Source organism: Arachis hypogaea, chromosome 16 (assembly GCF_003086295.3).
Source record: "Arachis hypogaea cultivar Tifrunner chromosome 16, arahy.Tifrunner.gnm2.J5K5, whole genome shotgun sequence".
NCBI classification, from domain to species: Eukaryota; Viridiplantae; Streptophyta; class Magnoliopsida; order Fabales; family Fabaceae; genus Arachis; species Arachis hypogaea.
In genome coordinates, this window is record NC_092051.1 from 80,528,874 (window position 1) to 80,600,962 (window position 72,089).

General features: G+C 38.7%; 3 non-coding genes across 3 annotated transcripts; 1 reads left to right on the forward strand and 2 right to left on the reverse strand.

The window, feature by feature from the left end:
• Window positions 1-1,509: 1,509 nt before the first annotated feature.
• On the reverse strand, window positions 1,510-1,617 carry LOC112760963 (small nucleolar RNA R71). Its single transcript, XR_003181375.1, has one exon. It is a non-coding gene; the product is annotated as a small nucleolar RNA R71 (small nucleolar RNA).
• Window positions 1,618-17,831: 16,214 nt separating this feature from the next.
• Window positions 17,832-17,939, forward strand: LOC112760298 (small nucleolar RNA R71). The gene has a single exon (XR_003180746.1). It is a non-coding gene; the product is annotated as a small nucleolar RNA R71 (small nucleolar RNA).
• Window positions 17,940-60,695: 42,756 nt separating this feature from the next.
• LOC112760761 (small nucleolar RNA R71) lies at window positions 60,696-60,803 on the reverse strand. The gene has a single exon (XR_003181185.1). It is a non-coding gene; the product is annotated as a small nucleolar RNA R71 (small nucleolar RNA).
• Window positions 60,804-72,089: the final 11,286 nt, after the last annotated feature.

Here is a 72,089-nt window from a genome sequence, read left to right on the forward strand (position 1 = left end):
TTTAGTGTTTTCCTCTTGCATCATAAAAATTCAAAAATCAAAAAAATATCTTTCCCTTTTTCTCTCATCAAATTCGAAAATTTGAGTTGACTTTTTCAAAAATTTTTAAAATCAAGTTGTTTCTTATGAGTCAAATCAAATTTTCAATTTGAAAATCTTATCTTTTTCAAAATCTTTTTCAAAAATAAAATCTTTTTTCAAAAATTCTTAGTTATTTTCGAAAATTCCAAAAATATTTTTCAAAAAATCTTTTTCTTATTTTTATACCAAATTTTCAAAAATAACATAATCAATTAATGTTTTGATTCAAAAATTTGAAGTTTGTTACTTGCTTGTTAAGAAAGATTCAAACTTTAAGTTCTAGAATCATATCTTGTGATTTCTTATGAATCAAGTCATTAATTGTGATTTTAAAAATAAAATCTTTTTCAAAACTAATTTCAATCATATCTTTTCAAAAATATCTTCTTATCTTATCTTTTTCAAAAATATCTTTTCAAAATATCTTTTCTAACTTCCTAACTTCTTATCTTTTCAAAAATTGTTTCAACTAACTAACTAACTTTTTGTTTGTTTCTTAACTTTTTCAAAACCACCTAACTAACTCTCTCTCTCTAATTTTCGAAAATATCTTCCCTCTTTTTCAAAAATTTCTTTTTAATTAACTAATTATTTTTTTTTAATTTCAAAAATTTTCGAAAATTACTAACATTTTTCAAAAACCATTTTTCAAAAATCACTAACTCTTTTTCAAAATAATTTTCGAAAATTATCCCTCCCCCATCCTATTCTATTTATTCATTCATATCCTAACATCTCATCTCACATCTCTTCCATCCGTACAGTTGTGTTTCTTCCTTTACATCACATTCTTTGACTCCCCCTCTTTTCTTCCACTCACAAAGGGATCCCTATACTGTGGTATAAAGGATCTCTATTATTATTATTATTTTTCTGTGCCTTCTTCTTTGTCATATGAGCAGGAGCAAGGATAAGAACATTCTTGTGGAAGCAGATCCAGAACCTGAAAGGACTCTGAAGAGAAAATTAAGAGAAGCTAAAATACAACAATCCAGAGATAACCTTTCAGAAATTTTCGAACAGGAAGAGGAGATGGCAGCCGAAAATAATAATAATGTAAGGAAGATGCTTGGTGACTTTACTGCACCTAATTCCAAACTACATGGAAGAAGCATCTCCATTCCTGCCATTGGAGCAAACAACTTTGAGCTGAAACCTCAATTAGTTTCTCTGATGCAGCAGAACTGCAAGTTTCATGGACTTCCATCTGAAGATCCTTTTCAGTTCTTAACTGAATTCTTGCAGATATGTGATACTGTTAAGACTAATGGAGTAGATCCTGAAGTCTACAGGCTAATGCTTTTCCCTTTTGCTGTAAGAGACAGAGCTAGATTATGGTTGGATTCTCAACCCAAAGACAGCCTGAACTCTTGGGATAAGCTGGTCACGGCTTTCTTAGCCAAGTACTTTCCTCCTCAAAAGCTAAGCAAGCTTAGAGCTGATGTTCAAACCTTCAGACAGAAAGAAGGTGAATCCCTCTATGAAGCTTGGGAAAGATACAAACAGTTGACCAAAAAGTGTCCTTCTGACATGCTTTCAGAATGGACCATCCTGGATATATTCTATGATGGTTTATCTGAGCTATCGAAGATGTCACTGGACACTTCTGCAGGTGGATCCATTCACCTAAAGAAAACGCCTGCAGAAGCTCAAGAACTCATTGACATGGTTGCTAATAACCAGTTCATGTACACTTCTGAAAGGAATCCTGTGAGCAATGGGACGCCTATGAAGAAGGGAGTTCTTGAGGTTGATACTCTGAATGCCATATTGGCTCAGAATAAAATATTGACTCAGCAAGTCAATATGATTTCTCAGAGTCTGCATGGAATGCAAGCTGCATCCAACAGTACTCAAGAGGCATCTTCTGAAGAAGAAGCTTATGATCCCGAGAACCCTGCAATAGCAGAGGTAAATTACTTAGGTGAACCTTATGGAAACACCTATAACTCAACATGGAGAAATCATCCAAATTTCTCATGGAAGGATCAAAAGCCCCAACAAGGCTTTAATAATGGTGGAAGAAACAGGTTTAGCAATAGCAAGCCTTTTCCATCATCAACTCAGCAACAGACAGAGAACTCTGAACAAAATGCCTCTAATTTAGCAAATTTAGTCTCTGATCTATCTATGGCCACTGTAAGTTTCATGAATGAAACAAGGTCTTCCATTAGAAATCTGGAAGCACAAGTGGGCCAGCTGAGTAAAAGGATCAATGAAATCCCTCCTAGTACTCTCCCAAGCAATACAGAAGAGAACCCAAAAGGAGAGTGCAAGGCCATTGACATAAGCGCCATGGCCGAACCTGTGAGGAGAGGAGAGGACGTGAATCCCAAGGAGGAAGACCTCCTGGGACGTCCAGTGATCAATAAGGAGCTTCCCTCTGAGGAACCAAAGGACTCTGAGGCTCATCTAGAGACCATAGAGATTCCATTGAACCTCCTTATGCCCTTCATGAGCTCTGATGAGTATTCCTCTTCTGAAGAGAATGAGGATGTTACTGAAGAGCAAACTGCCAAGTTTCTTGGTGCAATCATGAAGCTGAATGCCAAATTATTTGGCATTGATACTTGGGAAGTTGAACCTCCCTTGTTCATCAATGAACTAAGTGATCTGGATCAACTGACATTGCCTCAGAAGAAACAGGATCCTGGAAAGTTCATAATACCCTGCACCATAGGCACCATGATCTTTAAGGCTCTGTGTGACCTTGGTTCAGGAATAAACCTCATGCCCCTCTCTGTAATAGAGAAACTGGGAATCTATGGGGTGCAAGCTGCTAAAATCTCACTAGAGATGGCAGACAGCTCAAGAAAACAGGCTTATGGACAAGTAGAAGATGTATTAGTAAAGGTTGAGGGCCTTTACATACCTACTGATTTCATAGTCCTGGATACTGGAAAGGAAGAGGATGAACCCATCATCCTGGGAAGACCTTTCCTGGCCACAGCTAGAGCTGTGATTGATGTTGACAGAGGTGAATTATTCCTTCAATGGAATGAGAACTCCCTTGTGTTTAAAACTCAAGGATCTCCCTCTGCAACCATGGATAGGAAGCATAAAAAGCTTCTCTCCAAGCAGAGTCAACCAGAGCCCCCACAGTCAAACTCTAAGTTTGGTGTTGAACTCCCATATCCAAACTCTAAGTTTGGTGTTGGAGAGTTTCAACAAAGCTCTGCACATCTGTGAGGCTCCATGAGAGCCCACTGTCAAGCTATTGACATTAAAGAAGCGCTTGTTGGGAGGCAACCCAATGTTTATCTAATTCTTATTTTTATTGTTTTTCATGTTTTCTTAGGTTCATAATCATGTGGAGTCACAAAATAAATAGAAAAATTGAAAACGGAATCAAAAACAGCAGAAGAAAAATCACACCCTGGAGGAGCATCTGTCTGGCGTTCAGCGCCAGAACAGAGCATGGTTCTGGCGCTGAACGCCCAAAATGGGCAGCTTCTGGGCGCTGAACGCCAGAACAGGCATGGTTCTGGCGTTCAACGCCAGAAATGGCACACAAATGGGCGTTGAACGCCCAAAATGGCCACCAACCTGGCGCTGAACGCCCAGAGTTGGGTACAAAGGCATTTTTATATGCCTAATGGGTGCAGGAATGTAATTCCTTGAACACCTTAGGATCTGTGGACCCCACAGGATCCACTCAGGATCTGTGGACCCCATAGGATCCCCACCTACCTCCACTCACTTCTTCTCACCACTCTCTTTCACACAACCCCATAAACACTCTTCCCTAAAAACCCCTCACCAATCACCTCAATCTCTCTTCCCCACTAAACCTTCACCACTCATATCCACCCACTCTTCCCAATAAACCTACCTCATAAACTCCACCTACCTTCAAAATTCAAAACCAATTTCCCACCCAAACCCACCCATATGGCCGAACCTTAACCCCCCCTCCATTCCCTATATAAAGACCTCCATTCTTCACCAAATTCACACAACACAACCCCCCTATACCCTTCTTGGCCGAACCACATCACCCTCTCCCTCTCCTCCATTTCTTCTTCTTCTTCATCTATTCTTTTGTTTATTGCTCGAGGGCGAGCAATATTCTAAGTTTGGTGTGGTAAAAGCATAGCTTTTTTTATTTTTCCATTACCATTGATGGCACCCAAGACCGGAGAATCCTCTAGAAGAGGGAAAGGGAAGACAAAGGCTTCCACATCCGAGTCATGGGAGATGGAAAGGTTCATCTCCAAAGCCCATCAAGACCACTTCTATGATGTTGTGGCCAAGAAGAAGGTGATCCCTGAGGTCCCTTTTAAACTCAAAAGAAATGAGTATCCGGAGATCCGACATGAAATTCAAAGAAGAGGTTGGGAAGTTCTAACAAATCCCATCCAACAAGTCGGCATCCTAATGGTTCAAGAGTTCTATGCCAATGCATGGATCACCAAGAACCATGATCAAAGTAAGAACCCGGATCCAAAGAACTATGTTACAATGGTTTGGGGGAAATACTTAGATTTTAGTCCGGAGAATGTGAGGTTGGCGTTCAACTTGCCATACATGGAAGAGAACGCACGCCCCTACACAAGGAGAGTCAACTTTGATCAAAGGTTGGACCAAGTCCTTATGGACATATGTGTAGAAGGAGCTCAATGGAAGATTGACTCCAAAGGCAAGCCGGTTCAACTAAGAAGATTGGACCTCAAGCCTATAGCTAGAGGATGGTTGGAGTTTATTCAATGCTCAATCATTCCCACTAGCAACCGGTCTGAAGTCACTATAGACCGGGCCATCATGATCCATAGCATCATGATTGGAGAAGAGGTGGAAGTTCATGAGATTATACCTCAAGAACTCTACAAGGTGGCTGACAAGTCCTCCACCATGGCAAGGTTAGCCTTTCCTCACCTCATTTGCCACCTATGCAATTCAGCTGGAATTGACATAGAGGGAGATATCCTCATTAAAGAGGACAAGCCCATCACTAAGAAAAAGATGGAGCAAGCAAGAGAGCCCAATCATGGAGCTCAAGAGGCACAAGAAGCTCATTTCCATGAGATCCCGGAGATGCCTCAAATGCACTTTCGTCCACAAAATTATTTGGAGCAAATCAACACCTCCCTAGGAGAATTGAGTTCCAATATGGGACAACTAAGGGTGGAACATCAAGAGCACTCCATCATGCTTCATGAAATAAGATAAGATCAAAAAGCAATGAGGGAGGAGCAACAAAGACAAGGAAGAGACATAGAAGAGCTCAAGGACATCATTGGTTCCTCAAGAAGGAAACGCCACCATCACTAAGGTGGATTCATTCCTTGTTCTTGCTTTCTCTGTTTTTCATTTTCTGTATTATGTGCTTATCTATGTTTGTGCCTTCATTACATGATCATTAGTAGTTAGTAACTTTGTCTTAAAGATATGAATGTCCTATGAATCCATCACCTCTCTTAAATGAAAAATGTTTTAATTCAAAAGAACAAGAAGTACATGAGTTTCGAATTTATCCTTGAACTTAGTTTAATTATATTGATGTGGTGACAATGCTTCTTGTTTTCTGAATGTATGCTTGAACAGTGCATATGTCTTTTGAAGTTGTTGTTTAAGAATGTTAAATATGTTGGCTCTTGAAAGAATGATGACTAGGAGACATGTTATTTGATAATCTGAAAAATCATAAAAATGATTCTTGAAGCAAGAAAAAGCAGCAAAGAACAAAGCTTGCAGAAAAAAAAAGAAGAAAAAAGAAAAAAATAGGCGAAAAAAAAAAAAAAAAGAAAAAGCAAGCAGAAAAAGCCAATAACCCTTAAAACCAAAAGGCAAGGGCAAATAAAAAGGATCCCAAGGCTTTGAGCATCAGTGGATAGGAGGGGCCTAAAGGAATAAAATCCTGGTCTAAGCGGCTAAACCAAGCTGTCCCTAACCATGTGCTTGTGGCGTGTAAGTATCAAGTGAAAACTTGAGACTGAGCGGTTAAAGTCAAGGTCCAAAGCAAAAATAAAGAGTGTGCTTAAGAACCCTGGACACCTCTAATTGGGGACTTTAGCAAAGCTGAGTCACAATCTGAAAAGGTTCACCCAATTATGTGTCTGTGGCATTTATGTATCCGGTGGTAATACTGGAAAACAAAGTGCTTAGGGCCACGGCCAAGACTCATAAAGAAGCTGTGTTCAAGAATCATCATACTGAACTAGGAGAGTCAATAACACTATTCAAAATCTGAAGTTCCTATAGATGCCAATCATTCTGAACCTCAATGGATAAAGTGAGATGCCAAAACTATTCAAGAGGCAAAAAGCTATAAGTCCCGCTCATATGATTGAAGCTCTGTTTCATCGATAGTTTGGAATTTATAGTATATTCTCTTCTTTTTATCCTATTTGATTTTCAGTTGCTTGGGGACAAGCAACAATTTAAGTTTGGTGTTGTGATGAGCGGATAATTTATACGCTTTTTGGCATTATTTTTAGCATGTTTTTAGTAGGATCTAGTTACTTTTAGGGATATTTTCATTAGTTTTTATGTTAAATTCACATTTCTGGACTTTACTATGAGTTTGTGTGTTTTTCTGTGATTTCAGGCATTTTCTGGCTGAAATTGAGGGACTTGAGCAGAAATCAGATTCAGAGGTTGAAAAAGGACTGCTGATGCTGTTGGATTCTGACCTCCCTGAACTCAAAGTGGATTTTCTGGAGCTACAGAACTCGAAATCGCGCGCTTCCAATTGCGTTGGAAAGTAGACATCCAGGGCTTTCCAGCAATATATAATAGTCCATACTTTGGGCAAGAATTGATGACGTAAATTGGCGTTCAACGCCAGCCTTCTGCCCAAATCTGGCGTCCAGCGCCAAAAAAGGATCCAAAACCAGAGTTGAACGCCCAAACTGGCACAGAAACTAGCGTTAAATTCCACAAATGGCCTCTACACGTGCAACACTCAGGCTCAGCCCAAACACACACCAAGTGGGCCCCGGATGTGGATTTATGCATCAATTACTTACTCATGTAAACCCTAGTAGCTAGTTTATTATAAATAGGACCTCTTACTATTGTATTAGGCGTCTTTTAGACCATCTTTGGATTACCTTATGATCTATTGATCTCGTTTAGGGGGCTGGCCATCTCGGCCATGCCTGGACCTTTCACTTATGTATTTTCAACGGTAGAGTTTCTACACTCCATAGATTAAGGTGTGGAGCTCTGCTGTTCCTCAAAGATTAATGCAAAGTACTACTGTTTTCTATTCAATTCTTCTTATTTCGCTTCTAAGATATCCATTCGCACCCAAGAAAGTGATGAAGGTGATGATTATGTGTGACGCTCATCATCCTTCTCCCTTATGAACGCGTGCCTGACAAACACTTCTGTTCTACATGAAATAAGCTAGAATGAGTATCTTTTAGATCTCCTAACCAGAATCTTCGTGGCGTAAGCTAGAATGATGGCGGCATTCAAGAGAATCCGGAAAGTCTAAACCTTGTCTGCGGTATTCCGAGTAGGATTCAATGATTGAATGACTGTGACGAGCTTCAAACTCGCGAGTGCTGGGCATTAGTGACAGACGCAAAAGGAGGGTGAATCCTATTCCAGCATGATCGAGAACCGACAGATGAATAGCCGTGCCGTGACAGGGTGCGTGAGCATATTATTCACTGAGAGGAGGGGATGTAGCCACTGACAACGGTGATGCCCTTGCATACAGCCAGCCATGGAAAGGAGTAAGACTGATTGGATGAAGATAGCAGGAAAGCAGAGGTTCAGAGGAACGAAAAGCATCTCCATTCGCTTATCTGAAATTCCTACCAATGATTTACATAAGTATCTCTATCCCTATTTTATTATATAATATTCGAAAATACCATTATCACTTTATATCTGCCTGACTGAGATCTACAAGGTGACCATAGCTTGCTTCATACCAACAATCTCCGTGGGATTCGACCCTTTAAGGTATTACTTGGACGACCCAGTGCACTTGCTGGTTAGTTGTATCGAAGTTGTGACAATTATGTATTGAGATCAGCGCACCAAGTTGCTCACGTTGCTAGGGATTGTTTGAGCCTGGATATCACAATTTCGTGCACCAGAAGGAAACAAGGGTGGCGCATGCATTGAGTGGGAGTGTCTTGGGTTCGAAACTTGGGGGATGCCTTTGGCCAATTTTTGGCTTATTTCCTTTGTGAGTAGCGCTCCCCCAATCCCCCTTGCTCATGAGTTCGAACCTTGTAGCCTTTACTAGCAAACTTCTTCCTTGAATTTATTTTTGAGTGAAGCCCGATAATGCTCTTGACAAGAGCGGAGCATCATTCTTCTCCCCTTTCTTTCTTGGTTCAAAAGTGTGCTCCGCTCTCAAGGAGAGCGTAGCATCCAAGCCTTTCTTCCTTAGCTCATTGTTGTGCTCCCAGTAGAGTATTGTGGCTTTCCTCCTTCATTGTGCCACGCCTCTTTGTTTCTTTTTGATGCACGGAAACTTGTCTCTCAATAGATTTCCCTTGGCAAGTATACTGAATTGTCGTCAAGTAAAAACTCACAATAGAGTGAGGTCGAATCCCACAGGGATTGATTGGTCAAGCAAATTTAATTGGAGGAATATTCTAGTTGAGCTAAGCAGAATTTGATTTGAGAATTGCAGGAAATTAAATGGCGAGAAAGTAAATGGCAGAAAATATAAATGCTGGAAATAAAGAACTGATTGTAAATGATAGAAAGTAAATTGCAGAATCTTAAATGAGGAATGGGGAAGATGAGCATAAAAGTAAATGGCAGAAAGTAAAGAGAATGGGTAAGATCAGAAATGGGGAGTTCATTGGGCTCAGGAGATGTTGTATTCTCCGGATCTAGTTCATTTTCATCTCTTCCTCAATCAATGCATTCATTGATCTCCTTGGCAATCTTAAGTGATTGAATTCCAATTCCTTGGTAATTCAATCTCTCAAATCTTGATCAATAGCCAATTCCTTGGTCTAATTGCTCATGAGAAGAGATGAAGTATGGTCACTGATTATACCACATGTATTTCCAAATCAAAGTATTGGGGGAATTATATGTCACTATATCCATCCAAACCCCAATTTGGTCCAACATGAGAAAGCATTTCTAGCATGATCTCTTCATTCCTCTTCCAAGGTTCCGAAGAGATCCAAGTATGAATAGCTTCTTTTCCAAGACAACTACCCAATTGGATGAAGATTGAAAGCTTTCTAGTAAAATCAAGAGAAAAGAAAGAAGAAGAATAATGAAAACTATTATTGATCCATCAAATTACAACAGAGCTCCCTAACCCAATGAAAGGGGTTTAGTTGTTCATAGCTCTGGGAATGGAAAGCAAAGATGGAAAATACATTCTGAAAGTAAAACTAGAAATTGCAGAGAAAGTAAAATTATACAGAGAGTAGTTCTCCCAATGCCCAAAAGCTCCATTTCTAGTTCAAAACTACTCCTATATATACTACTCTTCTGATCTTCTAGTTGGCTCTTCAAGTCTTGGATATGGGCCTTTGGATCTTTGAGTTGAAGCAGTTATCATCTTCAGTGGGCTTAGCTTTGTTTGCAGAAAAAGCGTGAGTTAGGCATGGACGTTAGTTAGGACGTTAGTGGTGTTAACGTTAAGTGAAAATATGGGTTCGAGAACGTTAGTGATGATCACCTTTTTCACTAACGTTCCTAACCCAAAATGGTTCACGTTAACTTCAACGTTAGTGGCACTAACGTTGCCTCTTGGTCCTTCGCAAACATTATTGGCATTCACCTTTTCCAATAACGTTTGCTTGTTGCCCTTCCTCCCTATATTAGAGTCCACGTTAGTGTAGCTAACGTGACCCTTAACGTGGTCATGCCTCAGCTTCGAGAGCGTTAGTGACACTTACCTTTGTCACTAACGCTCCAAACGCCCCTTCCCACGTTAGTGCCTAACGTTAATTGTATTAACGTGACCACTAACATGGTGGTGATTTCCATCTCCAATGTTAGTGACAAAGGTGAGTGTCACTAACGTTGGCTCATCATTTCTTTCCTCCACGTTAGCTTCTACATTAATGTAATTAACGTGGCAACTAACGTGGCTCATAGTGGCTTGGTCCAACGTTAGTGACAAAGGTGAGTGTCACTAATGTTGGCTCTTCCTTTCTCCTCCCATGTTAGAGTTCACGTTAATGTAGTTAACGTGACTCTTAACATGGTCAATTGTACCTTTTGGAACGTTAGTGGTATCCACTTTTACCACTAACGTTGGGGCTTTCTTTTTCCTCCACGTTAGCTTCCACGTTAATGTAGTTAACGTGGACACTAACGTGGGCTATGATGGCTCACGAAGGCATTATTGATGTTCACTTTTCTTATTAACGTTGCAAGCTAGCCTCCATTCCACGTTAATGGTCACGTTAGTTAGACTAACGTGGCATCTTCCTTGCTTCCTTTGTCCTGAAATCAAGCAAGTAAAGTGCATCAAAGCTAGGTTCTAACTTATGAGATCATGCATCATCCATTTTATCATTCAATTCATGCATAATTTTCATAAAATCTTGTAAAATTTACAATGTTTTCTTGAATCAAGATGTAAGTGATTATCCACCCAAAACTTGCTTATTAACTAAGAAAATGCATGAAACTACCCTAAAACAGTAAGGAAAAGATCAGTGAAACTGGCCAAAATGCCCTGGCATCACAACACCAAACTTAAAGCTTGCTTGTCCCTAAGAAAATACTGAAACATGAGAATGATGAATGAAATGACAAGAGAAATGAGTCATTATTGTGGAAGTCATATTCTTGGTTTTATGGGGTTTCATGCATAGCAACTTAGGTTCATTCCTTCACTGGCTTTCAGACCTTTATCATGCCCTGGAATATTCACTTGATTGCACCCTTCGAGACTTTTATTCATTGATCCCTTTGTCTTTTCAAGGTTTAATTGTGTTCTTAGACTAGGTGCTTTGTGAGGGGGCGACTCTTTAAGATAAGCTTTCAGCCAGCCCTCCCGAACCAGTAAGTCCAAGGTGCTGGGTGTTAAGACACCCCTAAGGACTTACTCCCTCAAGTCTCTTTCCCCCATACATACACACCACAGGCACATGGTTTGTTATTTTCTTACTTGAGACCTTGGTGTCTGGTGCACGAAATTGTGATCTCAGGCAACGGTGCCAAAAACTCTATACGCACGTCTTAATAAATCGTTTTTCATTCACAACTTCGATACAACCAGCAAGTGCACTGGGTCGTCCAAGTAATAAACGTAACGTGAGTAAGGGTCAATCCCATGGAGGTTGTTGGTATGAAGCAAGCTATGGTCACCTTGTAAATCTCAGTCAGGCGGATATAAAATAGTTATGGAGTTTTCGAACATAAATAATAAATAGATAGAAAATAAGGATAGAAACACTTATGTATATCATTGGTGAGAGTTTCAGATAAGCGTATAGAGATGCTTTCGTTCCTCTGAACCTCTGCTTTCCTGCTGTCTTCATCCAATCAGTCTTACTCCTTTCCATGGCTGGCTTTATGTAAGGACATCACCGTTGTCAATGGCTACTTTTTATCCTCTCTGGAAAATGGTCCGATGCGCTGTCACTGCATGGCTAATCGTCTGGAGGCATCACCCCTGTCAATGGCGGCATCCTATCCTCTTGTGAAAATGGTCCAAATGCTCTGTCACAGCACGGATAATCATCTGAGGTTCTCGATCATACTGGAATAGGATTCACCCTCCTTTTGCGTCTGTCACTACGCCCAGCACTCGCGAGTTTGAAGTTCGTCACAGTCATTCAATCCCAGAGTCCTACTCGGAATACCACAGACAAGGTTTAGACTTTCCGGACTCTCATGAATTCCGCCATCAATCTAGCTTATACCACGAAGATTCTGATTAAGAGATCCAAGATATACTCATTCAATCTAAGGTGGAACGGAAGTGGTTGTCAGGCACGCGTTCGTGGGGGAATGATGATGATTGTCACGTTCATCACATTTAGGTTGAAGTGCGAATGAATATCTTAGAAGCGGAATAAGTTGAATTGAATAGAAAAACAGTAGTACTTTGCATTAATCTTTGAGGAACAGCAGAGCTCCACACCTTAATGTATGGAGTGCAGAAACTCTACCGTATGAAAATACATAAGTGATAATGGTTCAGGCATGGCCGAATGGCCAGCCCCCATGAAAGTCTAAGATAGCATAAAACTGATCAAAGATGATCTAATACAATAGTAAAAAGTCCTATTTATACTAAACTAGTTACTAGGGTTTACAGAAGTAAGTAATTGATGCATAAATCCACTTCCGAGACCCACTTGGTGTGTGCTTGGGCTGAGCTTGAATGTTACACGTGTAGAGGTCAATCTTGGAGTTGAACGCCAGTTTGTAACGTATTTCTGGCGTTCAACTCTGGCTTGTGACGTGTTTCTGGCGTTTAACTCCAGATAGCAGCGTAGAACTGGCGTTCAACGCCCTTTTATGTCTTCTAAACTCGGCCAAAGTATAAATTATTATATATTGCTGGAAAGCCCTGGATGTCTACTTTCCAACGCAATTGGAAGCGCGCCATTGTGAGTTCTGTAGCTCCAGAAAATCCACTTTGAGTGCAGGGAGGTCAGAATCCAACAGCATCAGCAGTCCTTCTTCAACCTCTAAATCTGATTTTTGCTCAAGTCCCTCAATTTCAGCCAGAAAATACCTGAAATCACAGAAAAACACATAAACTCATAGTAAAGTCCAGAAATGTGAATTTAACATAAAAACTAATGAAAACATCCCTAAAAGTAACTAGATTCTACTAAAAACATACTAAAAACAATGCCAAAAAGCGTATAAATTATCCGCTCATCACAACACCAAACTTAAATTGTTGCTTGTCCCCAAGCAACCGAAAATCAAATAGGGTAAAAAGAAGAGAATATACTATAAATTCCAAACTATCAATGAAACATAGCTCCAATCAGATGAGCGGGACTTGTAGCTTTTTGCCTCTTGAATAGTTTTGGCATCTCACTTTATCCATTGAGGTTCAGAATGATTGGCATCTATAGGAACTCAGAGTTTAGATAGTGTTATTGATTCTCCTAGTTCAGTATGATGATTCTTGAACACAGCTATTTTATGAGTCTTGGCCGTGGCCCTAAGCACTTTGTTTTCCAGTATTACCACCGGATACATAAATGCCACAGACGCATAATTGGGTGAACCTTTTCAGATTGTGACTCAGCTTTGCTGAAGTCCCCAATTAGAGGTGTCCAGGGTTCTTAAGCACACTCTTCTTTTGCTTTGGACCTTGACTTTAACCGCTCAGTCTCAAGTTTTCACTTGACACCTTCATGCCACAAGCACATGGTTAGGGACAGCTTGGTTTAGCCGCTTAGGCCAGGATTTTATTCCTTTAGGCCCTCCTATCCACTGATGCTCAAAGCCTTGGGATCCTTTTTATTTGCCCTTGCCTTTTGGTTTTAAGGGTTACTGGCTTTTTGCTCTTGCCTCTTGGTTTTAAGAGCTTTTGGCTTTTTCTGCTTGCTTTTTCTTTTTCTTTCTATTTTTTTTCGCTAATTTTTTCCTTTTTTTTTCTGCAAGCTTTGTTCTTTGCTGCTTTTTCTTGCTTCAGGAATCATTTTTATGATTTTTCAGATTATCAAATAACATGTCTCCTTATCATCATTCTTTCAAGAGCCAACATATTTAACATTCTTAAACAACAACTTCAAAAGACATATGCACTGTTCAAGCATTCATTCAAAAAACAAGAAGCATTGTCACCACATCAATATAATTAAACTAAGTTCAAGGATAAATTCGAAACTCATGTACTTCTTATTCTTTTGAATTAAAACAGTTTTCATTTAAGAGAGGTGATGGGTTCATAGGACATTCATAACTTTAAGACATAGTTACTAACTACTAATGATCATGTAATGAAGACACAAACATAGATAAGCACTTAACATAGAAAACGAAAAATAGAGAATGTAAGAACAAGGAATGAGTCCACCTTAGTGATGGTGGCGTTTCCTTCTTGAGGAGCCAATGATGTCCTTGAGCTCTTCTATGTCTCTTCCTTGTCTTTGTTGCTCCTCCCTCATTGCTTTTTGATATTCTCTTATTTCATGAAGGATGATGGAGTGCTCTTGATGTTCCACCCTTAATTGTCCCATGTTGGAACTTAATTCTCCTAGGGAGGTGTTGATTTGCTCCCAATATTTTTGTGGAGGAAAATGCATTTGAGGCATCTCCGGGATCTCATGGTGATGAGCTTCATGCGTCTCTTGAGATCCATGAATGGGCTCTCTTGCTTGCTCCATCCTTTTCTTAGTGATGGGTTTCTCTTCCTCAATGGGAATGTCTCCTTCTATGAAAGCTCCAGCTGAGTAACATAGATGGCAAATAAGATGAGGAAAAGCTAGCCTTGCCCCAGGAGAGGGCTTTTCGGCTATTTTGTAGAGTTCAAGGGAGATGACTTCATGAACTTCTACTTCTTCTCCAATCATGATGCTATGGATCATGATGGCCCGATCCACAGTAACTTCAGATCGGTTGCTAGTGGGGATGATGGAGTATTGGATGAATTCCAACCATCCTCTAGCCATAGGCTTGAGGTCCAGTCTTTTTAATTGAACCGGCTTGCCTTTGGAGTCAATCTTCTATTGAGCTCCTTCCACACATATGTCCATGAGGACTTGGTCCAACCTTTGATTAAAGTTGACCCTTCTAGTGTAGGGGCGTGCATCTCCTTGCATCATAGGCAAGTTAAACGCCAACCTCACATTTTCCGGACTAAAATCTAAGTATTTCCCCCAAATCATTGTAATATAATTCTTTGCGTTTGGGTTCTTACTTTGATCATGGTTCCAAGTGATCCATGCATTGGCATAGAACTCTTGAACCATTAGGATGCCGACTTGTTGGATGGGGTTTGTTAGAACTTCCTAACCTCTTCTTTGGATTTCATGTCGGATCTCTGGATACTCATTCTTCTTGAGCTTGAAAGGGACCTCGGGGATCACCTTCTTCTTGGCCACAACATCATAGAAGTGGTCTTGATGAACTTTGGAGATGAATCTTTCCATCTCCCATGACTCGGAGGTGGAAGCTTTTGTCTTCCCTTTCCCTTTTCTAGAGGATTCTCCGGTCTTGGGTGCCATCAATGGTAATGGAAAAACAAAAAGCTTATGCTTTTACCACACCAAACTTAGAATATTGCTCGCCCTCAAGCAAGAGAAGAAAGAATAGATGAAGAAGAAGAAGAAAATATGGTGGAGAAGTGGGAGGGGTGTATTCGGCCAAGAAGGGGAAGAGAGGGTTGTGTTGTGTGAAAATGAAGAAGAATGGAGGGCTTTATATAGGGAAGGGAGGGGGGTAAGGTTCGGCCATAAGGGTGGGTTTTGGGTGGGAAATTGATTTTGAATTTTGAAGGTAGGTGGGGTTTATGAGGTAGGTTTATGGGGAAGAGTGGATGGATGTGAGTGGTGAAGTGGTTATAGGGAAGAGAGATTGAGGTAACTGGTGAAGAGTTTTGGGGAAGAGTGTTTATGGGATTGTGTGAAAGAGGGGTGAGAAGAAGTGAGTGGAGGTAGGTGGGGATCCTGTGGGGTCCACAGATCCTGAGGTGTTCATGGGTTTACAACCTTGCACCAAATTAGGCATGCAAAATGCCCTTGCACACAACTCTGGGCATTCAGCGCCAGATTGGTGCTTGTTCTGGGCGTTGAACGCCCATTTATTGCCCATTTCTGGCGTTGAACGCCAGAACCATGCTTGTTCTGGGCGTTCAGCGCTAGCTCTTCTCCAGGGTGCAATTCTGGCATTCAAACGCCCAGATGCTGCCCATTTTGGGCGTTCAGTGCCAGAACCATGCTCTGTTCTAGCGTTGAACGCCAGCCTGATGCTTCTTACTGGCGTTTAAATGCCAGTAAAGTCTTCCTCCAGGGTGTGATTTTTCTTCTGCTATTTTTGATTCTGTTTTCAATTTTTATATTTATTTTGTGACTCCACATGATCATGAACCTAATAAAACATGAAAGAACAAAAAAAATAAAATTAGATAAATAAAAATTGGGTTGCCTCCCAACAAGCGCTTCTTTAATGTCAATAGCTTGACAGTGGGCTCTCATGGAGCCTCACAGATGTTCAGAGCATTGTTGAGACTTCCCAACACCAAACTTAGAGTTTGGATATGGGAGTTCAACACCAAACTTAGAGTTTGGTTGTGGCCTCCCAATACCAAACTTAGAGTTTGACTATGGGGGCTCTGGTTGACTCTGTTTTGAGAGAAGCTTTTTATGCTTCCTCTCCATGTTTACAGAAGGATGACCTCGAGTTTTAAACACAAGGGAGTCCTCATTCAATTGAAGGACTAATTCACCTCTGTCAACATCAATCACAGCTCTTGCTGTGGCTAGGAAATGTCTTCCAAGGATGATGGATTCATCCTCATCCTTCCCAGTATCAAGGATTATGAAATCAGCAGGGATGTAAAGGCCTTCAACCTTTACTAACACGTCCTCTACTTGTCCATAAGCCTGTTTTCTTGAATTGTCTGCCATCTCTAATGAGATTTTAGTAGCTTGCACCCCAAAGATTCCCAGTTTCTCTATTACAGAGAGGGGCATGAGGTTTATCCCTGAACCAAGATCACACAAAGCCTTTTCAAAGATCATGTTGCCTATGGTACAAGGTATTACGAACTTTCCAGGATCCTGTTTCTTCTGAGGCAATGTCAGTTGATCTAGATCACTTAGTTCATTGGTGAACAAGGGAGGTTCATCTTCCCAAGTCTCAATACCAAATAATTTGGCATTCAGCTTCATGATTGCACCAAGGTACTTGGTAACTTGCTCTTCAGTAACATCCTCATTCTCTTCAGAAGATGAATACTCGTCAGAGCTCATGATGGGCATAAGGAGGTTCAATGGAATCTCCAAGGTCTCTAGATGAGTCTCAGATTCCTTTGGTTCCTCAAAGAAAAACTCCTTATTGATCACTGGACGTCCCAGGAGGTCTTTCTCACTGGGAACGTCCTCCCCTTCCTCTCCAGGTTCGGCCGTGTTGACTATGTCATTGGCCTTGCACTCTCCTTTTGGATTTTCTTCTGTATTGCTTGGGAGAGTACTAGGAGGGATTTCAGTGATCCTTTTACTCAGCTGGCCCACTTGTGCCTCCAAATTTCTAATGGAGGACCTTGTTTCATTCATGAAACTTACAGTGGCCTTAGATAGATCAGAGACTAAGTTTGCTAAATTAGAGGTATTTTGTTCAGAGTTCTCTGTCTGTTGCTGAGTGGATGATGGAAAAGGTTTACTATTGTTAAACCTATTTCTTCCACCATTATTAAAGCCTTGTTGAGGCTTTTGTTGATCCTTCCATGAGAGATTTGGGTGATTTTTCCATGAGGGGTTATAGGTGTTTCTATAAGGTTCACCCATGTAATTCACCTCTGCTATTGCAGGGTTTTCAGGATCATAAGCTTCTTCTTCAGAAGATGCCTCTTGAGTACTATTGGATGCAGCTTGCATTCCATTAAGACTCTGAGAAATCATATTGACTTGCTGAGTCAATATTTTATTCTGAGCCAATATGGCATTCAAAGTATCAATTTCAAGAACTCCCTTCTTCTGAGGCGTCTCATTGCTCACAGGCTTCCTCTCAGAAGTGTACATGAACTGGTTATTAGCAACCATGTCAATGAGTTTTTGAGCTTCTACAGGCATTTTCTTTAAGTGAATGGATCCACCTACAGAGGTATCTAATGACATTTTAGCTAATTCAGACAGACCATCATAGAATATGTCCAGGATGGTCCATTCTGAAAGCATGTCAGAAGGACACTTTTTGGTCAGTTCTTTGTATCTCTCCCAAGCTTCATAGAGGGATTCACCTTCTTTCTGTCTGAAGGTTTGAACATCCACTCTAAGCTTACTCAGCTTTTGAGGAGGAAAGAACTTGGCTAAGAAAGCCTTGACCAGCTTATCCCAAGAGTTCATGCTATCCTTAGGTTGAGAGTCCAACCATATTCTAGCTCTGTCTCTCACAGCAAAAGGGAAAAGCATGAGCCTGTAGACTTCAGGATCTACTCCATTAGTCTTAATAGTATCACAGATCTGCGAGAATTCAATTAAGAACTGAAAAGGATCTTCAGATGGAAGTCCATGAAACTTGCAGTTCTGCTGCATCAGAGAAACTAATTGAGGTTTAAGCTCAAAATTGTTTGCTCCAATGGCAGGAATGGAGATGCTTCTTCCATGTAAATTGGAATTAGGTGCAGTAAAGTCACCAAGCATCCTCCTTGCATTATTATTATTTTCGGCTGCCATCTCCTCTTCTTGTTCGAAAATTTCTGAAAGGTGCTTGCTGGATTGTTGTAATTTAGCTTCTCTTAGTTTCCTCTTCAAAGTCCTTTCAGGTTCTGGATCTGCTTCAACAAGAATGTTCTTGTCCTTGCTCCTGCTCATATGAAAAAGAGGGACAGAAAAATAATAATAATAGGGGTCCTTTTTACCACAGTATAGAGGTCCCTGTGTGAGTAGAAGAAAAGAAGAAGAAAAAATTCGAACACAGATAGAAGAGGGGGTTCGAATTTTGGGTGAAATGAAGTGTTAGTAGATGAATAAATAAATAGAAGGAGATAAGAGAGAGAGAGAATTTTCAAAAATAATTTTTGAAAAAGAGTTAGTGATTTTCGAAAATAGTTTTTGAAAAAGGTTAGTAATTTTCGAGAATTAAAATAAAAAATTAAAATAATTAGTTAATTAAAAAGAAATTTTGAAAAAGAGGGAAGATATTTTCGAAAATTAGAGAGAGAGGGAGTTAGTTAGGTAGTTTTGAAAAAGATAAGAAACAAACAAAAAGTTAGTTAGTTAGTTGAAACAAATTTGAAAATCAATTTTGAAAAGATAAGAAGATAAGAAGTTAGAAAGGATATTTTAAAATCAAATTTTGAAAAGATAAGATAAAGAGATATTTTTGAAAAGATATGATTGAAATTAGTTTTGAAAAAGATTTGATTTTTAAAACCACAATTAATGACTTGATTCACAAGAAATCACAAGATATGATTCTAGAACTCAAAGTTTGAATCTTTCTTAACAAGCAAGTAACAAACTTAAAAATTTTGAATCAAAACATTAATTGATGATGTTATTTTCGAAAATTAGGAGATAAAGATAAGAAAAATAATTTTGAAAAATATTTTTAAAATTTTTGAAAAATAAATAAGAGAAATGAAAAAGATTTGATTTTTGAAAAAGATTTTGAAAAAGATAAGATTTTTAAATTGAAAATTTGATTTGACTCATAAAAACAACTAGATTTTAAAAAGTTTTGAAAAAGTCAACTCAAATTTTCAAAATTTATGAGTGAAAAAGGGAAAGATATTTTTTTTATTTTTGAATTTTTAATGATGAGGTGGAAAAACATGAAAAAGACTCAATGCATGAAAATTTTGGATCAAAACAATGAATGCATGCAAGAATGCTATGAATGTCAAGATGAACACCAAGAACACCTTGAATGTCAAGATGAACATCAAGAACTTATTTTTGAAAAATTTTTAATGCAAAGAAAACATGCAAGACACCAAACTTAAAAATTTTTCATGTATAGAAACTATGAATGCAAGAATGCATATGAAAAACAAGAAAAGACACAAAACATGAAAACATCAAGATCAAACAAGAATACTTACCAAGAACAACTTGAAGATCATGAAGAACACTATGAATGCATGAATTTTTCGAAAATTTTATGCAAACTTTAAAACATGCAATTGACACCAAACTTTCAACTTGACTCTAGACTCAAACAAGAAACATGAAATATTTTTGATTTTTGTGATTTTATTAAATTTTTTTTTGATTTTTCGAAAATTAATGTGAAAAAGAAAAATAAGGATTCCAAAATTTTTAATATGAATTCCAGGAATCTTGTGCTCTTTAGTCTAAAGCTCCAATCTGAGGGTTAGGCATGGCTTAATAGCCACCCAAGCTTTAGTATGCTATTACATGCATTGAAGTGATTAGTTGAATCCTCAGTCCAAAGGAATTTGGACATGGCTTCATAGCCAGCCAGGATTCAACAAATCATCATGAAACACTAGAATTCATTCTTAAAAATTCTGAAGAAAAATATATTTTTGAAAAGATTTATTTTTTTTTTCGAAAACAGATGAGAAATTTTTAAAAGGTTTTTGAAAAATTTTTGAAAATAAAACAAAAAGAAAATTACCTAATCTGAGCAACAAGATGAACCGTCAGTTGTTCAAACTCGAACAATCCCCAGCAACGCGCCAAAAACATGGTGCACGAAATTGTGATCTCAGGCAACGGCGCCAAAAACTCTGTACGCACGTCTTAATAAATCGTTTTTCATTCACAACTTCGATACAACTAACCAGCAAGTGCACTGGGTCGTCCAAGTAATAAACCTTACGTGAGTAAGGGTCAATCCCACGGAGATTGTTGGTATGAAGTAAGCTATGGTCACCTTGTAAATCTCAGTCAGGCGGATATAAAATAGTTATGGAGTTTTCGAACATAAATAATAAATAGATAGAAAATAAGGATAGAAACACTTATGTATATCATTGGTGAGAATTTCAGATAAGCGTATAGAGATGCTTTCGTTCCTCTGAACCTCTGCTTTCCTGCTGTCTTCATCCAATCAGTCTTACTCCTTTCCATGGCTGGCTTTATGTAAGGACATCACCGTTGTCAATGGCTACTTTTTATCCTCTCTGGAAAATGGTCCGATGCGCTGTCACTGCATGGCTAATCGTCTGGAGGCATCACCCCTGTCAATGGCTGCATCCTATCCTCTTGTGAAAATGGTCCAAATGCTCTGTCACAGCACGACTAATCATCTGAGGTTCTCGATCATACTGGAATAGGATTCACCCTACTTTTGCGTCTGTCACTACGCCCTGCACTCGTGAGTTTGAAGTTCGTCACAGTCATTCAATCCCAGAGTCCTACTCGGAATACCACAGACAAGGTTTAGACTTTCCGGACTCTCATGAATGCCGCCATCAATCTAGCTTATACCACGAAGATTCCGATTAAGAGATCCAAGAGATACTCATTCAATCTAAGGTGGAACGGAAGTGGTTGTCAGGCATGCGTTCGTGGGGGAATGATGATGATTGTCACGTTCATCACATTTAGGCTGAAGTGCGAATGAATATCTTAGAAGCGGAATAAGTTGAATTGAATAGAAAAACAGTAGTACTTTGCATTAATCTTTGAGGAACAGCAGAGCTCCACACCTTAATCTATGGAGTGCAGAAACTCTACTGTATGAAAATACATAAGTGATAATGGTTCAGGCATGGCCGAATGGCCAGCCCCCATGAAAGTCTATGATAGCATAAAACTGATCAAAGATGATCTAATACAATAGTAAAAAGTCCTATTTATACTAAACTAGTTACTAGGGTTTACAGAAGTAAGTAATTGATGCATAAATTCACTTCCGGGGCCCACTTGGTGTGTGCTTGGGCTGAGCTTGAATGTTACACGTGTAGAGGTCAATCTTGGAGTTGAACGCCAGTTTGTAACGTATTTCTGGCGTTCAACTCTGGCTTGTGACGTATTTCTGGCGTTTAACTCTAGACAGCAGCGTAGAACTGGCGTTCAACGCCCTTTTACGTCGTCTAAACTCGGCCAAAGTATAGATTATTATATATTGCTGGAAAGCGTTGGATGTCGACTTTCCAACGCAATTAGAAGCGCACCATTTTGAGTTCTATAGCTCCAGAAAATCCACTTTGAGTGCAGGGAGGTCAGAATCCAACAGCATCAGCAGTCCTTCTTCAACCTCTGAATCTGATTTTTGCTCAAGTCCCTCAATTTCAGCCAGAAAATACCTGAAATCACAGAAAAACACACAAACTCATAGTAAAGTCCAGAAATGTGAATTTAACATAAAAACTAATGAAAACATCCCTAAAAGTAACTAGATTCTACTAAAAACATACTAAAAACAATGCCAAAAAGCGTATAAATTATCCGCTCATCAGTGTCCAGCACCTCTTTGGGTTACTAAGTGTTCTGTAGCAAAGGTTACTCTTGATAGTGGACTTTCAGCTGATAATCCTGGGTTAGTTAACCCAAGTTATCAAGTGATAAGGCACCCCTGAGAGCTTATTCATCCAAGCATATCCTTTACACAGGAGCACCACAGACACTTGCCTCAAGATTCAACCCTTGGTGCCTAGCCTTATTTCTTACTCTTTTTCTTTATTTCTCAACTTTTATTTTTTCTTTCCCTTTTTCTTATTAGGATCTTGTTATTTAGCTAGTCTCATGGGTTTCATTTCAAGTATATGATTCAGGACAGATAGTTGCCTTCCTACCTTGTTGGTGAACCAACTTAGCTAAGTAATTACTACACCACAAGCTTAAGAACTTACTCCACAAATTGAACCTCACTCTGGTCTTTCATAAAATCTCTTATTATTTGACTTAAAGGACAAGCATACAAGTGAGCAAGGTGAAAACGCAGCAGGTAACTAGGACCAGCACACATGTGACAAAAGCAAAGAAAATAAACATTATATTCTAGTGACTTAATCTGAAGAGTAACTATAAATCAAGGGTACATTCAGACTTCCAATTTGAGCACTCATATGGAATCAAGTAACAATACAACCTTTTGGTGGTGACTTCTAGCTATCCCTTTGTTGTCATCATCCATAGCTTCTGCATCCTTCTTCGCCTCCTTGGATGATGGTGCATTGTTTTCCAGAAGATTGATTGAATTCCTGCAGAGTTGTTGAAAGTTGCTTGTTCCCAAAGCACTTGAAAAATAGTTAGCATGCATGTATGCTTGTGAAATTCTGAACTTAACTTGGTGTGTGAACACCAAACTTAGTTTCTTGCCTAATACACATATTGAATATATGCAAAGAACCTCATGTGCTGTTATTAACAAAACGGTTATGAACTAGAAACTAAACTGATGTTAAGTGGTTTCCCTGATTGGTTGGGGCTAGCAACTTGCCATTGAAGAAGTGTAGTGTGATTCTAACTAAAATCTTTGGTGGAACACCAAACTTAGAATTACACATTCACTCTTGGATTATTTTGGTGTGCAACACAAAACATAGCTCCTCACAATACAAGGAAAACTACTTGTAACTTTTATTGAAATGATCATGAAAAGGATAACCTTAGGTTGGGTTGCCTCCTAACGAAGCGCTCTTTTAGCGTCGCTAGCTCGACGATTCTTCCATTAGTTGAGATGATACTTCATTTTGGGGTTTTCCCCCATGTTGCCCATGTAGTGCTTGGGCTTGGCTATCTTTGAAAAATCTTTAATAAACCTTCTGTAAAAGCCAGCATGCCCTAAAAAGCTCCTAATTGCCTTGACATCACTTGGTGGGGGTAATTTTTCAATGAGTTCCACCTTAGCTCTGTCTACCTCAATGCCTTGATTAGAAACCTTATGGCCAAGAACTATTCCTCCTGTCACCATAAAGTGACATTTCTCCCAGTTCAAGACCAAATTAGTCTCTTGACATCTTTTTAATACCAGAGCCAGGTGATTTAGGCAATTAGGAAAGGAATCTCCGAATACTGAAAAGTTATCCATAAAGACTTCAATGAATTTCTCTATCATATCTGAGAAAATGGAGAGCATGCAGTGTTGGAAAGCTGCAGGTGCATTACATAGCCCAAATGGCATACGCCTGTAGGCAAACACTCCATATGGGCAAGTGAATGAGATTTTCTCTTGGTCTCTCAGATCAGCCACTATTTGGTTATATCCTGAATAACCATCGAGAAAACAGTAATATGCGTGTCTTGCAAGTCTTTCCAGCATCTGATCCATGAAAAGAAGGGGGAAATGATCTTTTCTTGTAGCTTCATTGAGTTTTCTATAGTCTATGCACATCCGCCATCCTGTGACGGTCCTTGTAGGGATTAGTTCATTCTTCTCATTGGGACTACAGTGATTCCTCCTTTTTTTGGGACAACTTGCACGGGGCTGACCCATGGGCTGTCTGAGATCGGATAGATCACCCCTTCTTGCCATAACTTCATGACTTCTTTCTATACCACTTCCTTCATGACTGGATTCAGCCTCCTTTGGGGTTGAATGGATGGTTTGGCATTATCTTCCAACAGTATCTTATGCATGTATATGGCCGAACTGATTCCCTTCAGGTCAGCGAGGGTCCATCCAATGGCATCCTTATGCTTTTGTAATACTTGGAGTAGTTCCTCCTCTTGTTCTTGGCTGAGGGCTGAGTTTATGATCACTGGGTAACTTTCATTCTCTCCTAAATATGCATATTTGATGTTAGGTGGCAGTGCTTTGAGTTCAAGTTTGGGTGCTTCTTTTTTTTCATTCTTCTCTTCTAGTGTGCCTTGAACATGAACCTCTGCTGTTGCAACTTCTTCGCTTGATGCTGATTCCTCTTCTGTTAACCCCTCAAGTTCTTCTTCTTCAAGAGTCTCTTGTAATGCATCTTCCAGTGAATCCAACCTCATACACTCTCCCAATGGTTCTTGTGGGTAACTCATGGCCTTAAACACATTGAATATCATCTTCTCATTGTATAGTCTCATGGTAAGTTCACCTTTTTGGACATCAATGATAGCTCCAGCAGTGGCTAGGAATGGTCTTCCCAGGATGATAGAAGCCTTGGCTCTTTTTTTCATATCCAATACCACAAAGTCTGTGGGGAAGATAAAGTTTCCTACCTTCACTAACAAGTCTTCTACTATGCCGTGAGGAAACTTGAATGATCGGTCTGCCAGTTGCAGGGCCATTTTTGTTGGCTTGGCTTCCTCAATCCTCATTTTTCTCATCTTAGCTACGGACATCAGATTTTTGCTGGCTCCCGAGTCACATAGAGCCTTCTCTATTGTGATTTCCCCTATAATACAAGGAATCTAGAAGCTTCCAGGATCTTTTAATTTCTGGGGTAGTTTGTGCTGAATGATGGCACTACATTCTTCGGTTAGTATCACAGTTTTGTTGCTCTTCCAGCTTCTCTTCATGGTCATTAATTCCTTCAAGAACTTGGCATAGAGCGGCATTTACTCTATTGCTTCAGCAAAGGGTATGTTAATCTTTAGTTTCTTGAAGATTTCCAAAAGTCTTGAGAATTGGTTGTCATCCTCCTTCTTCCTCAATTGTTGAGGGTATGGGACTTTCGGAACATATGGCTTCAGCTCTTCTCCTTTTTGATGTGAATTGGAGGTGGGAACTTGAACTTCATCTTGTTCCTCCTTCCTTCCAATTGAGTCCTTCTCTTGTGGTTGCTTGGAGGTCTCCTTCAATTCCTTTCCACTTCTGAGGGTGATAGCTTGACACTCCTCCCTTAGGTTTGGCTCAATGTTGCTGCAAAGGTTATGGCCGGGAGCTTGCTGAAATAAGTAGCCAATTTGTGTCTCAAGTTTCTTGATGGTAGCATCCTGATTCTGCATGTTGGATCGCACTTCCTTTCGAAACACCTTACTATCTTGAATTTTCTTACATATGCCTTCAAGTAGATTCTCGATCCTTGAGAGTCTATCTTCGGATGATGGTGAATTGAGATTGGAGGAATGAGAAGGGCTATTTTGGTTTTGGTATGGATGTTGAGAGGTGTTGTTAGGTAGGTGTTGATATGATCTCTATGTGGAATGTTGGTGAGCTGCATTATTGTTGGGGTTGTGGCATTTCTGATCTTGGCCTTGATCTTGTTGATTTTCCCACCCAAAGTTTGGGTGGTTCTTCCAACCTGGATTATAAGTTTTGGAGTATGGATCATGGTTTTGCCTAGGTGAGTTTCCAATGTAGTTGGCTTGTTCCTGATCACCCTCTGCTTCTTCATTCACTCCTTCTTGAGCTGCTGCTGAGGTGGTGATTGCTGCTATTTGGTTCCTCTCCATCTTCTTGGTAAGGTCAGCCAACTGCTTGGTGATCATCTTGTTTTGAGCTAGCAATGCATCCACGTTGTTTAGCTCCATCACTCCTCTAGTGTTGCCTCTTTTAGAGGCATAGAAGTAGTCATTCTCTGCTACAGTCTCAATGACATCTATGGCTTCTTCAATGGTTTTCTTCTTGTTCAGAGATCCCCCAGATGAGTGGTCTACTGCCTTCTTTGATTCGTAAGAAAGACCCTCATAGAAGATGTGTAACTGCACCCATTCGTAAGAAAGACCCATGCTTCATATAGAGTTTCACCATCTTGTTGCCTGAAGGTTTGTACCTCAGCTCTCAACCTGTTGATCCTTTGAGGAGGATAGAATCTCGCCAAGAATTTATTCACCACAGCTTCCCAGGTTGTTAAACTCTCCTTCGGGAAGGATTCCAGCCATTTAGATGCTTTGTCCTTGAGTGAGAAGAGAAACAAAAGCAGTCTATAGGTGTCAAGATGAACACCATTAGACTTCACAGTATCACATATCCTCAGGAAGGTGGTTAGATATTGATTGGGATCTTCTTGGACACTTCCTATGAATGAACAGTTGTTCTGAATGAGGGTGATGAGCTGTGGCTTTAGTTCAAAGTTATTGGCATGTATGGTTGGCTTTTGGATACTACTTCCACAGTTTCCTGGGTTTGGATTTATATAAGAGCCCAGAACTCTTCTCTCTTGCCTAGCATGATGCACTGGACCTTCTCTGCCATGGTTGTGAGCTTCTTCTTCATGATGATTCTCCATATTCTCATCCATGTCTGGTTCAAAATACTCCTGTTCTTCCCCAGCACCAATGACTCTCTTTCCTCTTGCTTCCCTCCTTAGTCTAAGGAAGGTCCTCTCAGGTTCAGAATCAAAGGAAGTTGAAGCCCCGCTTCTTCTACCTGTCATACAACCAACAAGGCCAAAGCAAAAGGGAGATAGAGAGTATTCTTGTTAAAAATGCTGTTAGTGTGAGTGATACAATATATCAAACAGTTAGTGGGTTAGTGAACTAAATTGTAACAAATAAGAGAACACCACAAACAGGTAGGGGTAAAGGGAAGAAAATAACTGAAACTGAAAGTAAATCAATCAAACAGAAATTAAATCAAACAAAAGAAAAATACTCAATCTAGTTATCCACCAATTTAATCATGTTGATACAAAATCAATCCCCGGCAATGGCGCCATAAATTTGATGCATGGAAACTTGTCTCTCAACAGATTTCCCTCGGCAAGTATACCAAATTGTCGTCAAGTAAAAACTCACAATAGAGTGAGGTCGAATCCCACAGGGATTGATTGGTCAAGCAACTTTAATTGGAGGAATGTTCTAGTTGAGCTAAGAAGAATTTGATTTGAGAATTACAGGAAATTAAATGGCGGGAAAGTAAATGGCAGAAAGTAAAGAGAATGGGTAAGATCAGAAATGGGGAGTTCATTGGGCTCAGGAGATGTTGTATTCTCCGGATCAAGTTCATTTTCATCTCTTCCTCAATCAATGCATTCATTAATCTCCTTGGCAATCTTAAGTGATTGAATTCCAATTCCTTGGTAATTCAATCTCTCAAATCTTGATCAATAGCCAATTCCTTGGTCTAATTGCTCATGAGAAGAGATGAAGTATGGTTACTGATTATACCACATGTATTTCCAAATCAAAGTATTAGGAAAATTATATGTCACTATATCCGTCCAAACCCCAATTTGGTCCAACATGAGAAAGCATTTCTAGCATGATCTCTTCATTCCTCTTCCAAGGTTCCGAAGAGATCCAAGTATGAATAGCTTCTTTTCCAAGAAAACTACCCAATTGGATGAAGATTGAAAGCTTTCTAGTAAAATCAAGAGAAAAGAAAGAAGAAGAATAATGAAAACTATTATTGATCCATCAAATTACAACAGAGCTCCCTAACCCAATGAAAGGGATTTAGTTGTTCATAGCTCTGGGAATGGAAATCAAAGATGGAAAATACATTCTGAAAGTAAAACTAGAGGTTGCAGAGAAAGTAAAATTATACAGAGAGTAGTTCTCCCAATGGCCAAAAGCTCCCTTTCTAGTTCAAAACTACTTCTATATATACTACTCTTCTGATCTTCTAGTTGGCTCTTCAAGTCTTGGATATGGGCCTTTGGATCTTTGAGATGAAGCAGTTATCATCTTCAGTGGGCTTAGCTTTACTTGTAGAAAAAGTGTGAGTTAGGCATGGACGTTAGTTAGGACGTTAGTGGTGTTAACATTAAGTGAAAATGTGGGTTCGAGAACGTTAGTGACGATCATCTTTTTCACTAATGTTCCTAACCCAAAATGGGCCACGTTAACTTCAACGTTAGTGGCACTAACGTGACCACTAACGTTGCCTCTTGGTCCTTCGCAAATGTTATTGGCATTCACCTTTTCCAATAACGTTTGCTTGTTGCCCTTCCTCCCTACGTTAGAGTCCACGTTAGTGTAGCTAACGTGACCCTTAACGTGGGCATGCCTCAACTTCGAGAGCATTAGTGACACTTACCTTTGTCACTAACGCTCCAAACGCCCCTTCCCACGTTAGTGCCTCACGTTAATTGTATTAACGTGACCACTAACGTGGTGGTGATTTCCATCTCCAACGTTAGTGACAAAGGTGAGTGTCACTAACGTTGGCTCATCATTTCTTTCATCCACGTTAGCTTCAACGTTAATGTAATTAATGTGGCAACTAACGTGGCTCATAGTGGCTTAGTCCAACGTTAGTGACAAAGGTGAGTGTCACTAACGTTGGCTCTTCCTTGCTCCTCCCGTGTTAGAGTTCACGTTAATGTAGTTAATGTGACTCTTAACGTGGCCAATTGTACCTTTTGGAACGTTAGTGGTATCCTCTTTTACCACTAATGTTGGGGCTTTCTTTTTCCTCCACGTTAATGTAGTTAACGTGGACACTAACGTGGGCTATGATGGCTCACGAAGGCGTTATTGGTGTTCACTTTTCTTATTAACGTTGCAAGCTAGCCTCCATTCCACGTTAATGGTCACGTTAGTTAGACTAACGTGGCTATTAATGTGGCATCTTCCTTGCTTCCTTTGTCATGAAATCAAGCAAGTAAAGTGCATCAAAGCTAGGTTCTAACTCATGAGATCATGCATCATCTATTTTATCATTCAATTCATGCATAATTCTCATAAAATCATGTAAAATTCACAATGTTTGCTTGAATCAAGATGTAAGTGATTATCTACCCAAAACTTGCTTATTAACTAAGAAAATGCATGAAACTACCCTAAAACAGTAAAGAAAAGGTCAGTGAAACTGGCCAAAATGCCCTCGCATCACTTTTGCCACCTTCTTCTCTTCCTTGGGCTACGCTTCTTAGGCCACGCTTTCTTGTTTTCTTCTTTTCTTCACCAACAAGTAATCAAAACAACCAATTAAAGTATCACCAAATTCACAAGGTTTATAAATCATTTAAAAATCAATTAAATTTAGCTTAAACCTTATGATTTAGTATCAATTAAATGGTGGTTGATTGATTCAAAGAAACCATGCAATTCCATTCCAAATTACTTACTTACAATACAAGAAAGTGCATAAAACTTAATAAAAACAAAGAAATAGACCAGTAAAACTAGGCTAAGATGACTTGTCATCAGACAACAGTGTTTCTGGTGGATCTGAGCGTATAGCTGTAGCCGCGGATGATGAGGAGGAGAAGGATCCTTGAGATAGAGATAGAGCAAAATGAGGAGATGGGCGAGCCTCACGACGATCTTCTGAACGACCACGTATAGATATAGTTTGACAACCGTAGGGGTATTTTTTTGATGACACTCTAGTCTGACATTATCTATTAGTTAGTCTCTCACTTGTGTTAGTACACCCGAGAGCTAGGAGCTATATAGTGGTTAGGCTAGCCTGGGCACCAGTTTAGCGGCTTTTTGTATAGGCCAGGCCCTGGGAGTGTCGTGTATATATTAGCTACGTAGGTTGACGAGGATGTAAACTGACTTGATCTTGTGTAAAAGCTACATGTTTTGTTATAGTGTACATGATGTATATTATCTGCTATATTTCTATATTTCTCTATGCTTGCTTTTATTGCTCTCAATGTATGCTTGTTTATTTTTACATTATCATCCGCAGTGAATAAAAAAAAGGTTACTCGTAAAATTGGCAACATTCTAACAAGGAACAAGCTCATATATTAAGTAATAGTTAATAATTAGGAAGAACAAGTTGGTAACACTTAGCTTCTTGTATGACCATGGCATACTGGGAGTTGGGTCGTTATAATTTGGTATCAGAGCAGTTCGTTCCCAATAGAGCCTGGGGAGTAGACTGACTATGCTTCATTTTCTACTCTGTTTTGTGTCTCATGCTGTTAGGGTATCTTTAAGATATATTTGGCATGAATGTCTATGAACGCTCATTTTGGAAATGTTCGTGCCTTACATGAAATATTAAGACTGATCACCTTAATGTTGATTGTTTGGTGCGGATAGGACCATAATGACTACGAATAGACAAAGTTTAATCGAGTTTCGAATGACGAATCGATGTGAGGCACAGCTATCCTCATAGCTGTTATGATCTCCATGGTTATGGTTATGTCAGATTTGGATGCTGTAAGGAACGTACGCTTATTTTACTTGTGAGGAATCTGGACACAAAGCTAGGATCTACCCAAGAAAATTTGCTCAAAATCCAGTACGAACCCAGCAACAAGGCCGAGTGTTTGCTATGACTACTAATGATGCTATTCAATCAGACGCCCTAATCCAAGGTCAGTGTTATGTCAGAAATCAATTTCTAACTGTACTGTATTACTCGGATGCATCGCATTCCTTTATTTCTTTAACTGATGCTCGTGAGTTGGGACTAGATTTCTCTGAGTTAAATTTTGATTTAATTGTCCATACACCTGCATCCTAAAATGCTTTGACCAGTTTAGTGTGCCTGCAAGTACCATTTACTATTAGGAACAGGACTTTCATACATGATTTAATCTGTTTGTCTTCATGTGGTCTAGAAGTTATTCTAGGGCTAGATTGGTTGTCCAAGTATCATGTTTTCCTTTATTGCTATGAAAGAATTACTGTTATTCTATCTGATAGTTTAGATATTAAACCATTTCTGTCCCAAATTTTATATCTGAATTCTGTAAGACTTACCTTAGACGGGAGTGATTGTGAGGGGTATGTTCTGTTAGCGGCTAGCTCGAATGATAGTGAACTAAGCTTAGAACGAATCCGAGTGGTGAAGGAATTTCCTGATGTTTTCCCGGATGACATACCTGAGTTTCCTCCTCAGCGAGAGATAGAATTCAGCATTGAACTAGTAGCTGCTGGAACCAGACCAATTTCCATAGCACTGTACCGGATGTCACCATTGGAACTTGCAGAGTTGAAGAAGCAATTGGATGAGGTACTTGGAAAGAAATTTATTCGTCCCAGTGCATCACCTTGGGAAGCTCCAGTATTGCTAGTAAAGAGGAAAGACGGTGGAATGAGACTTTGCGTAGATTACCGACAGCTAAATAAGGTCACTATTAAGAACAAGTATCCACTTCCACAGATTGATGATTTGATGGATCAGTTGAAAGGTGCAACTGTGTTCTCTAAGATTGACTTGCGATCGGGTCATCACCAAATTCGAGTAAGCGAGCCAGATATACCAAAGATTGTGTTTAGGATTCAGAAATGATGACAATGTTGAGACGTATGGGAGCAGAAGGACCAGAAGCTGTGAGACAGGATCATAGTAGTGTATGGAGGTACAAGAACAGAATTTGTGTGCCTAACTCTGGGGATTTGTGACAAAGGATTCTTGCAGAAGCTCACTAAAGTAGATTTCCTATGCATCCTGGAGTGACAAAGATGTATCAAAATTTGAAATAAACGTTCTGGTGGCCGGGCTTGAAAAAAAAGGTAGCTGATTGTGTCTCAAAATGTTTAACCTGCCAAAAGGTGAAGGTGGAACATCAGAAGCCGTCAGGAACCTTGCAACCCTTGGAAATACCATAATAGAAATTGGAGCAGATCACTATGGATTTTGTCACGGGATTGCCAAGGACCTCAATAGAACACGATGCCATCTGGGTAATTGTGGACTGGTTGACAAAGTCAGCGCACTACCTTCCAATTTGAGTTGACTATACTTTAGAAAGGTTGGCGCGGATATATATTCAAGAAATCGTACGATTGCACGGGATACCTTCGTCAATTGTTTCAGATCGAGATTCGAGGTTTACTTCTAGATTCTGAGGAGCTTTTCAGAAAGCATTGGGAACAGAGCTGCATATGAGTGCAGCATACCATCCTCAGACAGACGGAAAATCGGAGCGGACAATCCAGACATTAGAAGACATGCTAAGATCTTGTGTGATGGATAACCAAGGCAGTTGGGATAAATATTTGCCGTTGATTGAGTTCGTCTACAACAACAGTTACCAACAAAGTATCGGGATGGCACCTTATGAAGCTCTCTACGGAAGAAGATGTTAGACACCATTGTGTTGGAATGATGATGGAGAAGCTAGTATCTTGGGTCCAGACTTAGTGCAACAAACTACTAAGAAGATAAAGGGGATTCGTCAGAAGATCCAGACAGCACAAAGCCGTCAAAAGAGCTATGCCAATAATAGACGTAGACCCTTAGAGTTTAGTGAGAGAGACCATGTTTTTCTAAAAGTAACCTCGACTACTGGAATAGGTAGAGCCCTTAAGACTAAAAAGCTTAACCCTCGATATATAGGACCTTTCCAAATACCTAAAAGAGTCGGTCTAGTAGCTTATCAAATAGCCCTTCCTCCTTACTTATTAAACCTTCGTGATGTTTTTCATGTCTCGCAACTTAAGAAATATATCCCCGATGAGAGTCATATTTTACAACCAGAGACAGTACAGTTACAAAACGATTTGACATATCAAGCATCACCAGTTTAGATCGTAGAAAGAAGTGATAAGCAACTAAGAGACAAGACTATTCGCTTAGTCAAAGTAGCATGGGGACCAAGAGCAGAAGAAGAGCACACTTGGGAACTAGAAGATAGGATGAAAGATGATTACCTGCATCTATTCTCAGGTAACTAAAATTTTGAGGGTAAAATTTTCTTTTAGGAGGGTAGAATGTAACAACCCTGATTTTCAAGTACGCGAGATCTTTTCTGAAAGTACAGAATTCTCCGGAGGATTAGTAAGGGGAGAACCTTTGATATATCATCAAGTATCTCAATCCTCATTGTCATTATTTCATCTTTAATTTAGAACCTTTTATGAGGCAAGCTCGATAACACAGTCACGAAGAACCTAGTTTTTGAACCGTATCGGTTAGGAGTTTTGATTCGGTTTTTCGTAAATAGTCTCAATTTGACGAACTGGACTCGATTCATGAGAGAAGAGAGATAATAGGATAATATCATCATTATATGAGTATTAGAAGCTTCTTGAATGATATTATATGGTTACCTGATCAGTTTTAGTTGAAAACAGAAAATCGGTTTAACCGGGTTCACAGTTTACTGGTGCAGCTTAGCACCAGCACTCTCTGATGACTTTAGCAATGCTAAGGCCTCATTATACATGTTTTATTCTCACAATAAATATGTTACTAGTGTCATTTATGCAAGTAGCTCAAAAAATAATTTTTAGAGATGTTTTTATAAGTGTTCCGATACACTTAGTTTTAGTAGTTATACACCTGAGATATTTTAATATTATTTTAATCCACCTCCAAGCCAACCAATCAGAACTCACCCTACACCCCCAAGACACTCCAAGGCTGTCTCATTTCTTCATTTTGGACGAAAATAACAAGAGAGAAAAGACAGAAACTTTCATGAACACTTAATCTTCAAAGCTTGATTTCTTCTGAACTAAAACTCAAATCAAAACTCCGATTTCACCAAAATGATCCTCTCTTCTTTCTCTACATAACCATGTAACTTATCAAGGCTAGAAATAAGGTTAGATGGCTGTCCCTTTCCCATTTGAATTCAGTTTTCAAGGAAACATGCTTAAACAAGTATTTTCTTGATGTTCTTTCTTAGATCTCTTGCTTAGCTTGACTTGTGGGCCAAAGATCTTTGATTTTCTACATGTTTAAGGTGAGGATAACCTTCCTAAGATGCTGGTGAAGTTCGTTTAGCTGATGGTTTAGATTTTTAAAGTTGTTCTTGATGTGTTTTAGGAGGTAAAAGTGCTTTAAGAACACTTCAAAGGGTAACCGGATTTGGAGCAGCAAATCAAGGTAGGGTGTAACGAAATTAATCTTGATTATTTATGTTTGAGTTGTGTAAATGTTGTATGATTTGGCTGTGCTAAAAATTGGTTGCATATATGATTGATTCTTGGTGAAAATTTGGTGAAATTTTGATGAAATTTGATGAAATTTAAACTTTGAGTTTATGTTCTTGGAGCTGCTGGAAAACAAAACCCTAGGCCCTATATTGGGGTTCAATTTGTGTTAAAATCATGTATAAAATATGGGTTTCTAGTGGCTGCTAATTTATTATGAATTATAGTAAAAATCGATTGCTGAAAAGACTGAAAAACGGGTAAAAACAGAGAAAGAATCTGAAGAATTTATGAAGAACATGAAGAACACTTTGTGTGTGATGAAGAACAATGAAGAACAGGCTTTAGATCTTTAAAAGAGCAAGGAAGTAAAATTTTTGTTGTTTAAGGGGTTATTTGGTAATTTCTGAAAGTTATGGTGGTTAAAGTAGAAATATTAAAAGTTACGGGTGGTAAAAAGTGAATTTTAAAGGTTAAAAGTAAAAGGTAAGGTAATTTTCGAAAAATTAATAATAAAATAATAAATAATAATAAAATATTAAATAATAATATTTAACTAAAAATAATATTTTAATAAAAATAATAAAATAATGCGAACAAGGCAGTTTTTTGTAGAAGTTTTAGAAAGATAACTTTAAGCGCAGAATCTCATAATTACTTTCATAAAACACTTAGGGAGTGGTAAGAACATATTAGTGAGGCAAAGATAAAAGAAAGATAAAAAGTTGAAGAAAAGATAAAAGTCGAAGAAAAGTCTGTAAAGTTTTAATGACAAAAAAACAGACAGAGACTAGTGAACGAACTAGGGCAACTTAGCTAGTACTTGAGTTGCGACTAGGGTTAGGTATTATATGAAAAGTTAAACTGTTTTAGTATAGACTTAATGAACCTATACTTGGGACAAGCTAACTATTCATACCGAAATTTACATAAGCTTTAAATATATACGTTAAGCAGAGAAATCACAGCAGAATAGAGAAATACAAAGAACAGAGTAATCAGAGTAGAGTGAAGAGATAAAGAGAAGAAGGGTAACATAGATATAAAGGAATGAGTAATCCAGAGCTATATTTATATATATATTAGTTGCTTGACGCAACCCAGAGCTATATTTATATATATATTAGTTGCTTGATGCAACCCAGAGCTATATTTATATATATTAGTTGCTTGACGCAACCCAGAGCTATATTTAATACATATTGGTTGCTTGATGCAACCTAGAGTTTCTGTAGGGATACTAAGTTACCTACAGCCATTTTCTGATTCCCCAAAGTAGAGCAGAGTTTCCTACATTAAGCAGTGGCCGTCTCGAATGAGCGGCTATTACTATCCTTTAGGAACGGAAAATCGTATTTGGGAAATCGGGATTACTCGTGACCGGATAAATGTCGGGATTGCGGGCAGCCAACCGACACATGAGCTCATGGCCTGTGCTAGGGCTAGACATGAATCATTCTTATCTGCGCATCATTCTCTGTTGCATTCCTTTTTGTGTGTGATCTATTTCCTTATGTTTGTTTGCTTGTATGCTATTTCTGTGTTACATTTTCTTGTATTCTTTTGTTTGTGTTTTGCTTTTTGTTGTCTCTACTTTCTCTTTCTATCTTTATCTTCTGTTTACTGCTTCGCTATATTCTGTTATTCGTTTACTAATCGACACCGTGTAAATGAACGTAACTAATAACCCCGACCCTACTAAGAACTCCCCAGTTCTTACCCCCTTCTCTCCCTTCCTCCCCTTCAGATGGAATCGGGCGTGATATTCTATGAAGTCGAAGACCTATACATTTACGAGGATCCAATGTACAATGGTTACTACATTCTGAGTGCGGAGCTTCGTATGAGACGTTACGCGTTACAAAACCGTCCCTTCCAACATCTTTTGTATAGTTTGCTTTTTGATCCTGATGATCCCTACGACTTTTCCTTATCCTGGTTACACCCTGATGCACCTGGACATACATCCTTTTCCCGATGATCACGGACACTCTATACCAGCTCAACCCTTGAATGAAGTGGCACCTGAGCCTATCATTCCTGATGAACCCGAGATAGCTGGAGAGTACGTACATGTGATTCCACCAGAGTGGGACCTTCCCCCTGAGCCAATCTTAGACTTTCCACAGCCTGCTGAGTCGGCACTACCGGATGACGGGGTAGCTCCGATATACACAAACAGACCTGTGCTCGTGAATGGTTTTGTACATAGTGACAGCAGTGTTTCTGGTGGATCTGAGCGTATAGCTGTAGCCGCGGATGATGAGGAGGAGAAGGATCCTTGAGATAGAGATAGAGCAAAATGAGGAGATGGGCGAGCCTCACGACGATCTTCTGAACGACCACGTATAGATATAATTTGACAGCCGTAGGGGTATTCTTTTGATGACACTCTAGTCTGACATTATCTATTAGTTAGTCTCTCACTTGTGTTAGTACACCCGAGAGCTAGGAGCTATATAGTGGTTAGGCTAGCCTGGGCGCCAATTTAGCGGCTTTTTGTATAGGCCAGGCCCTGGGAATGTCGTGTATATATTAGCTACGTAGGTTGACGAGGATCTAAACTGACTTGATCTTGTGTAAAAGCTACATGTTTTGTTATAGTGTACATGATGTATATTATATGCTATATTTCTATATTTCTTTATGCTTGCTTTTAATGCTCTCAATGTATGCTTGTTTATTTTTACATTATCATCCGCAGCAAATAAAAAAAAGTTACTCGTAAAATTGGCAACGTTCTAACAAGGAACAGGCTCATATATTAAGTAATAGTTAATAATTAGGAAGAACAAGTTGGTAACACTTAGCTTCTTGTATGACCATGGCATACTGGGAGTTGGGTCGTTACAAACTAAGTAGGAGCAACGGACAATTCTCATCACAATTGATAAGGATAACTAGGATAGGACGTCTAGTTCTCATACCTTGCCAAGAGTCTTTTTTTAGTTATTAGTTTAATTTCTTGCCATTTTATTTCCTTGTTCCTTATTTCAAAAACCCAAAAAGATACAATCTCATAACCAATAATAATTACACCTCCCTGCAATTCCTTGAGAGACGACCCGAGGTTTGAATACTTCGGTTTATTTTTATCGGGTTTGCTTAAGTGGCAACAAAATTTATTTGTACAAAAGGATTCTTTGTTGGTTTAGAAACTATACTTTCAACGAGGTTTCATTTGTGAAATTCTTTACTAGCAAAAATCTACTCGTCAAAGTGGCGCCGTTGCCGGGGACTTGTAAACGTGTGCCTTATTATTGGTTATTGTAAATATTTGCTTTTTGCTTGTTTGCTAGTTTTTGTTAGTTTAGGAATTAGTTGCTTATTTTTACTAGTTTTTGTTTTTATTTTCTTTAGCTACTATGAACTCTCGCTCCTTTGGCTATGAGTTTGGTTACAACTATGTTACAAGAAGAGGAGATTACAATGAGAATATGCATCAAGAATGGGAAAATCAAAGATGGGAGGAGCCACAAGGATTTTATCAACTCTCTTAGCAACAACCTCCACCAACATACTATGACCAAGAGCCATTCCAAGAGGCATTCCAGGACAATGGTTACGAGCCACACTATACCTATGAGCCCCCTCCTCAACATAATTTTGAACCACCATACTCACAAGCCCCTTACCACCAAACACCCCCATATGACCCTAATCCTTACCCACCATACCAAGAGCCTTATAAGCCATACTTCCAAGAACCACCACCTCAATATACACCATCTCCATATCCTTATCAAGATGAACCACCTTCCTATCATGAGCTCTTTCTCCTAACAAATGAACCTTCCTATCCACCCCAAGCTCCCATAAATGATACCTTTAATATTATTCGACAAGGGCAAAGAGAGCATCAAACCACACTTATCTCTACTCTCATTGGTCTCATTTCTAGACTCCAAAATCTTATATCCCGCATGGACCAACCCTCTACCTCCAATATTTAACCCTCAAGCTTTACTGCACCACCACCCTCCATGCAAGAATACCCATATCCATCAATCTAAGAGCAATATGATCCCAATTATGCTACTAACCCGGAACAAGAGAGAAGGGATCGTCTTAGGGACGTATTGGATCGGTTTTATGCACACATACTTCAAGAGAAGCAAGAGGATGCCCAAAAGGTAGAGGTAAGAGAGACCCTTGAAGATGAAGGAATAGTTGAAGAATTAGTAAAGGTTGAACAAGAGGGAAGCTCCATCATTGAAGACAATTCTACACTAAGCGACATCAATGATGAGTTTGATTTTTTATTTGAGCAAGTGGAGAAGGCCGAAATTATCTAAGAAGAGGAAGTGGTTGAAAACTTAGGAGATGCGGAACCTCCATGGGAAAGTCAAGTCATAGAGCCTCCTTCCAAGACGTTTGAATTTGATGTTGAGGAGGGTGTACAACCTCCAAGGCATATCATGGTTGAAGACTTGGAAGTGGTTGATCAGGAGATGGGTTAAATAATTAATGAGTTTCCACCTACAATTGAACCCTCTCCCATTGAACTAAAGGAAGAGGTTACTATTGCAGAAGCTTGTCAAGAGGTGAAGATCATCAAAGAGGAGCCCAAGAAAGTGAAGCATACATTGGCAAGGCTACCACTGGAGATACCTCCCCCCAAGCCATTACCATCCAACACAACATTCAAGTGGGTAAAATTCTTATCCTTGAACTGTACCTTTCTACTTGAATATGGTCTGCTTGAAATGGATGGACAACTTAGAGCTCTATGCAGTCTTAAGAGTAAAAAGGAGATGGTTAGCGGTTGGCAACAGCATCCTAGGTTTTTTATGGTTAGAAGCTCAAGGCCCAATTGCAAGGGTTGGTACAATTCTTAATTGATTGGGTCTAGGAGGATGTTTGGGTACTTAAATGAAAATTCCAAGGCTGAACCACCCGGATGGAATCATGATGATCAACTTGAAGACGGGTGTAGAAATAAGATTTGGGATCCCGGCATACAAGAGGATCAATTTTGGGAGCTCAAAGCTTGTGAAGAACTCCATCAAAGCTTGGGGAATTTACTTGGAGATGTTAGAGCTTATTGGAAGTCCAAGCATTGGTGAAAGTTTCAAGACGAGTTCAAGCACAAGCCACCATGATAAAGAGCTCACCAAATGTCCAACTTAAGGACTTTAACTAAAAGTGCTAGATGGGAGACAACCCACCATGGTATAATCGTCTCTTTTTATTTTTAGTTTTATTTTATCTTATTTTTATTAGTGTTCATTCATAATCTCTGCATCATCACCTACATTCTGCATAATAAAAAAAGAAAAAAAAAGGGGAATCGACGCGCAAGCGTCCACGACGCACGCGTGTCGTATGTGTATGCGCCAATGAACAGAGAGTTGCATGATAAGCCACTATTTTATAGTTTATCTTGTGCTCAATTGAGTGGTTCTTATCAAGTCTTTGCAAACTTATTCATACTAATCGTATGTTTTACATTTTTGATTGGGTCTAGGAGGATGTTTGGGTACTTAAATGAAAATTCCAAGGCTGAACCACCCGGATGGAATCATGATGATCAACTTGAAGACAGGTGTAGAAACAAGATTTGAGATCCTGGCATACAAGAGGATCAATTTTGGGAGCTCAAAGCTTGTGAAGAACTCCATCAAAGCTTGGGGAATTTACTTGGAGATGTTAGAGCTTATTGGAAGTCCAAGCATTGGTGAAAGTTTCAAGACGAGTTCAAGCACAAGCCACCATGATAAAGAGCTCACCAAATGTCCAACTTAAGGACTTTAACTAAAAGTGCTAGATGGGAGACAACCCACCATGGTATAATCGTCTCTTTTTATTTTTATTTTTATTTTATCTTATTTTTATTAGTGTTCATTCATAATCTCTGCATTATCACCTGCATTCTGCATAATAAAAAAAAGAAAAAAAAAGGGGAATCGACGCGCAAGCGTCCACGACGCGCGCATGTCGTATGTGTATGCGCCAATGAACAGAGAGTTGCATGATAAGCCACTATTTTATAGTTTATCTTGTGCTCAATTGAGTAGTTCTTATCAAGTCTTTGCACACTCATTCATACTAATCGTATGTTTTACATTTTTCTTCCTAATTTTGTGCTATGATTGAAAACATGCTTCTGTAGCCCTAATTTTGCTATGTTTAATCCTCTCTTATTACCATTCGATGCCGTGATATGTGTGTTAAGTGTTTTTAGAGATTACAGGGCAGGAATGGCTTAGAGAATGGAAAGGAAGTATGCAAAAGTTGAAGGAATACAAGAAACTGAAGGAATTGCTAAGCTATCCAGCCTGACCTCTTCGCACTCAATCGATCATAACTTGAGCTACAGAGGTCCAAATGAGGCAGTTCTAGTTGCGTTGGAAATCTAACATTCGGGGCTTCGCAACGATATAGAATTTGCTATAGGTGCTGATGCACAGAAACTTGTCTCTCAACATATTTCCCTCGACAAGTATACCAAATTGTCGTCAAGTAAAAACTCACAATAGAGTGAGGTCGAATCCCACAGGGATTGATTGGTCAAGCAACTTTAATTGGAGGAATGTTCTAGTTGAGCTAAGAAGAATTTGATTTGAGAATTACGGGAAAGTAAATGGCAGAAAATGTAAATCCTGGAAATAAAGAGCTGAATATAAATGACAGAAAGTAAATTGCAGAATCTTAAATGGGGAATGGGGAATTTAGCATGAAAGTAAATGGCAGAAAGTAAAGAGAATGGGTAAGATTAGAAATGGAGGATTCATTGGGCTTAGGAGACGTTGCATTCTCCGGATCAAGTTCATTTTCATCTCTTTCTCAATCAATGCATTCATTGATCTCCTTGGCAATCTTAAGTGATTGAATTCCAATTTCTTGGTAATTCAATCTCTCAAATCTTGATCAATAGCCAATTCCTTGGTCTAATTGCTCATGAGAAGAGATGAAGTATGGTCACTGATTGTACCACATGTATTTCCAAATCAAAGTATTGGGAGAATTATATGTCACCATATCCGCCCAACCCCAATTTGGTCCAACATGAGAAAGCATTTCTAGCATGATCCCTTCATTCCTCTTCCAAGGTTCTGAAGAGATCCAAGTACGAATAGCTTCTTTTCCAAGACAACTACCCAATTGGATGAAGATTGAAAGCTTTCTAGTAAAATCAAGAGAAAAGAAAGAAGAAGAATAATGAAAACTATTATTGATCCATCAAATTACAACAGAGCTCCCTAACCCAATGAAAGGGGTTTAGTTGTTCATGGCTCTAGGAATTGAAAATAAAGATGGAGAATGCATTCTGAAAGTAAAACTAGAATTTGCAAAGAAAGTAAAATTATACAGAGAGTATTTCTCTCAATCCAAAGGCTTTTCTCTAGTTCAAAACTACTCTTATTTATACTACTCTTCTGATCTTCTAGTTGGCTCTTCAAGTCTTGGATATGGGCCTTTGGATCTTGAGTTAAAGCCGTTATCATCTTTAGTGGGCTCAGCTTCACTTGCAGAGAAAGTGTGCAGTAGGCATGGACTTTAGCTTAGGGCGTTAGTGGTGTTAACGTTAAGTGAAAATGTGGGGTCGAGAATGTTAGTGACAATCACCTTTTTCACTAACGTTCCTAACCCAAAATGGTCCACGTTAACTTCAATGTTAGTGGCACTAACCTGACCACTAATGTTGCCTCTTTGCCCTTCGCAAACGTTATTGGGGTTTACCTTTCCCAATAATGTTGAGAGTACCCCTTTCTCCCTACATTAGAGTTCACGTTAGTATACTCAACGTGACCTTTAACGTAGGCTTGCCAAATCTTCGAGAGCATTAGTGACACCTACCTTTTTCACTAACGCTCCAAAACACCCCTTTCCCACGTTAGTGCCTCACGTTAATTACTTTAACGTGGCCCCTAACGTGGTGTTGATTGCCATCTCCAACGTTAGTGACAAAGGTGAGTGTCACTAACGTTGGCTCATCATCCCTTTGCTCCACGTTAGCTTCCACGTTAATGTAATTAACGTGGTAACTAACGTGGCTCATAGTGGCTTAGTCCAACGTTAGTTACAAAGGTGAGTGTCACTAACGTTGGCAATTTCTTGCTCCTTCCACGTTAGAATTCACGTTAACTAAGTTAACGTGGCTCTTAACGTAGCGAATATGGGCTTAGTCCAACGTTAGTGACAGAGGTGAGTGTCACTAATGTCGGCATTATCTTCCTCTTCCACATTAGAGTTCACGTTAACTGAGTTAACGTGACTCTTAATGTGGCCAATTGCCCTTTTGGAGTGTTATTGGCACTTACTTTTACTACTAACGCTTGGAGCTTCCTTTTCCTCCACGTTAACTACCACGTTAATGTAGTTAACGTGGTAATTAACTTGGGCTATGATGGCTTCGAAGACGTTATTGGCGATCACTTTTCTCATTAACGTTGCAAGCTAGCTCCCATTCCACGTTAGTGGTCACGTTAGTTAGACTAACGTGGCTACTAACGTGGCTTTTCCTTGCTTCCTTTATCCTGAAATCAAGCAAATAAAATGCATCAAAGCTCTAATCCAAGTTATGAGTCATGCATCATCCAATTTGTCATTAAATTCATGCATAATTCTCATAAAATCATATAAAATTCACAATATTTGCTTGAATCAAGATGTAACTGAAATTCTACCCAAAACTTGCTTATTTCCTAAGAAAATACACGAAACTACCCTAAAACAATAAAGAAAAGGTCAATGAAACTGGCCGAAATGCCCTGGCATCACAACACCAAACTTAAAGCTTGCTTGTCCCTAAGCAAGTACTGAAACATGAGAATGATGAATGAAATGACAAGAGGAATGAATCATTATTGTGGAAGTCATGTCCTTGGTTTTATGGGGTTTCATGCATAGCAACTTAGGTTCATTCCTTTACTGGCTTTCAGACCTTTATCATGCCCTGGAATACTCACTTGATTGCACCCTTTGAGACTTTTATTTATTGATCCCTTTGTCTTTTCAAGGTTTATTGCATCCTTAGGCTAAGTGCTCTGTGAGGGGGCGACTCTTTAAAATAAGCTTTTAGCCAACACTCCCGAACCATTTGGTTCAAGGTGCTAGGTGTTGAAACACCCCTAAGGACTTACTCCCTCAAGTCTCTCCCCCATACATGCACAGCATAGGCACATGGTTTGTTATTTTCTTTCCTTGAGGCCTTGGTGTCCAGCACCTCTTTGGGTTACTAAATGTTCTGTAGCAAGGTTGCTCTTAATAGTGGATTTTCAGTTGATAATCCCAGGTTAGTTAACCCAAGTTACCAAGTGATGAAGCACTCCTAAGAACTTATTCATCCAAGCAGATCCTTGGTACAAGAGCACCACAGACACATCCCTCAAGATTCAAGCCCTTGGTGCCTAGCCTTATTTCTTTTTACTTTTCTTTCTTTTTCAACTCTTATTGTTCTTTTCCTTTTTCTTATTAGGATCTTGTTATTTAGCTAGTCGCATGGGGTGTGTTTCAAGCATATGACTTCAGGACAGATAGTTGCCTTCCTACCTTGTTGGTGAACCAACTTAGCTAAGTGATTATTACACCACAAGCTTAAGAACCTACTCTACAATTGATCATCACTTTGGTCTTTCATAACATCTCTTTTTATTTGACTCAAGGGACAAGCATACAAGTAAGGAAGGTGAAAATGAAGACAGGTAACTTGAACCAGCAAGCATAGACCTAAGCAATGAAAATACTAAAGACAGAATTGAAAATTCCTAAGCTACTATGGAAGCATGTTCTATCTCATACATGATTTTCCTTATTTAAAACTTGAAAAAGATGGGATAATGAGGGAACTCCACCACCTTTTACTCATGGGATTGCTCATGCTCTCCCTCTTGTTTGTCCTCTTTGTGTTTTTTTTAGTGCTTGAACTCCCACTTCCCTTTCCTTTTCCAATAAACTTTTTCCAGAAGCCAGCATCTTCCATCTTCTTTTTCAATATTTCCTTCTACTGTTTCACCTTCCTTTCCTCTTGTTCTGTTAGATCTTTTTGGACTACATCATACCTAGGGATTGCAGAGTGCAGATTATGTATATGACCAGAATATAGTTCAACTTGGCTTGAGTGTTTATGTTGAACTCCTCCCTATGTAGTTGCCGTCCTTCATTAAGTACGCTGAACTCATTGAATGCCTTCGTCTGAGCTAGCTAAAGTTGGTTGAGTTCTTGAAGGCATTTGTCTTGACGCTCTTGCCTTTCAGTCACTTGATTGATGGCTTGAGTGAGCTGGGAGTAGTATTCCATTTGCTATTTCTGCCACTCCCCTTGTTGATTCATCCAATTAGAAAGGAGTTCTTCTTGACGATCCATCCTTTGGGATTGAATGTGTAGTTGTTGCTCTTGCCCTTCCATATATCTCCTTGCCAAGTCCTCGATGGCTCCTTGAATGTGACCCAGATTTATATTGGTTGGATCATAGTACTCTTCTTGCTGGTATTCTTCCTGATGAGATTCTTCTTGGTGAGGTCCTTCTTGTGATGTTCTTTTTCCTATCTGAGGCCTTCTTTGTTGTTGGTCAGGTGCCACATAAGTTATACATTGGAGCGTAACCATCTTTCCAGGGTTTACCCAAGTTGGATTGCTATCCTCGAAGACTACCTTGGCTTTCGTACACAGCCTAAGGATGGTGCTGGGGTACCAAAGTCTAGCACCTGGATCATTCTTCTCAGCTGATTCTTGAATCCCTCAGCTATAATTTCGTGCACATTGATGTCTCCACCCTTTATTAAGCAATGTACCATAGTAGCTCGAGTAATGTTGACCTCAGAATTGTTTGCGGCTAGGAGGATAGATTTCCTCACGAGCTCAAACCATCCCTTGGCTTCCGAGATAAGGTCTCCTCTCCTGATGAACCGGGGTCTTCTATCCGAATACCTTTCCCAGTCAGATCCTATAACACACATATCGTTCACAATTTCTTCGAGTTCATCATTGTCGGGGCCATTACTTATTCTCACATGATAATTGGGCTCATCAAAATGTGGCGATTTCAGCTGAAGAGTCCTTGTTATGGCATTGGGGCTGAAATCTACCTCTGTTCCTCTCACATAACTTTTGAAAGTGGGGGCCTTGGTTTTGTCTTCTCTGACCACATTTGCATAGAACTCCTTGATGAGGTTTGCATTTATCTTTGCTTCTGGGTTTGTGAGCCTTAGCCAACCCCTTTGTTCAATCTTCTCTCAAATCTGTGGGCACTCATCCTCGTTGAACTGGAATGTTAACTCAGGCAGTATCTTTTTGAGCTTTATCCGTTCAAATTCAAGTTCATGGAATGCCGTTTTGAATCTCCCTTCGTCAAAAGGGATGCTCTCCACCGGTTCCTTTCTCTTTTGCCTCTTGGAGCTCGATGATGCCATGAGTGACTTTTTGAGATGTGAAGGTGTTGAAGGGTGTGGATAGATGGTGAAATTCGGCCGGGTTAGGATAGGATATAGTTAAGGGAGTGAGGGAGAGTGTTTTTGGATGGGGTGTAAGGTGTTGGGTTCCGAAAGTTAGAAGTACAAAGAATGAGAATTCGGGATGTGGAAGGGGTATGGAATAAGAACCACTTTATATAGGGAGATGGTGAGTGAATGAAAGGTGTGGATTGATGGAGTGGTTGTGTGATGAACGGATGGGGTTCAGCATAGGATGAGCACAAGGATCATCAACTTTATGAAGGGGGGTTGGTTCGATTTCCAAGCGTGTCACTCTTCCAATGTTGCATGGCAACATTTCCCAATGCATCCCCCTTGAAAACACGTGTATAGTACTCTCCTTTTGTGGTGGCCAAATCCTCCTTCTTCAATTGTCCAATCAATTCTTTCCAATCCTCCTCTCATTTCTCCTACAGGATAAAAGAACAAAATTAATAAGATTGAAAGTTGGCGGCAAATATTGGAAAAGTGGGATAACTACTTTTCAAAAAGAAGAAAAACAAAAAAAATTTTGTTTGTTTTTGTTTTTAACTAACTAAGTGCTATTCATGAATGCAAACCAACTGACTAATTAATTGCCCATATATGCAACATTGGTGACACCAAACTTAGTTTGTGGTCATGTGGTGTAAAAAGAATTGTTCAAGGTGCTAAGTGTGACATGCTATGAGTTGCATTCATGTTCTTTTAGTGTGCCTTGAATACCAAACTTGTTCTCCACTATATGTTGCATAAAAGGATTCATTCAAGGATATGTCAAAGCTGATTTAGAATTCATGAACCTTGAATTATTAATTACTTTAAAAGCATATAAAACATGGGTTGCCTCCCATGAAGCGCTTCTTTAGCGTCACTATCTTGACGTTCTGCCCTTTGTCAGGGTGGTTGGTAATGCTTCAGATCTTTCCCTCTTGCAGTAAACCTATATCCATTGGCTTCATCAAGGATCTCTACATGTTCTAGGGAGAGAACTTTGTTGATGGTGAAAACCTTAGGCAGCTGAGATGGGATGGTGGGTTGAGATTGGAGGGATGAGAAGTGCCATTTTGGCTTTGGTATGGATGTTGAGGTGTGTTGTTAGGTGGGTGCTGATATGATCTCTATGTGGAATGTTGGTGAGCTGCATTGTTGTTGGGGTTGTGGCATCTCTAATCTTGGCCTTGGTCTTGTTGATTTCCCCACCCAAAGTTTGGGTGGTTCCTCCAACCAGGATTATAGGTTTTGGAGTATGGGTCATGGTTCTGCCTAGGTGGATTTCCAATGTAGTTGGCTTGTTCCTGATCACCCTCTGCTTCTTCATTCACTCCTTCTTGAGCTGCTGTTGAGGTGGTGATTACTGCTACTTGATTCCTCTCCATCTTCTTGGTAAGGTCAGCCAGCTGCTTGGTGATCATCTTGTTTTGAACTAGCAGTGCATCCACGTTATTCAGCTCCATCACTCCTCTAGTGTTGCCTCTTTCAGAAGCATAGAAGTAGTCATCCTCAGCTACAGTCTCAATGACATCTATGACTTCTTCAATGGTCTTCTTCTTGTTCAGAGATCCCCCGGATGAGTGGTCTACTGCCTTCTTTAATTCATAAGAAAGACCTTCATAGAAAATGTGTAACTTCACCCATTCATTGAACATATCTGGCGGGCACCTTCTTGTCAAGTCTTTAAATCTCTCCCATGCTTCATAGAGAGTCTCACCATCCTGTTGCCTGAAAGTTTGAACTTCAGCACTCAACCTATTGATTCTTTGAGGAGGATAGAATCTCGCCAAGAACTTGTTCACCACATCTTCCCAGGTTGTTAAGCTCTCCTTCGGGAAGGATTCCAGCCATTTAGATGCTTTGTCCTTGAGTGAGAAGGGGAATAGAAGCAGTCTATAGGTGTCAAGATGAATACCATTAGACTTTACAGTATCACATATCCTCAGGAAGGTGGTTAGATGTTGATTAGGATCTTCTTGAACACTTCCTCCGAATGAACAGTTATTCTGAACAAGGGTGATGAGCTGTGGCTTTAGTTCAAAGTTGTTGGCATGTATGGTTGGCTTTTGGATGCTACTTCCACAGTTTTCTGGGTTTGGATTGATGTAAGATCCCAGAACTCTTCTCTCTTGCCCAGTATGATGCACTGGGCCTTCTCTACCATGGTTGTGAGCCTCTTCTTTATGATGGTTTTCCATATTCTCATCCATGTCTGGTTCAAAATACTCCTCCTCTTCCTCAGCACTAACGACTCTCTTTCCTCTTGCTTCTCTCCTCAATCTAAGGAAGGTCCTCTCAGGTTCAGAATCAAAGGAAGTTGAAGCCCTGCTTCTTCTACCTGTCATACAACCCACAAGTCACAAGCAAGAAAGATAGATGCAGACAGTATTCTCTGCAGAAATGCTGTTAGTGTGAGTGATGCAATATATCAAACAGTTAGTGGGTAAGTGAACTAAATAGTAAAAAAAATGCAGATAACACCACAAACGGGTAAGGGGTAAAGGGAAGGAAATAACTAAGACTGAAAGTAAATTACTCAAATGAAATTAAATCAAACAAAAGAAAAAAAATGCTCAATCTAGTTATCCACCAATTTAATCATTGTTGATGCAAAATCAATCCCCGGCAACGGCGCCATAAACTTGATGCACGGAAACTTGTCTCTCAACAGATTTCCCTTGGCAAGTATACCAAATTGTCGTCAAGTAAAAACTCACAATAGAGTGAGGTCAAATCCCACAAGGATTGATTGGTCAAGCACCTTTAATTGGAGGAATGTTCTAGTTGAGCTAAGCAGAATTTGATTTAAGAATTGTAGGAAATTAAATGCGGGAAAGTAAATGGCAGAAAATGTAAATGCTGGAAATAAAGAGCTGAATATAAATGACGGAAAATAAATTGCAGAATCTTAAATGGGGAATGGGGAATTTAGCATAAAAGTAAATGGCAGAAAGTAAAGAGAATGGGTAAGATTAGAAATGGGGGATTCATTGGGCTTAGGAGATGTTGCATTCTCCGGATCAAGTTCATTTTCATCTCTTCCTCAATCAATGCATTCATTGATCTCCTTGGCAATCTTAAGTGATTGAATTCCAATTCATTAGTAATTCAATCTCTCAAATCTTGATCAATAGCCAATTCCTTGGTCTAATTGCTCATGAGAAGAGATGAAGTATGGTCACTGATTGTACCATATGTATTTCCAAATCAAAGTATTGGGAGAATTATACGTCACCATATCTGCCCAACCCCTAATTTGGTCCAACATGAGAAATCATTTCTAACATGATCCCTTCATTACTCTTCCAAGGTTTCGAAGAGATACAAGTATGAATAGCTTCTTTTCCAAGACAACTACCCAATTGGATGAAGATTGAAAGCTTTCTAGTAAAATCAAGAGAAAAGAAAGAAGAAGAATAATGAAAACTATTATTGATCCATCAAATTACAACAGAGCTCCCTAACCCAATGAAAGGGGTTTAGTTGTTCATGGCTCTGGGAATGGAAAATAAAGATGGAGAATGCATTCTGAAAGTAAAACTAGAATTTGCAGAGAAAGTAAAATTATACAGAGAGTAGTTCTCTCAATCCAAAAGCTTCTCTCTAGTTCAAAACTACTCCTATTTATACTACTCTTCTGATCTTCTAGTTGGCTCTTCAAGTCTTGGATATGGGCCTTTGGATCTTGAGTTGAAGCAGTTATCATCTTTAGTGGGCTCAGCTTCACTTGCAGAGAAAGTGTACAGTAGGCATGGACTTTAGCTTAGGGCGTTAGTGGTGTTAACGTTAAGTGAAAATGTGGGGTCGAGAACGTTAGTGACAATCACCTTTTTCACTAACGTTCCTAACCCAAAATGGTCCACGTTAACTTCAACGTTAGTGGCACTAACGTGACCACTAACGTTGCCTCTTGGCCCTTCGCAAACGTTACTGGGGTTTACTTTTCCCAATAATGTTGAGAGTACCCCTTTCTCCCTACGTTAGAGTTCACGTTAGTATAGTTAACGTGACCTTTAATGTAGGCTTGCCAAATCTTCGAGAGCGTTAGTGACACCTACCTTTTTCACTAATGCTCTAAAACGCCCCTTTCCCACGTTAGTGCCTCACATTAATTACATTAACGTGGCCATTAACGTGGTGTTGATTGCCATCTCCAACGTTAGTGACAAAGGTGAGTGTCACTAACGTTGGCTCATCATCTCTTTCCTCCACGTTAGCTTCCACGTTAATGTAATTAATGTGGTAACTAACGTGGCTCATAGTGGCTTAGTCCAACGTTAGTGACAAAGGTGAGTGTCACTAACGTTGGCGATTCCTTGCTCCATCCACGTTAGAGTTCACGTTAACTAAGTTAACGTGGCTCTTAACGTAGCTAATATGGGCTTAGTCAAACGTTAGTGACAAAGGTGAGAGTCACTAACGTTGGCATTATCTTTCTCTTCTACGTTAGAGTTCACGTTAACTGAGTTAACGTGACTCTTAACGTGGCCAATTGCCCTTTTGGAGCGTTAGTGGCACTTACTTTTACCACTAACGCTTGGAGCTTCCTTTTTCTCCGCGTTAACTACCACGTTAATGTAGTTAACGTGGTAATTAACGTGGGCTATGGTGGCTTCGAAGACGTTATTGGCGATCACTTTTCTCATTAACGTTGCAAGCTAGCTCCCATTCCACGTTAGTGGTCACGTTAGTTAGACTAACGTGGCTACTAACGTGGCTTTTCCTTGCTTCCTTTATCCTGAAATCAAGCAAATAAAGTGCATCAAAGCTCTAATCCAAGTTATGAGTCATGCATCATCCAATTTGTCATTAAATTCATGCATAATTCTCATGAAATCATATAAAATTCACAATGTTTGCTTGAATCAAGATGTAAGTTAAATTCTACCCAAAACTTGCTTATTTTTTGAGAAAATGCATGAAACTACCCTAAAACAGTAAAGAAAAGGTCAGTGAAACTGGCCGAAATGCCCTAGCATCAGCTGCCCCGAAGATAGGCGACGCGCATCGTGGATCACGCGCACGCATGACCTGGAAAAAATCCAATCCACGCTCACGCATGACTTTGCCGCGTGCTGGACGTATCAGAAATCACTGAGGGCGATTTCTGGGCTGTTTTTGACCCAATTTTCGGCCCAGAAAATACAGATTAGAGGCTATAAAATGGGGAAATAAATCAATTCATTCAAAAACAACTTTCATATTCACAATTTTAGGTTTTAGATGTAGTTTTCTAGGGAGAGAGGCTCTCTCCTCTCTCTTAGGTTTTAGGATTTAGGATTTCTTCTACATTTCAGGTTCAATGTTCCTTTAATTTATTTCTCTTCTACTTTTATTTATTCTATTACTTTGATTCATCTATTTCTCTTGTTAATTACTTATTTTCCCAATTTGGTTTATGAACCTTCCAATGTTAAGATTTGATTTTCTTATTTAATACAAATTGAGGTATTTCAGATTTATGATTTGTATTTAGCTTTTTACGTTCTAGCTTGAATTGATTAATTGGTGACACTTGAGTTATCAAACTCCTTTGGTGATTGATAATTGGAATTTGCTGGTTGATAATTGGAATTTGCTGGTTGACTAGGACTTGAGGAATCAAATTGATTAGTCCACTTGACTTTCCTTTATTTAGTAAAGGTTAACTAAGTGGGAGCAATAAACAATCTTCATCACAATTGATAAGGATAACTAGGATGGGATTTCCAGTTTTCATATCTTGCTAAGATCTTTATTAGTTATTATTTTAATTCTTGCAATTTACTTTTCCTGTTCATTATTCAAAAACCCCAAAAAGATACTCTTCCATAACCAATAATAAATACACCTCCCTGCAATTTCTTAAGAGACAACCCGAGGTTTAAATACTTTGGTTATCAATTTTATTAGGGGTCTGTTAGTCGTGACAACCAAACTTTTGTAGGAAAGGATTCTCTGTTGGTTTAGAAAATATACTTTCAACGAGATATTATTTGTTAAATTCTTTACTAGTAGAAAACCCGTTCGTCATTACGCGAGAGACACGCGGGAGGGGTGCGTGTTGCACAAGCCACCCCACGCGTACGCGCACCGCATGTGTACGCGTCCCCTGTAGAAAGTTTAACCACGCGTAAGCATCAGCGACGCGTACGCGTGGGCATGAAAATTGGCGTAAAAGCGTGCTGAACAGAGAGTTGTGATGGTCTGGGGCCGGCATTGTGCTAGAGGCACAACATCACCCACGCGTACGCGTGGGCGACACGTACGCATCACATGGCTAATGCAGTTTTCACGCGCACGCGTGCCCTGCGCGCGCGTCGCGTCCCGTTTTTAATTTCCTTCCCTTTTCTTCCATCTTTTCCCCTTCTTTCTCCTCTCCTTTCTTACTTTCTTCTTCTTCAATCCTTTACATTCTCATCGATATTCTCTTTGCATTTCTTTTACTTACTACAATTGCATATTTTTCTTCAATGCATTTTAATTTTATTTATGTTTTTATTTTCTTTTCTAAGGTTTATTATTTTTCCCTTGGTGTTAAAAGTTTCTATTCAGCCGTTGCATCTTTCCTTGCATTATTTTGGTGCTTCATGACTTGTTTTATATTACTGGGTAGTATTATTCATAAGTCAAGGCTAATATTTTATGATACTTGTACTCCATTCACATTGCTATTGATGAGCGGATAATTTTAGTATGATTTAGTTAGTTTTTAGTATATTTTTATTAGTTTTTAAATAAAAATCACATTTCTAGACTTTACTATGAGTTTGTGTGTTTTTCTGTGATTTTAGGTATTTTCTAGATGAAATTGAGGGACTTGAGCAAAAATCAGATTCAGAGGTTGAAGAAGGACTGCAGATGCTGTTGGATTCTAACCTCCCTGCACTCAAAGTGGATTTTCTGGAGCAACAGAATTCCAAATGGCGCGCTCTCAATTGCGTTGGAAAGTAGACATCCAGGGCTTTCCAGCAATATATAATAGTCCATACTTTGCCCGAGTTTAGACGACACAAGCTGGTGTTCAACACCAGTTCCATGCTGCATTCTGGAGTTAAACGCCAGAAACAGGTTGCAAAGTGGAGTTAAACGCCAGAAACAGGTTACAAACTGGCGTTCAACTCCAAGAGAAGCCTCTACACATGTAAAGCTCAATGCTCAGTGTAACGACCCAACTTTCAGAACGTCATGATCATACCGAAAGTAAGGCGTTACCAACCTACTTTCCTTTATTAACTATTTACTATTGAGCCTCTAGTTCGATATCGCGATCTAGTTTTAGTAAAAATACCAGAAAATTTTGTTTTTGTTTATCAAATCATATATCAAGCATCACCAAATAATAATAATCATATAATTATTAGTAAATATTATACAAACAAATTCAAGTGTAACTTAGATACAACTCATATCCCTCTGCATAAAATAAAAACTAAAGCAACAAAGGCGACAGAATTCTATGAAAGAAACTCAAGGTATAAACTTAACTCATAAATAAGTTCCATAATCGCTTGCAGCTTTAAACGGAGTCTTCGAACCTGTGTCACTGAAAGGGTGAAAGATTTTGGGGTGAGAACAAACCACACGTTCTCAGTAGGGAATGGGAATGCCGTAAAAGTAATGATTAACATGCAAAAAATTAACATACTCAAGGAAACTATATTTTTATCAAGCCTTTTTGAAAATACTATTCTTGGTTTTACTTTAACTAATTATTTACCTCTTTCCAAAAATCTAAGCTCAAAACAAATTCCAAAATATAAAATTGGTCACATTAAGCATTTCTCAATCACATAGTTAATTTTCAATCACAACGTCAATTCTTAATCATCATCATACATTCACGAACTAATAGCACTAACAAGAGATTCAATTCAGCACACAAACAAGTCACAGCAAGGCGAACAGCACAATCACAGGAAAGTACAATGAGCAAACCCAATCAAATGCAAATACGCAAACAAGGATGATGCATGTCTAGCCCTAGTGCAGGTAATGAGCTCATTTGTCGGTTACATACCCGCTCCCGACGTTACCAGAGTCCTTTGACCAGGTAAGGCTTCCCTGCTGGCAATACCCATCGCAAGAGTCCTTTGACTTGCGGAGCAAACCACTGCAAGAGTCCTTTGACTTGCATGGCGGCACTAACAACCCACTGCAAGAGTCCTTTGACTTGCAGGGCGGAGCTAGTCTGCCCAATACACTCACTGTAAGAGTCCTTTGACTTACAGGAGCATATGATAGTCATGTATTTTCTCGATACCTCTGTAAGAGTCCTCTGACTTACAGAATAGCATTATAGCTAAGTATCCCAGGGAAGTGCTCTTAGTGGTCGTACCACCATCTATCTGGCTGCCTTCCCGCAGCAGATCATTACATAATCATTCTCATGATCATCATTCATTATCATTCTCATTATTCATCATCACATTCACATTCTTATGCAATATCTTTTTCTTTTTCTGTTCAATCATACGATACAAAGGTTACATATTTCACTTTTGTAATATCTTGGCTCAAGCCATTTCTCTTTACCATTCGTTCATAAAAATCTCAATCATCAATTCAGTTCATAATCTCTGCTATGGCAATCTTGAGTCAAGCCAACTTTAAAACTATCTTTCATTTTAGTTCTCTATCAAAGACTCAAGAAAATCATTTATTTTTAAATTCATTAAGCACTTTTCAAAACATAACCTTTCATTAGAAGTAATTAAATAAAACTCTTTCTCAAGTTTACTAACTTCACAAAGATTCAAAAATCATCTCTCTTACTATTCAAATTCAAATATTATTATTTCACCAAATTTCTAAAAAATAACCATTTGCTTCAAGCTTAAAACATAATTCTTTTCATATTGAATCAATCTCAAAACATAGTTTCTTTCTTAAATAATTTAATTTTGAAACATAAACCTTTCTTTGGTAAATCGAATTTAAAATAGAATAATTCTTTTCTTTACTAAATAAAACTTAAATAATCATTTTCCAAGTCCAAGTCTTCTAAAATAACTTCTCAAATAAAACCTCAGATTTTATAAAATTTCAGTAGCCCCTCCCCTAAAACTCGGACTTAGCCACCCTTACGGGTTCCTTCTTTCTCAACATCTCATCAACCTTTCTCAACAGGTATCAAATAAAGGTTCTCAATCAATCAGAAAATCCACAATTCGCTATTCTCACATAATCTATCAATCCAACTTCAAACTCATCAATTCATAAATTAAGTTAACTAAAAGATTAATAGTTTCTCATTCCCAAATATTCAAACACATTATCGCCCCACTTAACCAGAATTTTAGTAACATTGACACCAAAACACAAAAATATGTATTGTTCACAAAATCTTGGTTCTCCTATAATCAACTATTATGTTCACCCAAAAGTCAAACTTCATATAGTTTCCAATTATTACAAATTATCTTTATACTTTTAATAATAACTGCATCAGTTTATAATTTAGATTTTAAGGAATTAATTTAACAATCGATTTACAATCTCTTTACAAATCACAACTTCAAACCTAGCTTATCAAAAATTAATTCAACACCCAATGTATTGCTTACAAGCAAAATCAGAATCTCCAGCAAACATTCACCAAGCAATCCTCAATTCACATATTATTATAATCAAAGCACAAACATAACATACTCATAGCTAGCCCAGCTAGCCCAACTAATCAAAATTAAGTAAAGTAATCAAACCACTGATCATTGTCATAACAACCTCAAAAGCAGTCACAATTCACAGCCATAGCCAGGATCAATAAATCATGACATAGAAAATTAGTCCAGCCATCACAGAATTATTTATATACTCTTAAAGTTACTATATTATTTTAGAAAATCAGGTTCTCAAGACAGTTTAATCCTTTAAGTTCTAATCCTTCAATAACCACCAGATCAAATTTCGGCCAGTCACAAGTCAATTTCACAGCCATTCCGGTACATCGGATAACTAAAATCAACAGCAAGCACTTGTTTTCAAAAATTAGAATATAACCACAACTCAACCAATTTAGCATAGTTACATCAAAATCAAAAAACCAATATCAATCACAACAGCAACCAAAATTAATCTTATCAATTAATCACTTACAACAACAAAACCCAGTAACATTCACAGCAACAGTCCACACTCAATTCATCAATTATCCATACGACAGCTTTTCAATAATTAACCCAGCATATATCAATTTAATAAATTACACTAAACTAATCATTATTCACAACCACATTTAATTCCAGTCACAGCTCAAAATATTCACAACAACTAACAAATTTCAAATGCATTTTAGGTCATTCATGTCAATTAAAAAATTCTTAACCATTGTTAACCATTTGCACTTATTCAAATAACTTGGTGGGCATTCTAAATTAAAAACGTTTAATCCCCTACCTCAAAGTCAAAACTCGCGGAAATCACTAAACCCAGCAGCTCCATTGGCAGTTCTAACATCCGTTCTACTCTCTTAGCAGCTACCATGATGATTCTGGGCAGCTCCAGTGATGGTGAAAGGTCTCAGCTTCAGCCAAGCAGCAGCAGTAACAATTCAGAGTAAAGCTATAGCAACATCAACTCTAGCAGCGACAGTGGTGCTCTTCTCAGATTCCAAAAATAGGGGCAGAGCTCAGTGACAGTTACAGGTTCTTTCCCCACCATCGTGTTTCTCCCCACGGCAGACACAACAGTGGCGGCAGCGACTTCCACTGGCGGCGGCTCGAACGGCAGCGGCGACAAGGGAGGCTTCAGCGACAATGACCAACTTCAACAGAGTTCCTCTGCTGCGTTCTCTTTGCTCTGCGAACTCCTATGTCTCCCTCTCTTCGTGCTCGTCGGTAGTGGCAAAAGTGGCGGCGGCGGAACCCTCGCGGTGGTGGCCGTGGATTGATGGCGACAGCGGAGTGGAACACAGCTCCTCTCCTCAGTGGTGACTCTGACTCTCGCATTCGTTCTCTCTCTCTGCTGGCCCCTCGACGGTGACGGCTCCAAGGAGGACGACGAGAAAGGACGGCGGTGGCTCCTCGTGGTGGTCGCTCTCCTCCTTTCGGCGACGTCAGTAGCGATGACAGACCCTTGAAGCGGCGGCGGCAGAACGCGAATGAACGACGGCGACGCAGGCTTGGGCTCTATGGACGGGACAGCGCTGCGAAGCAGCTCGACGGCGAGCTCCAGGGAGGCGGCACGGCGAACAGCATCCACCCTTCTCCGTCAGACGTGCAGCTTCGGCCCTCTCCCTTTTCCTTGCAACAGCAACGGTGACCATGGTAACACGGCGGGATGAGGCTGGACGGCAGCGCTGCAGCTCAGTAATGGCGACACAGTGGCAGCTCGCGGGCTTCTCTTCTTCGTGCATCTCTCTCTCTCTCTAATTTCTCGTTTTTGAAATTATTGCACTGAAGGGGTGAAAGGGGGTGGAGTGCGGCTATGGTGAAGGGTGCTAAGGGTTAGGGTTTTTTGTGAATTTGGGAATTAGGGTTTCTGATTTCCAATTTGGGAATTAGGGTTAGAAATTAGGGATTTTATAAAAGAATATGGATAGATATGAATAGATATTTTGATAAAATTGAAGGGTAGAGTAATTTTAAAATCAAATATACTTTATTAAAAATATTTAGAAACATTATTTATCAACATATTGCTAAGTTGAATTAATTATTTCTAATATAAATTATAAAATAAGCATATTAATCACATTTTCATAAAGTATAGTTTAAACTCAAAATATTAATTATTCAAATTAAATGATATCACTTTTCATTATTTTTCTATTACCAAACTTTATTTTCAATTTATAAAATAACTAATTATAATAAGAATTGTGCATAAATATTGACTGACTTAAACATAAAGCATTTATGAAAATCAAACTAATCATTTCTAATAAATTAATCTCCAAGAGTACAAATTAATAAAATAGAACATAATTCATTCATAATAGAATTTATTTAAATTAAATTATATAATTCTTTCTTATTTTCCAATTACCAAAATTATAATTTCAATTATACCAAAGATCCAATAAAGATTATATAAAAATTCTAATTAGTTTAAACTCCAATTATCATAAAACTCTATTTAATTACCTCTAGCTAAATAATTTTCTTAAAACATAATTGTCAACAAATATAATAAATTACAAATAACTAATCATTTGATTTTCAAAAACTAGGGTTGTTACACTCAGCCCAAGCACACACCAAGTAGGCCCCGGAAGTGGATTTCTGCATCATTTACTCATTTCTGTAAACCCTAGTAACTAGTTTAGTATAAATAGGACTTTTTACTATTGTATTTAGATCTTCGGATCATCTTTTGATCATGTTTTGATGATTGAACCCTCCTTGGGAGGCTGGCCATTCGGCCATGTCTGGACGGCCATTCTTGAGATTCGGAAAGTCTAAACCTTGTCTGTGGTATTCCGAGTAGGATCTGGGAAGGGATGGCTACGACGAGCTTCAAACTCGCGAGTGCTGGGCGTAGTGACAGACGCAAAAGGACCAATGGATCCTATTCCAGTATGATCGAGAACCGACAGATGATTAGCGATGCAGTGACAGCGCATTGGACCATTTTCACTGAGAGGACAGGATGTAGCCATTGACAACAGTGACGCCTAACAAACAGCTTGCCATAGAAAGGAGTATGAATGATTGGATGAAGACAATAGGAAAGCAGAGGTTCAGGAGGAACGAACGCATCTCTATATGCTTATCTGAAATTCTCACCAATGAATTACATAAGTATCACTATCTTTATTTTATATCTTATTTATCTTTTAATTATTAAATCTCTATAATCAATTGAATCCGCCTGACTGAGATTTACAAGGTGACCATAGTTTGCTTCAAGCCGACAATCTCCGTGGGATCGACCCTTACTCACGTAAGGTTTATTACTTGGACGACCCAGTGCACTTGCTGGTTAGTTGTGCGAAGTTGTGACAAAGAACTAAGATTATGAACGTGCGTATTAAGTTTTTAGCGCCGTTACCAAGGAATGAACCGTCACGATTTCCGCACACCAAGTTTTTGGCGCTGTTGCCGGGGATTGTTCAAGTTTGGACAACTGACAGTTCATCTTGTTGCTCAGATTAGGTAATTTTATTTTAATTTTAAGCTTTTTATTTCTTATTTTCGAAAAAATTTTTTTTTCTTCTTTTTCGTTTTTCCCAAAATAATTTTCGAAAAAAAAAAAAACCAAAAAAATTAACAAAATCATAAAATCAAAAATAATTTGATGTTTCTTGTTTGAGTCTAGTGTCTAATTGTAAGTTTGGTGTCAATTTCATGCTTTTAACTTTTCTTAAATTTTCGAAGAACACATGCATTGAGTTTCTTTCTTGTTCTTCATAATCTTCAAGTTGTTCTTGGTAAGTCTTCTTGTTTGATATTCATATTTTCTTGTTTTGTGTCTTTTGTTGTTTTTCATATGCATTTTTGAATTCATAGTGTCTAAAAAATTAAAAATTTCTAAGTTTGGTGTCTTGCATGTTTTCTTTTCTTGAAAAATTTTCAAAAATAAGTCTTGATGTTCATCTTGATCTTCAAAGTGTTTTTGGTGTTCATCTTGACATTCATAGTGTTCTTGCATGCATCATTTGTTTTGATCCAAAACTTTCATGCATTGAGTCTTTTTATTGTTTTTCTCTCTCATCATTAAAAATTCAAAAATAAAAAAAATATCTTTCCCTTTTTCACTCATAAATTTTGAAAATTTGAGTTGACTTTTTCAAAAATTTTTAAAATTTAGTTGTTTCTTATGAGTCAAATCAAATTTTCAATTTAAAAATTCTATCTTTTTCAAATCTTTTTCAAAAATCAAATCTTTTTCATTTTTCTTTTATGAATTTCGAAACTTTCAAAATTATTTTCAAAATCTTTTTCTTATTTTTATTTCATATTTTCAAAATTAATACTAACAATTAATGTGATTGATTCAAAAATTTTTAAGTTTGTTACTTGCCTATTAAGAAAGGTCCAATCTTTAAATTTTAAAATCATATCTTTTTGTTTCTTGTTAGTCAAGTAATCAACTTTAATTTTCAAAATTAAATTTTTTTTTAAAATTTCTTTTTCAAATCTTTCTCAAAATAAGTTTCAATCACATCTTTTTCAAAATCAATTTCAAAATCTTTTCTAACTTCTTTTCTAACTTCTTATCTTTTCAAAAATTAAGTTTCAAATCTTTTTCAATCAATCTTATCTTTTTGTTTGATTCTTATCTTTTTCAAAACTACCTAACTAATTCTCTCTCTCTAATTTTCGAAAATCACCCCCTCTTTTTCAAAATTCCTTTTTAAATTAACTAATTGTTTTAAATTTAATTTAATTTGATTCAATTTTATTTTCCTTTCTTAATTTTCGAATTTTAACTTTAATTTTTAAATTAAAAATAAAAATATTTTTCTTTTCTTTTCAATTATTTTCGAAAATTCCTCTCTTTCATCTCCTTCTAATTATTTTATTTATTTACTAACACTTCTCTTCATCTAAAAATTCGAACCCTCTCTTTCGAATTTCTCTTCTTCTATTCTTTTCTTCTTCTACTCACATAAAGGAATCTCTATACTTTGACATAGAGGATTCCTCTTCTTTTTTGTTCTCTTCTTTTTCATATGAGCAGGAACAAGGATAAGAACATTCTTGTTGAGGCTGATCCTGAACCTGAAAGGACTCTGAAGAGGAAGCTAAGGGAAGCTAAAGCACAACTCTCTGGAGAAAATCTGACTAAAAATTTCGAAAAAGAAGGAGACATGGCCGAAAATAATAACAATGCAAGGAAGATGCTTGGTGACTTTACTGCACCAAATTCCAATTTACATGGAAGAAGCATCTCAATCCCTGCCATTGGAGCAAATAATTTTGAGCTGAAACCTCAATTAGTTTCTCTGATGCAACAGAACTGCAAGTTTTGTGGACTTCCATCAGAAGATCCTTTTCAGTTCTTAACTGAATTCTTGCAGATCTATGATACTGTTAAGACCAATGGGGTTGATCCCGAGGTCTACAGGCTTATGCTTTTCCCATTCGCTGTAAGAGACAGAGCTAGAATATGGTTAGACTTTCAACCTAAAGACAGCCTGAACTCTTGGGATAAGCTGGTCACAGCTTTCTTAGCCAAGTTCTTTCCTCCTCAAAAGCTTAGCAAGCTTAGAGTGGATGTTCAAACCTTCAGACAAAAAGAAGGTGAATCCCTCTATAAAGCTTGGGAGAGATACAAGGAACTGACCAAAAAGTGTCCTTCTGACATGCTTTCAGAATGGACCATCCTGGATATATTCTATGATGGTCTATCTAAACTATCAAAGATGTCATTGGACCATTCTGCAGGTGGATCTATTCAACTAAAGAAAATGCCTGCAGAAGCTCAAGAACTCATTGACATGGTTGCAAATAACCAGTTCATGTACACTTCTGAAAGGAATCCTGTGAGTAATGGGACGCCTCAGAGGAAGGAAGTCCTTGAAATTGATACTCTGAATGTCATATTGGCTCAGAATAAAATATTGACTCAGCAAGTCAATATGATCTCTCAGAGTCTGAATGGATTGAAGGAATCATCCAATAGTACTAAGAGGCGTCTTCTGAAGAAGAAGCTTATGATCCTGAGAACCCTGCAATAGCAGAGGTGAATTACATGGGTAAACCCTATGGAAACACCTATAATCCCTCATGGAGAAATCATCCAAATTTCTCATGGAAGGATCAACAAAAGCCTCAACAAGGCTTTAATAATGGTGGAAGAATCAGGTTTAGCAATAGCAAGCCTTTTCCATCATCTACTCAGCAACAGACAGAGAATTCTGAGCAAAATCCATCTAGCTTAGCAAATATAGTCTCTGATCTATCTAAGGCCACTGTAAGTTTCATGAATGAAACAAGGTCCTCCATTAGAAATTTGGAGGCACAAGTGGGCCAGCTGAGTAAAAGAGTCACTGAAACTCCTCCTAGTACTCTCCCAAGCAATACAGAAGAGAATCCAAAAAGAGAGTGCAAGGCCATAACCTTACTTGGTGTGGCCGAACCCAAAGAGGAGGAGAAGGATGTGAATCCTAGTGAGGAAGACCTCCTGGGACGTCCAGTGACCAATAAGGAGTATCCCTGTGAGGAACCAAAGGAATCTGAGGCTCATCTAGAGACCATAGAGATTCCATTGAACCTCCTTCTGCCCTTCATAAGCTCTGATGAGTATTCTTCCTCTGCAGAGGATGAAGACATTACTGAAGAGCAAGTTGCTAAATACCTTGGTGCAATCATGAAGCTGAATGCCAAATTATTTGGTAATGAGACTTGGAAAGATGAACCTCCTTTGCTCACCAATGAACTAAATGCATTGAATAGGCAGAAATTACCTTAAAAGAAACAAGATCCAGGCAAATTCTTAATACCCTGTACCATAGGCACCATGACCTTTGAGAAGGCTCTGTGTGACCTGGGGTCAGGAATAAACTTAATGCCACTCTCTGTAATGGAGAAACTAGGGATCTTTGAGGTACAAGCTGCTAGAATCTCATTAGAGATGGCAGACAACTCAAGAAAATAGGCTTATGGACAAGTAGGGGACGTGTTAGTAAAGGTTGAAGGCCTTTACATCCCTGCTGATTTCATAATGCTAGACACTGGGAAGGAAGAGGATGAATCCATCATCCTTGGAAGACCTTTCTTAGCCACAGCAAGAGCTGTGATTGATGTGGACAGAGGAGAGTTGGTCCTTCAACTGAATGAGGACAACCTTGTGTTTAAAACTCAAGGATCTCCTTCTGTAACCACGGAGAGGAAGCATGAAAAGCTTCTCTCACTGCAGAGTCAACCAAAGCCCCCACAGTCAAACTCTAAGTTTAGTGTTGGGAGGCCACAACCAAACACTAAGTTTGGTGTTGAACCCCCACATTCAAACTCTAAGTTTGGTGTTCGGAGGTTCCAACCTTGCTCTGATTATCTGTGAGGCTCCATGAGAGCTCACTGTAAAGCTATTTTGACATTAAAGAAGCGCTTGTTGGGAGGCAACCCAATGTTATTTAATCATATCTATTTTATTTTCTTTTTGTTATTTCGTATTTTATTAGGTTGATGATCATGTGAAGTCACAAAAACTATTGAAAAATCAAAATCAGAATGAAAAATAGCATTGAAAATAGCACACCCTGGAGGAGAGCAGTCTGGCGTTTAAACGCCAGAAACAAGCATCTGTCTGGCGTTTAATGCCAGAAACAGGCACCAAGCTGGCGTTTAACACCAGAAACAAGCATCTGCCTGGCGTTAAACGCTAGAAACAAGCTACATTTGGGCGTTTAACGCCAGAAACAGGCAGCAGTCTGGCGTTAAACGCCAGGATTGCATAGCAAGGGCATTTTACATGCCTAATTGGAGAAGGGATGTTAAGTCCTTGACCCCACTTGATCTGTGGACCCCACAGGATCCCTTCAGGATCTGTAGACCCCACAGAATCCCCTCAGGATCTGTGGACCCATAGGATTCCCACTTTTTCTTCTCTCCTCTTCACACCTTTTCATAACTCTCTTCCCCAAATACCCTTCACCAATCACCTCAATCACTCTTTCCCATCACCTCTTCACCACTCATCTCCATCCTTTCTTCTCCATAAACCCCACCTACCTTCAAAATTCAAACTATTTACCCTCCCAAACCCAACTCTAATGGCCGAACCCTACACCCCCCTCACTCCTATATAAACCCCTCACTCCTTCTTCATTTTCACCCAACACAACCCTCTTTTCTTCTCCTTAGCCGAATACTTCTTCTTCCTCCATCTCCTCCATTCTTCTTCTTCTTCTACTACTTTCTTTCTTCTTTTGCTCGGGGACGAGCAAACATTTTAAGTTTGGTGTGGTAAAAGCATAGCTTTTTGTTTTTCCATAACCATATATGGCACCTAAGGCCAGAAAAACCTCTAGAAAGAGGAAAGGGAAGGCAATTGCTTCCACCTCTGAGTCATGAAAGATGGAGAGATTCATCTCAAAGGTCCATCAAGACAACTTCTATGAAGTTGTGGCCAAGAAGAAAGTGATTCCTGAGGTTCCTTTCAAGCTCAAAAAAATGAGTATCCGGAGATCCGACATGAGATTCGAAGAATAAGTTGGGAAGTTCTCACCAACCCCATTCAACAAGTCGGGATCCTAGTGGTTCAAGAGTTCTATGTAAACGCATGGATCACTAGGAACCATGATCAAAGTGTGAACCCGAATCCAAAGCATTGGCTTACCATGGTTTGGGGGAAATACCTAGACTTCAGTCTGGAAAATGTAAGGATGGCGTTCAACTTGCCAATGATGGAAGAGAACGCACGCCCCTACACAAGAAGGGTCAACTTTGATCAAAGGTTGGACAAGTCCTCATAGACATATGTGAGGAAGGAGCTCAATGGAAAATTGACTCAAGAGGCAAGCCGGTTCAATTAAGAAGGCATGACCTCAAACCAGTGGCTAGGGGATGGCTAGAGTTTATTCAACGCTCAATCATTCCTACTAGTAACCGGTCTGAAGTTACTATAGACCAGGCCATCATGATCCATAGTATCATGATTGGAGAGGAGATAGAAGTTCATGAGATTATATCTCAAGAACTTTACAAGGTGGCTGACAAGTCCTCCACTTGGGCAAGGTTAGCCTTTCCTCACCTCATATGCCACCTCTGCAATTCGGCTGAAATTGACATAGAGGGAGACATCCTCATTGAAGAGGACAAGCCCATCACTAAGAAAAGGATGGAGCAAATAAGAGATCATGGACCTCAACATGAGCATGAGGAAATTCCTCACCATGAAATCCCTGAGATGCCTCAGGGGATGCACTTTCCTCCACAAAACTATTGGGAGCAAATCAACACTTCCCTAGGAGAATTAAGCTCCAACATGGGACAACTAAGGATGGAGCACCAAGAGCATTCCATCATCCTCCATGAAATTAGAGAAGATCAAAGAGCTATGAGGGAGGAGCAACAAAGACAAGGAAGAGACATAGAGGAGCTCAAAAGCACCATTGGTTCTTCAAGAAGAGGAAGACGCCACCCTCACTAAGGTGGACTCATTCCTTAATCTCTTTGGCTATTTATTTTCTGTTTTCGGTTTCCATGCTTCATGTTTAATTATGTTTGTGTCTTTATATATGATCATTAGTGTTTAAGTGTCTATGTCTTAAAGCTATGAATGTCCTATGACTCCATCACCTCTCTTAAATGAGAAATGTTCTAAAAACAAAAGAACAAGAAGTACAGGGTTTCGAATTCATCCTTGAAATTAGTTTAATTATTTTGATGTGGTTACAATACTTTTTGTTTTCTGAATGAATGCTTGAACAGTGCATATGTCTTTTGAAGTTGTTGTTTATGAATGTTAAATATGTTGGCTCTTGAAAGAATGATGAAAAGGAGACATGTTATTTGATAATCTGAAAAATCATAAAAATGATTCTTGAAGCAAGAAAAAGCAGTGAATACAAAAGCTTGCAGAATAAAAAAATAGCAAAAAAAAAAAAGAAAGAAAAAGAAAAAGCAAGCAGAAAAAGCCAAAAGCTCTTTAAACCAAAAGGCAAGAGCAAAAAGCCAATAGCCCTTAAAACCAAAAGGCAAGGGTAAATAAAAAGGATCCAAGGCTTTGAGCATCAGTGGATAGGAGGGCCTAAAGGAATAAAATCCTGGCCTAAACGGCTGAACCAAGCTGTCCCTAACCATGTGCTTGTGGCGTGAAGGTGACAAGTGAAAACTTGAGACTGAGCGGTTAAAGTCATGGTCCAAAGCAAAAAAAGAGTGTGCTTAAGAACCCTGAACACCTCTAATTGGGGACTTTAGCAAAGCTGAGTCACAATCTGAAAAGGTTTACCCAGTTATGTGTCTGTGGTATTTATGTATCCAGTTGTATACTGGAAAAAAAAAGTGCTTAGGGCCACGGCCAAGACTCATAAAGTAGTTGTGTTCAAGAATCAACATATTGAACTAGGAGAATCAATAACACTATCTGAATTCTGAGTTCCTATAGATGCCAATCATTCTGAACTTCAATGGATAAAGTGAGATGCAAAAACTATTCAAGAGGCAAAAAGCTACAAGTCTCGCTCATCTGATTGGAGCTAAGTTTCATTGATATTTTGGAATCTATAGTATATTCTCTTCTTTTTATCTTATTTGATTTTCAGTTGCTTGGGGACAAGCAATAATTTAAGTTTGGTGTTGTGATGAGCGGATAATTTATACGCTTTTTGGCATTGTTTTTACATAATTTTTAGTATGATTTAGTTAGTTTTTAGTATATTTTTTATTAGTTTTTAAATAAAAATCACATTTCTGGACTTTACTATGAGTTTGTGTGTTTTTCTATGATTTCAGGTATTTTCTGGCTGTAATTGAGGGACTTGAGCAAAATTTAGATTCAGAGGTTGAATAAGGACTGCAGATGCTGTTGGATTCTGACCTTTCTGCACTCAATTGCGTTGGAAAGTAGACATCCAGGGCTTTCCAGCAATATATAATAGTCCATACTTTGCCCGAGTTTAGACGACGCAAACTGGCATTCAACGCCAGTTCCATGTTGCATTCTGGAGTTAAACGCCAGAAACAGGTTGCAAAGTGGAGTTAAACGCCAGAAACAGGTTACAAATTGGCGTTCAACTCCAAGAGAAGCCTCTACAGGTGTAAAGCTCAATGCTCAGCCCAAGCAAACACCAAGTGGGCCCCGGAAGTGGATTTCTGCATCATTTACTCATTTTTGTAAACTCTAGTAACTAGTTTAGTATAAATAGGACTTTTTACTATTGTATTTAGATCTTCGGATCATCTTTTGATCATGTTTTGATGATTGAACCCTCCTTGGGAGGCTGGCCATTCGGCCATGCCTGGACCTTGTTCTTATGTATTTTCAATGGTAGAGTTTCTACACACCATAGATTAAGGTGTGGAGCTCTGCTGTTCCTCATGAATTAATACAAAGTACTATTGTTTTTCTATTCAATTCAAGCTTATTCTGATTCTAAGATATTCATTCACACTTCAATATGAATGTGATGATCGTGACAGTCATCATCATTCCCAACCTATGAACGCATGCCTGACAACCACTTCCGTTCTACCTTAGATTGAATGAGTATCTCTGGGATTCCTTAATCAGAATCTTCGTGGTATAAGTTAGAATCCATGGACGGCCATTCTTGAGATCCGGAAAGTATAAACCTTGTCTGTGGTATTCCGAGTAGGATCTGGGAACGGATGGCTGCGACGAGCTTCAAACTCGCGAGTGCTGGGCGTAGTGACAGACGCAAAAGGACCAATGGATCCTATTCCAGTATGATCGAGAACCGACAGATGATTAGCCATGCAGTGACAGCGTATTGGACCATTTTTACTGAGAGGATAGGATGTAGCCATTGACAACGGTGACGCCTAACAAATAGCTTGCCATAGAAATGAGTATGAATGATTGGATGAAGACAATAGGAAAGCAGAGGTTCAGGAGGAACGAACGCATCTCTATATGCTTATCTGAAATTCTCACCAATGAATTACATAAGTATCACTATCTTTATTTTATATCTTATTTATCTTTTAATTATTAAATCTCTATAATCAATTGAATCCGCCTGACTGAGATTTACAAGGTGACCATAGTTTGCTTCAAGCCGACAATCTCCGTGGGATCGACCCTTACTCACATAAGGTTTATTACTTGGATGACCCAGTGCACTTGCTGGTTAGTTGTGCGAAGTTATGACAAAGAACTAAGATTATGAACGTGCGTATTAAGTTTTCAGCGCCATTACCAAGGAATGAACCATCACGATTTCCGCGCACCAGCTATGCACCTACACAATCTTGCACTACCCACACTCTCTCCCCCATTGTTGCAATTTTTGTACTATTGATATGCCATTTGCTTCTACCGTTTTCTCACTTGCATGTTGTAGCTACCATGTAATTGAGGCCCTCATTATTTGGCATTAACATACCCATATTTTCTTTGTTTTTTTATCTTTATTTCTGGGTTACTTTTCTTCCCTTTTCTTTTCTTTCAGGATGGCCACCGAAGAAGGGAAAGGGAAAGCTTCCCAATGGGACAACAGACAAGTCCATCTGCACAATCTTTGGAGGAAAGCATTGGTGTAGCAACCCCTCCACTTGCACATCTCAGCATGCACCGAGGACGGTACAATCTTTAAGTGTGGGGAGGTCGATACCGACTTCCGTGGGTTAGTTAATTTCTTCTCAACACCATTGTTATATTTTCCTCGTTACTTGTTGCATTTGCATGTTTGATTACATGTTTGTTTGATTTTGTGCATATTTTACCATTAATTAGTTGAAGGGAGAATTCTTTTTCAAGAAACTTTTTATAGCATTTCAGTAATTTGAATTAAATTTTTATTTAACTTGTTTGAAGAAATATTATATTGGAACATGGTTTAGAGCTCGAACACATAAAACCAGTGAGATCTTGAGCCTATTTGATTGGTTGCATTTTATCAACCAATATTTTATTTTTGGTGTGTGTTTTTCTCTCTAAAATTATGATCTTTGTCTTGATTAATTCTATATTTCCATTATTTGATGTATGCATGCACTTATATGATTGAGGCCTTTGTTTCACTGAGCTTACATACCCATATGGCCTTACCCTTTCACTATCCTTTGTAAACCAATGTTGATCCTACTTATCCGATTTATTCTTTACTCTAGCTCATCACTAACTCTAATCGGAAAATAATAATGTCCTTAATTTGAATCCTTGGTTAGCTTAGACTAGTGAGAGTGTTCATGATTTAAGTGTGGGGAAGTTGGGTTTGGAAACATTTGGTTTTAAGAATTGGGTGTTGTATATCTTTATGAAAATGTGAAAGAAATGTTTAGAACATGTTCATGCATTCAATAATTTAATCATATGCATTGAGAAAAACATAAGAAAAAAATAAAAAAATAAGAAAATAAAAATAAAATTAAAAAGAAAAAAAGAAAAAAAAGAAAAGAAAAAGAGCAAATAATAAAAGGGGACAAAATGCCCCAAAGAAAATTGTGATAGCAATGCATATATACTGTACTCAAAATCGAATGCATGAATATGTGGTAAACTGATAAACCACTATTTTATGGTTTATAATGTGTTTAATTGTGTGGTTTTATCATGATCTTTACCCACTTATTCATATGATTAGCATGCATTTATATTTCCTTCCTAAAATTATTACATGATTAAAAACTTGCTTCCTAAGAGACTTTTAATTATGTATTTTAATTCTCCTTTATTCCATTCGATGCCGTGATCTGTGTGTTAAATGTTTCAGGCTTTATAGGGCATGAATGAGTTGGAGATTGGAAAGGGAGCTTGCAAAAATGGAAGGAACACAAGAAATTAAGGAGATGACCAGCGAGAAGTGATGCAGAGGCGTGGACGACGCGCCCGCGTGGCAAAGCAAAACACCGAATGACGCGTCTGCATGAATGACGCGATCGTGTGACGTGTGCAACCTGCATAATCTGCAGAATTCGCTGGGGGCGATTTTGGGCCCTGTTTTGACCCAGTTTTCGGCCCGAAAAAGCAGACTAGAGCCAGAGAACATGCAGAAACCAATAACAACATTCATTCTACACAGTTTTAGTTTTTAGATCTAGTTTTACTCCTCCTCTAGGTTATCTCTCTACACATTCATAGTTCTTAGGATTTTTATTTCTATTGCTCTTTGCATTGGGATATTGAGAAGAGTTATTACCTCATCAAGACTTCGTCATTCTAGTTCGTTTTCTTTACTTGGCTTTACTCTTCCATGTCCTTTAATTTACTCAATTTTACTATTGGATTATTTTAGAATTTATTAATACAAGAATTACTTTTATTTTTAATTGATTCCTTTGAGTTTTATTTATCATGTCTTTCTTTAATTCCCTTTCCTATGTTATGAGTTCTATATTCACAATGAGTGAGTAGTTCCCTAACTTGATGGGGAGTTGATTGAAAGGAACCCTTGAGTTGGGATGCATAAAAGAAAAATTGTAATTGGATTTATTGTTGGAATTCTCTCTAGTCACTGACACTAATCCTTTTCAATTGAGCGGATTGGAAGTTGTGAATAGAAACAGCATTCCAACTTGTTTGACTTTCCCTTACCTAGTAAGGGATAACTAAACAGAACAACCTTCAATTATCAATTAATCTTGAGAGTACTTCAACAAGAATAGGGCTTCCAACTAATCTACTCCCAATCAAGGCTTTTATATAAATTATTTAATTTCTCTAATTTAATTTCCTATTTATTCAACTCAAACCATTTTGAAAACATCTGATTAATAAAATAGCACACATTTCTGCAACTCGTTGGGAGACGACCTGGGATTCATACTCCCAGTATTTTAATTTTAATTCTTGTGACAACCTTCTAAATTGATAAGCGGAATTCTGGTTGGTTAAGAACTATACTTGCAACGCATATCTTATAACAATTCTTGATTCGCCAATTTCGGCCACGTCAATTTTTGGCGCCGTTGCCGGGGAGTTGCAATAGAGTGCTAAAGTTATTAATTGGAATTTATTTATTTGCATTTTATTTTATCTTGCTACAATGAGCTGCTTGTTTCTTTCGCTAGATGACGCGTTCACTTCCTGATCCAAGCTTGCCAGTATTCGATCCTGAGATTGAAAGAACTATTTCACGAATAAGGCAAGCTCGGCGTCGGCTAGTCCTCTCTAAGGGCGGATCTGAAACGTCATTTGAGGAAGAAACCAGCCCCCATTCTACTTATTTGGTTGATTTACGTGTAGGTAACATGGCAGAACCTAGGAGAGTTACTATTCAGGAGGCTGGAGCCCCTGATTTTACAATGCAACCGTTTCAAGCGCATCACCTAGCAGTGGCTACAGACTTTGAAATAAAGACCGCACTGCTCAATTTGATGCCCAATGAAAGAGACGGAAGATTGATGGTTTAGAGGTTATAGTAAACTCTCGTTGCAAGTATAGTTAATAAACCAAGCAATCAACCTTTCTTACAAACGTTTTGGTTGTCACAAGTAACAAACCCCTTAAAAATTGATAACCGAAGTATTTAACCTCGGCTCGTCTTCTCAAGGAACTGCAGGGAAGTATGTTCTTATTATTGGTTATAGAGATTATAAATTGGGGTTTTGAAGATGAGGAACAAGTAATTTAAATTGCAATTAAAATAAGTAAAAGTCAGTAAAATAAATAAATGACTGTAAAATAGACTTTTGGCAAGGGATGAGAAATTAGAAGTCCTATCCTAGTTATCCTTATCAATGATGATGATGATTAAATCTTAATTCCACTTAGTTAGCCTCTACTTAAAGCAAAGAAAGTTCAAGTGACTAATTAGTTTGATCTTCAAATCCTAGTTAATCCCTAAGGAAAGATTGGGATTATCGAAGTTCAATTCAATTAGCAAAGATAACAATTATCAATCATGTTGAGTTTGATAACTCCTGAGTTACTGATTTCTTAACCAGGACCAAAAGGAAAAAAAAAAGTAATACTGGAATAAAAATGACTTCAGATTGGAAGCAACAGTAACATAAATAAAAGAAAGCAATAATAAACTGAAATACCTCAAATAACATTAATTCATAGAGTAATCTGTAACATGGAAGAATTCATAAACTAAATTGAGAAGATAAATAAAAAGGAATGTTGAACCTGATAAAAAAAGATAATCCTGAAAGCAAAAGAAATCCTAATTCTAAATCCTAAAAGAGAGAGGAGAGAACCTCTCCCTCAAAACTACATCTAATTCCTGAAAAGTAACTAATTGGAGACTTCCTTCTCAATGGATGCATTCCCCCACTTCATAACCTCTGATCTGTGCCTTCTAGACTTGGATTTGGGCCAAAAAGGGATTCAGAAATCGCTGGGATCATTTTCTATATTTTTTGGTGCGTGGCCTCTGTCACGCCTCCGCGTGGGTCACGCGGTCGCGTCAATTGGAGTTTTCCTTGCCACGAAGTCGCTTCAGTCATGCGTCCACGTCATATGCGTTTCACTTATAGCGCACGATCGCGTAAATGACGCGGTCGCGTCACTACCATTTCACGCTGGCATGCGGCCGCGTCGTCCATGCGATCACGTCACTGCCAGTTTCTTCAAAAACTCCGTTTTATGCTTTCCTTCCAATTTTGCATGTTTCCTTTCCATCCTTTAAGTCATTCCTGCCTTAGAAGATCTGAAACTACTCAACACACGAATCACGGCATCGAATGGAAATAAAGGGTAATCAAAATAATTACTTTTAAAGCATAGGAAACATGTTTTTCACATACATCACATAATAAGGAAGGGAAAGTAAAACCCTGTAATTTATATGAATAAGTGAGTGAATGATTGAATAAATCACTTAAATTAGGCACAAAATATATCATAAAATATGGGTTTATTAACCTCCCCACACTTAAACAATAGCATGTCCTCATGCTAAATCCAAGATAAAGAGTAAGGCAAGGTTGAAGTGGTGGAATCTCATGCAATGCAATCTATTCTAAATGAAACTACCTAAATGAATCATGCAATACTCATTTTTATTCACTTGTATATAAAACTT